Raw genomic sequence first — 72,089 nt, 5'->3', positions numbered from 1 at the left:
CAGGCCAGCAAGCAATGCTAACTTGTGAATAAACATCAGACAGGTCAATGGATCGTCTATTGATATTACTAGTAATAGTAATCGAACGATTCGTGACCCAATAAAATTGAATATTTTAGCACCCTCTCTGCAAACATAACAAACTTATTTAAATTGAGATAGGTATTATGATACACAGGAAAAAGTATCGGAAATTCAACGGCAAGTAAAATCGCAGCTATTCCTAACAAGCAAATAATCATTCGATATTCAATTGAATTGGATTGAATTTTACAAGCTAGTACAATTTGAATTTATTTCTGACTAAGATAAAAGTAAGTTTGAATAAATGTTGCATTTATTTTTTAGCTCCAAATATGTGCATGAAAATACATTTAAATTTACAAACTATTTTTATCTGTGTACTTATTTAATTATATCGTATAATTTGAATGAAATTATTTATTTGCTTGGAATAAAAATTTTCAAAGCGCTTCCAGTTTTCCGCGAGCGGTTATGGCTGCCAGCTTTCCTAAGGGCAGACTGATATGACGTTTGTAGAGGTCAATCACACCCACCGTTCCGTGCATTTTGATCAATGTGGTAAATAAGTTCAATGCTACGACAAATAAAATAAATTTAACGTTTATTCAAGCTTATTCCACAGATCAACGTCCAATTTTAAACTAAATAATTTGATCTTAGTAAATATCCAATAATAAATTATCTTGATGGATTATACATTATACATGTTTTTACGTGGATTTTTACACGGTTTACCTAAATCGTCAAAAATTAAGGGTGTAGGAATCAAATTGCACCACTTTGAACTACTCGCCAAAAATTAGTCTATCAACCGATTGTCATGAAATTTTCAGGATGAAATACAATAGAAGCTTTGACTATGTATCACTGTTTCATAATTCTTAAATACATCCAAATGCTGAAACTTTTTCTTAAATGAACTCATAGATATTGTACATCCCTGACTAACATTTTTCATCCCAATCTATCCCAACAAAAAAAATTTTATTGTCGCAGTCGATTATTTAACTTAATTAAAGTCAACTTTCCCAAAGAAACCATATTTTTTTGCTTTAACTATTAAAAATCGAAAACAAAAAATAAAAAAGTGCTGCAGTGTGAACCGGCCTGAACAATGAGATTGATGCTCTCAAATCTGACAAATATATCAGTCCAAAATTAGATTTCAGCGCTTTTATTTTTTTTATTTTGATTGTTTACTATAGAAGTGACAAACAGAAAGTTTTTGAAAAGTTTACATGATTAGTCAGATAAACGAAAATGTTAAGTTGGAGTTGAAACCAATATGAAATGTTGACGCGGAAGGCCAAATTCAATATAGTTCCGCAATAATCAATTTTGGAGGCCCTGAAGCTCGTGTTTTCATTTCTGACATATTCAAGGCACGGTTGGGTTATTTCTATCAAGTGTGTTTTTCCACTTTTTCACAGTGCACCACACTAATTTGACGTCACACGCTGCGTTGCTTGCACTGTAAACCTGACATTACTCATTAAAGAGTAAAAAACACTCATTATTTAACAACATATGAAACTGTCAAAATAATGGGTGTTTTTATTTTTCTGATAATGAGTGTTTTGTGCCCATTTCAATGTTCCGAGAGACTACACATTAATGGGTGAAAAATTCCTTAGTCTGCCACTATCAAAGATCAACCCTTCTTCTGAGATGAAAATTGGTAGTGAAAGTATCGCGTAAGTGTTTTTCTTTTAAAATTGTATAATACCTTCTCTGACAGTTTGTTTTTGTTTTTAGTACACAGCTATTGCTAAATAAGCTGTTGTTAATAAAGCTACGCAATCCTGACCAAGGTATTTTCGGGAGACGCCGAAAAGCCAAATTTTACCAACATCTAAAATATGTGTTCTGCACTATATCCATATCTCTGCCAGCCAGCACTTCGGAGTTTCGGAGATGGTGGTGCAGGTGCACATAACAGTCGGAAGCTGGAAGTGACTTTGTTTGCTCCAAGCTGTCCGGCATTTCCGCAGAACATTCTGATTCTTGGTGGAAACAATTAGGTGTCGCCGGAACTCAAATTGATGACCTCTACCTCTGCTGCATGTCGGCACACAAGAAAACGTTTTCTGTGGTAAGAACATCTCCTTGGTCCACTTGCGTAACAACGTCTAAATCTTGTACTTCCGTCTTGCACCAACTATAGGAAGCTATTTCGCGTTGTGCATTTTGCGCGCTGCATATGAGGACAGCAATGGGTTCCGCAAGGTCGAGCTGTTCCGGGACAGGTTCTCCTGGCGTTAGACATGTCAATATGGTGCCCTTACGGAGCATCTGGCAGAGTGTTTTAAGTGAGTAGAGAGTGGTGCATCATCAACAGCTGCTGTAGGAAAATTGGAGAAATTTTAAAAAGCGAGCACCGAGACGAGAACATTAAATTTGAGGCTCATATGGATAATGCTTCAAAAGACAAATAAAATCTATGTTTCCACCTTGTATGTTAATATAATAAAGATTATATAGATGAGTATTTTTGTTTTATATACCCCAGTATGAAACTGCATGCTTATTTTAGAATAAATTTCAAAATTACAAATGATTTCTTAGAGCAATAAAGCGTAATATTTACCCATTATCAAAAATTTTTTTTGCGAATAATGGGTAAAAATTACACCTTAAACTGACGTACAGCTCGTTTACTCATTAATGAGTAAACGGTGTTTACTCTTTTAATGAGTTGAACTAGTTAACTTCATAATGGGTACTTTTTCACCCATTAAAGAGTACTTTGGTGGCACAGTGTGGGTTGCAATAGTGACGTCATGCTCGTTTGGCTACACTAACTGACAGTTCGTTTGGCTACACTCGCCTTCGCCTCAGCTCGTCTATGGAACCTACACAGAAAAAATAAAGAACCTAAAAAAAAAGTTTAAAGAACTCAACTTTGAGTACGAAGTTCAAAATTTTAACTCAAAAGTAAGTAGTTTTCTCACTCCCTCTCATGAATGTTCATTCATTTCATTTATTTAGTTAACATCTAAACAGATAACACTGAATCAACAATTTGACGCCACAATGCACGGTTCGAGGCCGCATCTCTCCATCCTCGGGTACGCCCCACGCTCGCCAAGTCGTTCTGCACCTGGTCTGCCCATCTCGCTCGCTGCGCTCCACGCCGTCTCGTACCTGCCGGATCGGAAGCGAACACCATCTTTGCAGGGTTGCTGTCCGGCATTCTTGCAACATGTCCTGCCCATCGTACCCTTCCGGCTTTAGCTACCTTCTGGATACTGGGTTCGCCGTAGAGTTGGGCGAGCTCATGGTTCATTCTTCGCCGCCACACACCGTCTTCTTGCACACCGCCAAAGATGGTCCTAAGCACCCGTCTCTCGAATACTCCGAGTGCTTGCAAGTCCTCCTCGAGCATTGTCCATGTTTCATGTCCGTAGAGGACTACCGGTCTTATTAACGTCTTGTACATGACACATTTGGTGTGGTAGCGAATCTTTTTCTGGAGCCCGTAGTAGGCCCGACTTCCACAGATGAAGCGCCTTTGTATTTCGCGACTGACATTGTTATCAGCCGTTAGCAAGGATCCGAGGTAGACGAATTCCTCGACCACCTCGAAGGTATCCCCGTCTATCGTAACACTGCTTCCCCAGGCGGGCCCTGTCGCGCTCGGTTCCGCCCACAAGCATGTACTTTGTCTTTGACGCATGCACCACCAGTCCAACTTTTTCTGCTTCACGTTTCAGGCGGGTGTACAGTTTTGCCACTTTTGCAAATGTTCGGCCGACAATGTCCATGTCATCCGCGAAGCAAATAAATTGACTGGATCTGTTGAAAATCGTACCCCGGCTGTTACACCCGGCTCTCCGCATGATAACTTCTTGCGCAATGTTGAACAACAGGCACGAAAGTCCATCACCTTGTCTTAGTCCTCGGCGCGATTTGAACGAACTGGAGTGTTCGCCCGAAATCTACACACACTTTTGCACACCATCCACCGTTGCTTTGATCAGTCTGGTAAGCTTCCCAGGGAAGCTGTTCTCGTCCATGATTTTCCATAGCTCTACGCGGTCTATACTGTCGTATGCCGCCTTGAAATCTACGAACAGATGGTGCGTTGGGACCTGGTATTCACGGCATTTTGAAGGATTTGCCGTACAGTAAAGATCTGGTCCGTTGTCGAGCGGCCGTCAACGAAGCCGGCTTGATAACTTCCCACGAACTCGTTCACTAATGGTGACAGACGACGGAAGATGATCTGGGATATCACTTTGTAGGCGGCATCAATGATGGTGATCGCTCGAAAGTTCTCACACTCCAGTTTGTCGCCTTTCTTGTAGATGGGGCATATAACCCCTTCCTTCCACTCCTCCGGTAGCTGTTCGGTTTCCCAGATTCTGACTATCAGTTTGTGCAGGCAAGTGGCCAGCTTTTCCGGGCCCATCTTGAGCTCAGCTCCGATACCATCCTTACCAGCTGCTTTATTGGTCTTTAGCTACTGGATGGCATCCTTAATTTCCCTCAAGTTGGCTGGTTGGCTTCCATCTTCCGCTGAACTGACGTAGTCATCTCCGCTGCCTTGACTTTCACTGCCTGTACTCTCAGCGCCATTCAAATGTTCCTCGTAGTGCTGCTTCCACCTTTCGATCACCACACGTTCGTCCGTCAAGATGCTCCTATCCTTATCCCGGCACATTTCGGCTCGCGGCACGAAGTCTTTGCGGGATGCATTGAGCTTCTGGTAGAACTTGCGTGTTTCTTGAGAACGGCACAGCTGTTCCTTCTCCTCGCACTCCGCTTCTTCCAGGTGGCGTTTCTTCTCCTGAAAAAGGTGGGTCTGTTGTCTTCGCTTCCGTCTATAACGTTCCACGTTCTGCTGGGTACCTTGCTGCAGCGCGACCGCGCTGCGTCCTTCTCCTCCAGAACCTGTCTGCACTCTTCGTCGAACCAATCGTTCCGTCGACTTCGTCCCACATACCCGACGTTGTTCTCCGCTGCGTCGTTAATGGCTGCTTTGACTGTTTTCCAGCAGTCCTCAAGAGGGGCCCTATCGAGCTCACCCTCTTCCGGCAACGCTGCTGCCTCGAGATGTTGCGCGTATGCAGTGGCGACATCAGGTTGCTTCAGTCGCTCTAGGTCGTACCGCGGCGGTCGTCGGTACCGAACATTGTTGATGACGGATAGTTTTGGGCGCAGTTTAACCATCACCAGATAGTGGTCAGAGTCGATGTTAGCGCCACGATATGTCCTGACGTCGATAATGTCGGAGAAGTGCCGTCCATCAATCAGAACGTGGTCGATTTGTGATTCTGTCTGCAGTGGTGATCTCCAGGTGTACCGATACGGGAGGCTGTGTTGGAAGTAGGTGCTACGAATGGCCATATTCTTGGAGGCGGCGAAATCAATTAGTCGTAGGCCGTTTTCGTTCGTCAGCCGGTGAGCGCTGAACTTTCCAATAGTCGGTCTAAACTCCTCCTCTTGGCCAACCTGAGCGTTCAAATCTCCTATGATGATTTTGACGTCGTGTCTTGGGCAGCTGTCGTACTCACGTTCCAGCTGCGCGTAGAATGCGTCCTTATCATCATCAGTGCTTCCGGAGTGTGGGCTATGGACGTTGATTATGCTGAAGTTGAAGAACCGGCCTTTGATCCTCAACCTGCACATTCTTTCATTGATCGGCCACCACCCGATCACGCGCCTTTGCATATCGCCCATCACTATGAAAGCTGTTCCCAGCTCGTGTGTGTTGCCGCAGCTCTGGTAGATAGTATGATTACCTCTAAACGTTCGCACCATTGATCCCTTCCAACAAACCTCCTGCAGCGCTACGATGCCGAATCCACGGTCCTTGAGCACATCGGCGAGTATGCGTGTGCTCCCGATGAAGTTGAGAGATTTGCAGTTCCACGAACCGAGTTTCCAATCGCTAGTCCCTTTCGTCGCAGTGGTCTTCGCCGATGGTTCCGGTCCGTACTCTCTTGTTGATTGTTCGTTGCTTATGTTTTTTTAAAGGCTGGCTTGCAGGGCCTGGACACCAAACCCCTAAATTTCCGGAGGACCATTCCTCCTTATTTCCGGTGGACCATGGTGCACAGTTTCACTTTAGAGTCCCTCGCTGGCACTCGGACGATGATCAGCCGCCCCTAACATGGAGAACAGACGCTGTTGTGAGCCGATCCTGACATGGAGAACAGACGCTCAATAAGATTTGCACCTCCGAGAGGAGCAAACCCCCCTTCCCTGTCAGCATACGACCATAGTTCCCACTGGGGTTGGTTACCCGATCTTCCCTAAGGTTGCTCGTATCCCGGCCAGCACCGCGGGGAGGTAGGGATAGGAGTTGCTGGGTAAGAGGCTAAGGACCGCGAGATGGGGTCTATTTTATTCCTTCAGGTACGCGAAGTACCAATGGTACGCTTTACTCCAGCATTTGCCGTGCCTCATGAATGTTATTATAAACAAAGAGAGCTGCATCGACCCAACGTGTGCTGTTCCGTGGAAGAAGCCAAATTTGGGTTGTTTTCACCATAGTCTCGGGTGAGTGAAAATAACTTAAATTTGAGTTGGTGAAACTTCATAGTGGGTGAAAATTCAACACGGGAGTAAAGGCAAAGTACTCACCGGATTTTTTCGCGTTATACTTATTTTTGGCTTCTTCCACGCAAGGGCGGATTTGAGTGAAAGGAACCATAAAGTGAGTTGTCTCGCGGTTCCGTGTATAGTGTCTATAGTTCTAAGGGGTCGTTCAATAATGATGTTACAGGTTTTAGAGGGGAGAGGGTCTAATATTTTGTGACAGTACATAGACTAGGTATTCAAAAAACCGTGACAGAGGGGGGAGGGGGGGTCCAGAAATCCCAAAAAGTAGTGGACGTCATATTTGAATCGTCCCTAATCACACAAATCTCGAGCTCGTTCAGTAGCCGCTAGGTTGCGAAGGCCGACGGAGGTCCTTCGTAGCTTAGTTGGTTAAAGCACCAGTCTAGCGTACTGTAGGGTCATGGGTTCGAGTCCCATCGAAGGGAAAGTGGTTACCTCCAATACATTTTCCAAATCAATATCTTCCACATAACATACATATTCACATATGAGTTTTCATAACATTGTAAATTAACGTCCAAGTCGGGTGGTTTAATCCCCGGAAATAGGCAATTATCTTTGATTGAACTTCTAATCACTTGTCAATTTTCAAAAACCCACCCCGATCATAGCAATCCAAAGGGGCAAAAAAAAGACAGTCGCGTATTCAAAAGAAAAAACGAGCAATGGGTAATGTTTTTAACATAACCGCGATTAGACATAGGACTTATATAAACGTAACGTATTTACATTTTACTTCTAACTTTTGGATCTATGGAGTTTGATCATAGGTATTAATACTGGTAACGACAACTTCCATGCTGTGTAGAATTATTAACAATTTGTTTATTCAAATCTTCTGGAAATAAAACTAATAATTCAATATATAATTAGAATGCTTTGTTTCTAACTATTGAGCCCTTGTTTACCCAAGCAACTGTAGGGCATTTATAGATTTCTTATTGATAACAGTATTTGAAGTTTAAGAATTCTATTCATAAAATGTTCAGACTTGGGCAAAGTTTGGTATTTTAGGGGAACTGTGTTTGGAAAACGAAACAAAGAAATACAGCACCAATTTCGTTGCTCTTTTGCTAACATGCTTGCTTACTGCTGAAAAAATCACAACAATAAGAAACAAGTCAAGGAGCAGTAACCCTACTAAAATAGAGGAGGTACTGCTAATACGTCAACGAAAACTTATTTAATGTTTTGTTTCCAAACTCCGAGTCTACGTCAAATTTAATAAAACAATTTCTCAGAAAATGAAAAACAAAGGATAAGGATACAAAAGGAAAAGATAAATAAACTTTATTTAAATAATATTCCCGACAATATTTTTTGCGGACTTTTTTAAAACATTTACACGTAATACAGCGAAATTTTCTAATCTAAAATGGATACAAAGATGACAAGAAGCATCTTGTCATCTTTGATGGATATTAACACTATTGCTGATTGTGCATCTTTAATTGTTAATGCCTTCTGCAATAAATGAAAGTAACTATTTGAATCAAATTTTTATCAGAATCAGAACCATGTTTTAATGTACGTGTCGTTTAATACCAAGCACAACTTAACATATAGTCAGTCATATGACATGACTCGTACCCATCCCGGGATCATGTGGATTATGAAACCAATCACCTGGATGAGCAGACCAAATCTCTCTAATTTTATTCATCATCCACCACCGCTGCCCTCGCTGCCTCAGCCATCATCGGCCGTGAACTCCGAGCGATGCGATGGGCGATTATCTAATCCAGGGCTGGTAGTAGTAGGTCACTTTTTAGTGGCTTGGTCACTATTTTGATTCTGAGCTCAGTCAAAAAGCGGACGGGCCGATGTCCACGTAGCGGTTTTTTCTTCTAGGAAATTTCTGAGATAATGAAAAACTGCCATCATACGCATATTTATCTCCTGTTTTCTGGGATTCTCAAGTACATTTGATATCTCAGCCGTTTCTCCATGAATTTTCATTTATTTGAACCATTCGATCAAGGATGAGTCAACGCTTCTTTGTATTTTCATGAAAATACTGATTTTCAACTATTTATTAGCTCCTGGCTTTGGATTATAATTCTCCACAAATATTGATATATTTTAGGAGAATTGTAATCTGTGCTGGCAGGAGTCTACGAACTGGGGGTTGGAATCTATTTGAATACACATGAAGAAAGTGGTATAGATTTTGGGAATAGAATTGTAAGTTCGTATACTCCTATTCGGTTTCCTCAATGACCGACAGGGTGCGTGCTACATGTCGCGGATAGAAGCTAAGGGAGGTGTGGTATAAATCGACTGAATTTATTGAATAAAGAGCCTTTTAATAGTCAGTCAATTGTGCTTAGCCTCCTATTGTGTTGTAACTGAATAATATCAAAATAGGTAATCGATACAGACACCTCCTTTCACAACAATCTATAATTCATTTGAATGTATTCAACATTATTACGTAGTTCAATGTCCTATGCGACATTGTTTTGAAGATACTATTTAGCTTATCCAAGTCTAGCATCTTGTACTAGAGAGTTACTTTAGAAGAGACTTCTCATAATTTTATCGCAGTCAACGTTTATGTTAAAAATAAGTTATAAAATGGAGTGCTCATTATACAGACTAAGGCCGAAGTGGCCTGTGCGGTATATAAGAGTCTTCTCCATTCGGCTCGGTCCATGGCTACACGTCGCCAACCACGCAGTCTACGGAGGGTCCGCAAGTCATCTTCCACCTGATCGATCCACCTTGCCCGCTGCGCACCTCGCCTTCTTGTGCCCGTCGGATCGTTGTCGAGAACCATTTTTACCGGGTTACTGTCCGACATTCTGGCTACGTGCCCGGCCCACCGCAGTCGTCCGATTTTCGCGGTGTGAACGATGGATGGTTCTCCCAGCAGCTCATGCAACTCGTGGTTCATTCGCCTCCTCCACGTACCGTCCGCCATCTGCACCCCACCATAGATGGTACGCAGCACTTTCCTTTCGAAAACTCCAAGTGCGCAAGTTAAGGACTACCGGTCTAATGAGCGTTTTTTAGATTGTCAGTTTGGTACGGCGGCGAACTCTATTCGATCTATTCGATCTTGCGGAGTCCAAAGTACGTACGATTTCCAGCCACTATGCGTCTCCGAATTTCTCTGCTGGTATCATTTGCGGCAATCACCAGTGAGCCCAAGTACACAAATTCTTCTACCACTTTCGATTTCGTCACCACCCATGCAAACTCGCGGTGGGTGGCTCACATTGTCTTTTCTTGAAGCTCTTCCTATCATGTACTTTGTTTTTCGACGTGTTAATGACTAGTCCGATCCGCTTGGCTTCCCTCTTCAGATTGATGTAGGCTTCCTGCATCTTCTCAAAGTTACGTGCCATAATATCTCCCATGCTCAAGGAATGTAATTGTCGCTGAAAAATGCGAAAAACAAGCGACAAAAGAGAATAGCGATAACTCTTTGTCCTCATCTGCAGAGGATAAAGACATTGTTGCGTTCCGTTTTATTTGCAACAAACATGGAGAGGTAATTGTTGTGAACTTTTCAAACTGCGATAACTTGTGTATTTCAGAAGTCAAACACAAATCATGTGTACAGATGGTTAAGTTTATGTCTAAGCTATAGCTGATAACTATATATGATAACTGATACTGATTTAACCAAAAACATCATCGGAAACCGACTACTTCTCAAAATTAGCGGCAGGCGATCATTGTCCTATTCTGTTGCAGTTTGGGACAAACGCTTATTGCGAGTTGAGTTTGTCCCAACATTTACAAGAGAGGACAATGTTGTTGTCATTGGCAATGTTGTTATTTTACATTCCTTGCCCATGCTGCATTCTTCTCTTCTACTAACTGCTCACATTCGCCGTCATACCAGTCGTTTCTCTGATCCGGGGGCAACGTGCCAAGTGCGGTTGTAGTGCTACCAATGGCGGATCGAATATCTCTCCAGCCATCTTCAAGAGACGCTGTGCGTAGCTGCTCATCCGTTGGGAGTGCCACTTCCAGCTGCTGCGCGTATTCTTGGACTAGTCTACCGTCTTGTAGCCGCCTAATGTTAAGCCGCGGCGTCTGACTTCGACGCGTGCTGATCACCGTCGAAAGTTTTGAGCGCAGGCATACTGCAATGAGGTAGTGGTCGGATTCAATATTCGCACTGCGGTAAGTGCGTACGTTCGTGATGTCGGAGAAGAATTTACCGTCGATTAGAACGTGGTCGATTGGTTTTCCGTTTCTTGGTTAGGTGATCTCCATGTGGCCTTGTGCATATTTTTGCGGGGAAAGAAGGTGCTTCGGACTACCATTCCGCGGGAGGCTGCGAAGTTTATGCATCGTTGGCCGTTGTCATTTGATACGGTGTGCAGACTATCCGGTCCGATGACCGGTCTATACATTTCCTCCCTTCCTACCTGTGCGTTCATGTCACCGATGACGATTTTGACGTCCCGCAGTGGGCATCCATCGTATGTCTGCTCCAGCTGCGCGTAGAACGCTTCTTTCTCGTCGTCGGGACTCCCTTCGTGTGGGCAGTGCACGTTGATGATGCCATAGTTGAAGAAACGGCCTTTAATCCTCAGCTTGCACATCCTTGCGTTGATTGGCTGCCACCCAATCGCACGTGGCGCATCTTACCCGGTATTATGAAGCCGGTTCCCAGCTCGTAGGTGGTGCCACAGCTTTGGTAGAAGGTAGCTGCTCGATGCCCGCTTTACCACACTTTCTGTCCTGTCCAGCAAATCTCCTGCAGCGCCACGACGTCGAAGTTGCGGGGATGTAATTCATCGTAGATCATCCTGTCGCAACCTGCGAATTTCAGTTCCATGTTCCAAGCTTCCAATCGTGATCCTGTATTCGTCGTCTAGGTCTTTGTCGATTATATCAAGTAGCATTATCTCTTATATTGTTCGTAATGATTGGTTTTCCAGGCGGCTTATTGGGCCTGCGCAAACCTCCTGTCTCGTCGGAGGGCCGTCGTGTCAGGGTTGTTTAGCGTCCCACCTAACACCAGGACTTGGGCTTGTGCGCTTTGAGCGGCACACGGTCGCTTTGGTGGGGCCTACTTGCGGATACATGCAGTTTTTTATAGAGGTTTAACAGGGTTCACTGTCAAACCCCACCACATCATAGGCAAGCCCCACAACTCGCAGATGGCCTTGGGAGGGATCGTCAAGCCCTTGGACATAGTCCCTGCTGCCCGTAAATTAATGGTTATGAGTGCACATTATATTTACACCCATATCAGATCACAAAGTGGCCGGGCTAACAGGCTTAATTTATTAAATACATGAAAGCTGCTTTTCCGGCGCGCGAGCATTTTGATCGGGATTCCGCACTCTGCAGAGTGCGGTCGAACAAGCTTTCACGCAGAGCGGACTCAGCTAGACATGTCGTAAAATCCTGATTAATCGATTACTAACTAATCAATTACTTTCGATTCTTGTCGATTATTGAATCGATTAATCGTTGGGTAACAATCGATTATCACAACGATGAATCGATTAATCGAAGTAATTGATTAATTTGCGACATCTCTAGACTCAGCAGCACGAAGGCGCTGCACTAAGGGGTAACTAGACCAAAATCCTGGCCAAAATTATATTTCGGCGTTTTCTAGTAGGTTTTGCATCTTTGATGCAAAAAACATAGTAACAATCGATTTTCGAACATTTTTACAGGTGCGAATTCACCTACCAGTTATAAATTATCTTTCTTGATATGTTGAACAAAGTTAAAAATTGAACAAAGTTATTATAAACTGATACAGAAGCGACAGCTCCATGACAGTTCATTTGTTTACTCGCTTTTGTCCTTATTTCGCGTGGGAAACGTGAAAAATGAAAAATCTCGCGTAGCATTTGATAAGGGCCTATTACATAAAGGTAAATATTAATCGATGCAAAACAAAACTTTAAATTTTCAACTCCTGTTTCACAAGCTTATTATATTTTTAGCAGCGAAAGCATCCCAGAACGTACAACCAACACTTCCCAAGCAGCATATTTTGTTTTACGACGCTCTTCAAACATTGTCCTCTCTTGTAAATATTGGGACATACTCAACTCGCAATAAGGATTTGTCCCAAACTGCAACAGAATAGGACAATGATCGCCTGCCGCGCATTTAGAGAAGTAGTCGGTTTTCGACGTTGTTTTTGGTTAAATAAGTATCAGTTACCAATGTTTAGACATAAACTTAACCCACAGATAAACAGACGTCTCACTTAGAACAAAATGCAATCAAAATCATCGTCATGAAAACATTATCGCCCAATGCTAAATATCCTGTATTGTGGTCAAGCGGCAACCAGATGGCGGTAGTGAGCAAACGCCAAACACAAACAAAACCGATGGAAGCGCCATCGGTGGCCGATCGACCACCTACAGAAAATTGAATCCACCGTTAAAAAGCTGAACGATGGAACATGTGTTGAGTGAGACGTCTGTTTCTCTGTGCTTAACCTGTTAACGTAATTTGTATACCTCTGAAATATACAAGTTATCGCATTTTGAAATGTTAAACATTTACCTCTCCATGATTGTTGCAGATAAAATGGAACGCAACATTGTCTTTATTCTCTGCAGATGAGGACAAAGACTTATCGCCTGTCTCTTTTGTTGCTTGTTTTTATTTTGCATTTTTTAGTGTTTATTTTTAGCTTGAAGCGGCACCTGCCCATTTCATACCCTACCCCATCTTATGTCAATGCTCCAACTTGTCTACATAATTTCTACTATAGTTATCGAGTTAAATCGAAATTTACATATCTGTTATCAATGCAATCGCATAATTCAATACAATTGTTATTTTGATTTTTCATAAGATTGGTTAGTGGTAAGGAGACGAAAGATAATGGAGCATGCGCAATGCTATGTAGAGATTCAAATGAGCAACAGATGCCCCAAACTAACATTAATATCTGAGCGTTAGGTTACAAAATTGTATTACAAAGTTTTTTTTTAATCGGCTCCGTAAAGCTCGACAGCATTTGAGCCTACCAAATGTACGAATGAATAACAAAAAAAGCGTATGTTACTATTGTATTCAATTATGTCTATGTGTCAAATGCCTCGAAAGTCAGTAAAAGTTATCTGCAGAAATTTTCTGCCTATATACTGTTGAAAACATTGGCGGAAATTCAAATTACGAAAACTACCTATTTTGAAGATACTCGCAAATTTGTTTGCGGACGAGTGCGGATGATCTTTAACCTGCAATAGAAAGATGAAAGCCTATATTTTCATGTGCATACAATCTCGTAGCGGAATACGAGGGAGTACTTTCACTTTTTGCCTTTCTCGTATACAAAGTATACGTAAAGGCTATAGGATCACTCCAAAACCGAACTTTTGATAGAAGGCTCGGAGACCCATAGTGTTATATACCAATCGACTCAGTTCGACGAATTGAGGTGTTGTCTGTATGTGTGTATGTATGTGTGTGTGTGTACAAAAATGTGAGACACACTTTTTGGTACTCAGCATTATTAGATTCGCTTGCGGTCTAGTTTTTTCCTATTGAAAATTGGCCCGATCGGTCATTGCGTTCCAAAGTTATTGAAAAAACATTGTTTTTCTGCCAAGGGTCCCCCCTTGGGAAAAAAAATTTCAAAAACGAAAAAAAATTTTTTTTTTAAAGATTGCGGCAATGCATTCAAATGACCGCAAATGCATATGAATTGATGGAAAAAGTAAAATCTATCCCCCTAAAGTACTATTTCGATCTCTCTTATGTGTTTTCTTATTATTTTAATGCGCGAGAAAGGCACCACCAACGCTAGGTGGATTGATCTGGGTTTTTAATAATGAAGTTTGTTAAAAAATGTCAAAATCTCCATGTTATTTTTGTTTATGAAAAAATACCTTAATGTTAAATATAATTAATTTCAACTCATGAAAGTCCTAGGGAAGTTCATAAATGATGTTTTGTGTACTATAAACCTAACATTATATGTGTTGTTTAGATTTGTCACCAGTGGTAACTGATCATTGTCTCACGGCACGCTAAAAACCACCAAATTAACATGATTTTTGATAGGTTGTCATTAATACTAATAAGGATCAAACGTAAAAATTTCAATGACACATAATGAAGATAATAGTAAAGAATATTCTAAAAATGTAATACCATGCAAAAGTTCGAAAAACGAGAATGGGGTTTTGGCCAGCCATTTGTTCTAGCTACCCCATCGTGCGCTGGTAGAATTTGCCATGGAATACCATCGCATTGTTGGTGGTCGTCAGGATGGTTGCAGCAGATCATTCAACCTCAGGCCAGCATTTTATGTGAAGAAAGGTAGATTACAAAACAGGCGTCTGTTGCGATCCCGCGCCACCAGTGGCGATGCTGAAATTTCAACGCAAGGTTCCGACAAGCGTTTGGTTGTAGTTAGTTATTGAAAAGGCGCATTGGGGAAAGAATATTGGCTCTTCTCAGGACCAGCATTTTTATTATTAGAAAGGGTTGATTGTAAAAATTGTAACGTTTTCCACTAGTTCGTAGGTTTTTATACCCTTTTTATATACCCTTTTTTTACCCTATTTAGTTTGATTGAAAACCCCTCAACAGAGAATAAATACTTTAAGAACTATTTGTATTTAGGACTTGCTATAAAAGTTTAAAAAAAATGGATAAAAGCTTAGATTTAAAATATGTACTGAAACTAACTCTCGGATTAAACGTAGATGGCCCATACAACGGCAATTGGCTGTCGGCTAGTGAGCGGTAGTGAGTCCAGTGATCTCCGTTTTCTTTTGATTTGCTCTAAGGTGTGTAAATTTAATTATATTGAAGTAGAGGGTATTAAAAGCCAAAATAGTTTTCATTTTAAATAACATTTGCGTGAAGTGAACTCTTTAAAATTTATAATATTTATTTCCAATTCAACCAGTTTCAGCAGATTAAGAATCACCAAAGGCGAACACACTGGTCCTGTGCGTTCTTAATTTCCATTACAAAGGTAAAAGGTTGAAGACTTCATTTTATTGTATAATTTATCCAACTATCTTTTCTTGTTGAACCTCATCGTCCAACGGGCCCTTTTTTACGGGCATGGAGCTCGTTAGTTTCCGCCATCTTTTCGGCCACTAGCCGTACACTTTCGGTGTGGATTACCGCTAGGTCCGTCAGTTTTCTGGTAGCTAAACGGGGAGAGAGGAATATTACTGGCCTGCTTGCGTTCGTTCGCGGACGATCTGGTAGAGTACCGGTCTCGCCGACACCCTCCCCCGCAACTCTAATTCGGCCTGAAAAGCGATTAATTCCCTGGCAACACCGACCGCCTCGAGGTATCCGGGCCCGACCGCCCCTGGTGACGAGAACAGCTACACCGTCTCACCACAGGTCATCGCACGCCATCCGTGCGCCCCCGGTTGACGAACCGAAGGTCGGGAGCATAAAACCCTGCGCAGATATGTTTCGCCATGACACTCACAACACATACAGTGATACACACATGAAAGGAAGACGAATGAATACATACAAATGAATCCAGCATAAATTACCTTTTGCCTTTCTCGTACAACTAAGTTATACCGAAAGGCTATCATTTCACTCCAAATTCGAGCTTTTGATATAAGTCCCGGAGACCCATAGTGTTATATACCATTCGACTCAGCTCGATGAGCTGAACAAATGTCTGTCTGTCCGTGTGTGCGTGTGTGTGTGTGTATGTGTGTGCGTGTGTGTGTGCACAAAATGCCATAAAAAACATTAGCCTAATTTTCACATAGAAACTCTTAACCGATTTTCTTGCAACAAGTTGCATCCGACAGAGACTAAAACGCTGTTGATCACTATTGAATTTCATAATAATAGCAAATTGCAAAAAATAGATAATATTAAAATAGTGATGAGACATAGTCACATAGAACAATAATGTGTTATGAAAAAAGCCTTGCATCTATGAATATTTTTAAAGTTTATCCGTGGCTTGCTCCCATTAAGATTTTCATCGTACTATAAAGATGCTCGTGTTGCACGCATTTAGGCGTATATGCTCATCGTTCAGTTTCATAGTACTATGAAATTGTCCGAAAGTCAAAATTCGAACATAGGAAATTCGAGAAACTTTTGGCAGCGCCATCTGTCGTCTACTAGTGTAAATTTTCTATCATAACATTAGACGGTGTAACTGTTTTGCCTTTCTTGTACATCATCGAGGTGTAAGCGTAAATGCTACATTTATTACCTTTCTGCGCGAGAAAGGCGCCTTCACCGCTAGGTGGATAATTCTGGGTTTTATATTCATTTCATACGCCAAGATCCCTGTGGTATCTCAGTCCGCCTGGGTGATGATGTGTTGAGTTCGCTTAGTTTTACGTTCACTTCAGGCACGTTTGTTATCTGGCACTACCCACTTAAATCTACAGTCGATTCTCGTTTTTGGTTACACTCAGTTCAATCAACAAATAACCGTTTGAAATCCCCTAGAGAAGAGACTTGCTTCTAGTAGCAAGTCGGGCAATGTCGGGCATGTCCAGTGGTCTTTCGGTTTAAAGAGTGGCGCATAAGCCGCTGCGTTTGAAGCTTCTTTATAGCTTTAGAGGTTAAGAACGGTTACAAAATGGACTGCTTCGGTGCGGTGATCGCCGTAGTATCTTGGTTGCTCTTAGTGATTCCATCCATTCAAACAAATTTAGTGCATCAGCGGTTGTGATTCTGCCACCGAAGGGTAACTTTCTGTCATCGCTAAACAATTAAGTTTTGCACTTTCAAGAAAATTTATTTCGGATTGACCTTTTCTACTATAAAATGGTTGCCCGGAAAAAATCGATTTTATTTCCAATGACTAACAAAAACAAAACCAAATAATATTGCCAGAAAATTGCACTTTCCGCCGACGACAGGCAAATCGATAAAGACGCCATCTTAGTGGAAAATTTCGTTTTGCTGCTTTATAGTGTTTCGAATGGCGCATTATTCAAAATTAAGGATCTCTACAGAATCGTCATAGTCGTTCAAATGGATAAATTCGAAAACTTCAACAGACTGAGTTTTTCTAGCAGTCAATACCTCTTCTTGGATAAATAGTTTAAGTCCTGAAAAGGACTGTGTGTAATTAATTCTTGAAGTTCCTCTCACTTTGCCACCGGTGCCATAGAAAACGATACACGTACGCTTCCATCGCGGGCTAAAACCGCTTAACAAACATTGAAAGCTAATATAGAACTTATTCAACCAAACATAGTTTTCTTCAGCTAGAAAACTAGCTTATTCAACTAAAATTGTTTGTTGAGCAAACTTGCAAATAAATATATTTGCGTTTGGTTTCGCCCCACTTTCGATTCTGTTTATTTCTCCTTCAATTCTCGCTTATTTCTTCTTTATTTCGAACATTTTTGAGGATGGCGTCTCCTAGGATTGTGATGTTCTTCACTAAAAGCCAATCGAGTGGCTTCAGCTGCGATGCGGCCGGTGAGTCGGGTTAATCCCTTTTCCACGGTCGGAGGCTCAAAGTTCATCCAACTGGGAGCTGCTGTTCCGCTTCCTAATTCGGTTGACCTCCGATCAGATTGCTCAATGTTAATAAAGAGACACAAATCATAATGGCAAATACCGTCCATTTCGTATAGCTACGTAGTCCTACATATGTCACCTTTGCGTACAAACCGATTGGGCTACACATTTGAGTTTTTTTCGTTCCGTTCCAACTCGTCTAGGTAGGTAGGTAGGGACAAGCACTATATCGGCCAAATAATTCGCCAAAAGCGGCTTTTGAGCAGCACTAAAGTATAATTCTCGCGTGATTTTTGAAAACGTCGTAAGTCCAAAAGAGAGGCTCTCTTTGTTTACTTTCTCTATCGATTATTACAAAGCCATACTAACATTTACATTGGATTTTCCAGCACCGATCTGAAGAAAATAGCTTTGTCTAGTGTGCTGAGGTGAAAATATTGCAACAAATTTTAAACTAGCCTAGATATTAGCAAAAGATAGCGTAATAAAAGAGAGTCTCTCATTTGGACTTACGACGTTTTCAAAAATCACGCGAGAATTATACTTTAGTGCTGCTCAAAAGCCGCTTTTGGCGAATTATTTGGCCGATATAGTGCTTGTCCCTACCTACCTACCTAGACGAGTTGGAACGGAACGAAAAAAACTCAAATGTGTAGCCCAATCGGTTTGTACTAGCAACCCTATAACCAGAGACCGGCGGAGTGAAAAACTGACGAAATGGCAACGTATGAAAATGCATGAAATCGTTCAAATTATACTGGCAGCACTTGAACTTTTTGCTTGCTTCTTATGGAAGCAAAAAGTAAACAAGTCGAATTGGAACCGCTTTTGACGGTTCGATTGGAAACAAGATGGCGTCTTCGCTGATCTCTTATTCTAGTATTTCTAGTTTGTACGCAAAGGTGACATATGTAGGACTACGTAGCTATACGAAATGGACGGTATTTGCCATTATGATTTGTGTCTCTTTATTAACATTGAGCAATCTGCTCGGAGGTCAACTAAATCAAGAAGCCGAACAGTAGCTCCCAGTTGGATGAACTTTGAGTCTCCAACCGTGGAAAAGGGATTAACCCGACTCACCGGCCGCATCGCAGCTGAAGCCACTCGATTGGCTTTTAGTGAAGAACATCACCATTCTAGGAGACGCCATCCTCAAAAATGTTCCAAATAAAGAAGAAATAAGCGAGAAATGAAGGAGAAATAAACAGAATCGAAAGTGGGGCGAAACCAAACGCAAATATATTTATTTGCAAGTTTGCTCAACAAACAATTTTAGTTGAATAAGCTAGTTTTCTAGCTGAAGAAAACTATGTTTGGTTGAATAAGTTCTATATTAGCTTTCAATTTTTGGTTAAGCGGTTTAACCCGCGATGGAAGCGTACGTGTATCGTTTTCTATGGCACCGGTGGCAAAATAAGAGGAACTGCAAGAATTAATTACACACAGACACAGTCCTTTTCAGGACTTAAACTATTTATCCAAGAAGAGGCATTGACTGCTGGGAAAACTCAGTCTGTTGAAGTTTTCGAATTTATCCATTTGAACGACTATGACGATTCTGTAGAGATCCTTAATTTTGAATAATGCGCCATTCGAAACACTACACTGAGAACAATCTACACGCTTGATAAATGTTCTTCTGCACGTGAATCGAACGTGTTTTGTCACAGTACTTTTTCACAGTTGAAACACGTTATATTAACAATAAAAGAACTTAATTTGGTACACAGAAAAAAAATCCATGGTAACGGTTACTATTTTGTAGACTACGCCATGTTTTTAAACCAACCACAAATTTTCAGTTAAATTAACCACGCATTCGGACAAATTCACCACTGATTCAGTTCATGTAACAACATTCCACCAGGACCACAGTTGATTTCTACTACGCGCATGGTAATATCAAACGGGTTTGTTGTCTGCTGAAAATCGTCGGTGCGTATTCTTAAATTAACCCTCGGAATGGTAGTTTCGACCACAACATTTTTTTGCGTGTACCACTAGAAAATATTGTTGAATTTAACGTGTTATGTACATCGTTTTCAACCGAATCGATGTATGGAAGTAGCAGTGTAGCGCATGTGAGGAACTCGATGTTGACGCATAACTAAGTAATTCATTCAGAATAGAAAAAAAATGAACTGTATATAGGGAATGTTATTTATTCAAAATTTGAATGGAATATGGCTGTTGTACAACGAAAAAGGTAAGTATGAGATTCAGTTTTATCATAACTTTTATTCAATCATATTCCTATTTATATAGATAATAAACAAGTGCCTAAGCCCAAAATTGGATTAGCCAATCGGATCTGAGATTGAGGAAAATGCATGGTCAACCTGATGGCGTTTGAAGTTAAACGATAAAATCATCTATTCATATATCTGCAGATGTAATGACAGCTTTTTTAACCTGATTATAAGTACGGTTGAAAAAATCAAACTAAGCAAACGACAAACAGATTTTGAGTGATTGTTTATTCTACTTTTCGATAGAGAAAAGAAGCTGATAAAACCTGAAATGTTAAATAAAAAAATAATTATGCAATACGGCATTAATATTTTATGATTGTGTTTTAATAATTCGCATCTTTGATTAACTCACTGTTTATTTCGTATTTGAAAAATAATTCTTTAGTAATACATGTTTACAGCCTATCCTTCTCAAGTGCGGTTCGCTATAATTTAACGTGTTTTACATTTCAATTCCTGATGTTATTCATCTATGTTGATCGTGAAAAATTTGACATTAGCGACTGGAAATACACGATCCTTTCATATGCTTCTCAATAAGTGAGAATTCACGTGTGAAACCAGTAGTACGAACGTGTATACTATTTTCAGTGTAAAACGTCGTAAGTCCAAAAGAGAGGCTCTCTTTGTTTACTTTCTCTATCGATTATTACAAAGCCATACTAACATTTACATTGGATTTTCCAGCACCGATCTGAAGAAAATAGCTTTGTCTAGTGTGCTGAGGTGAAAATATTGCAACAAATTTTAAACTACCCTAGATATTAGCGAAAGAGAGCGTAAAAAAGAGAGTCTCTTATTTGGACTTACGACGTTTTCAAAAATCACGCGAGAATTTAGGTCTTACTAGCACTAGCACCATTTATCGACTTCAAGGCCGCATATGATACAATCGATCGGGACCAGCTATGGCAGCTAATGCACAAAAACGGATTTCCGGATAAATTGATACGGTTGATCAAGGCGACGATGGATCAGGTGATGTGCGTAGTTCGAATTTCAGGGGCTTTCTCGAGTCCCTTCGAAACGCGCAGAGGGTTACGGCAAGGTGATGGTCTTTCGCGTCTGCTATTCAACATCGCTTTGAAGGGAGTAATACGAAGGGCATGGATTGACAGACACGAGTGGTACGATATTCATGAAGTCCGTCCAGTTATTTGGTTTCGCCGACGACATTGATATCATGGCACGTAACTTTGAGAGGATGGAGGAACCCTACATCAGACTGAAGAGCGAAGCTAAACGGATTGGACTAGTCATCAACACGTCGAAGACGAAGTACACCCGGTTCTTTTTTTACACGGGTGGGTTTTAGTTGATTACGACCTTTAGCGTTGATGAAACTATGAGTTAACCCAATGGAAAAATTCACAAAAAATCAAAGAAAATTCAGGTGGTATTTAAAAAGCTGTGAAAAATCAGGTTAACTGGGAAATTGAAGAATACCAACCGTGTAAAAAAAATATTGGGTGTACATGATAGGAAGAGGCTCAAGAGAGGTCAATGTAAGCCACCCATCACGAGTTTCTATCGGTGGGTCTATTAGATCGGTAGTTCTCTACGGACGCGAAACCTGGACGATGCTCGTGGAAGACCAACGCGCCCCTAGCAGCACAATTCACGTTGATTTGGTTGAAATAACTCATATATGACCAAATTTAGTCGTATATGAGTATAATAGACTGATTTACAGCATGTGTGTTGCTCGGGGCACTGGGAGATTTCGAAAGGAAAGTGCTGCGTACTAGAAATACTAGAATAAGAAATCGGCGAAGTCGCCATCTTGTTTCCAATCGAACCGTCAAAAGCTCTTCCATTTCGACTTGTTTACTTTTTGCATCCATAAGAAGCAAACAAAAAGTTCAAGTGCTGCCAGTATTATTTTCACGATTTCATGCATTTTTATACGTTTGCCATTTCGACAGTTTTTCACTTCGCCGGTATCTGGTTATAGGGTTGCTACTGCATACCATCTATGGTGTGGTGCTGAGAGAGAAGCCAGCTCACTGACAGATCGTTTATTTACTATGTCTTCTTCTTCTTTATTTGTGTGGAAACCGTGGAAACTCAACAAATCAAAGTAACATTTCATAACGGCGGAAGCAACATTTTTCATTCCAATAAAAACTTGTTCGAATTAGCTGATTTTAATGCCTGTCATAAGACGAGTTTATACAACCCCATTGAATTCCACCACTTAATTGTATCTTGACAGATACGTATTTCGACCTCAAAAGTAAGGCCGTCTTCAGTGTCTCGTACTTGACTCGACTGATTTTAATGGTTATGAACTTTCTAACGTGGAACAAAACCGATTTCTCATAATACGGGATCATTTACATGGATTTTAAGGGGTTCAATTCACTGTAGCAGATATAAGAAAAGTTGCGAACATAAATTGCCAAATAAATAATTTTGGTTACGATTATTTGAAGTTGCATCATATAGTGTTTACTTTTTCGGTTCGCAGTGACTGGATCGCGGTGACATTAGGATGAACGTAAATAAAGCGAGCTGTCTTCTCTCTCTCAGGTGTGGTGCAAATGGCGGACGGTAGGTGGAGGAGGCGAATGAAAAGAACCACGAGTTTGTAACATGTGGTGTGTCTGTCATTTCGAGATGTGTGAGATTTTCGCGTTTTGGTTCCGTATTATAAATGTAGTAAGACACCAAGAACACATTTGAATATGCGTAAAGCATCACAACCGCTTATCACCCACCGGAAAGGATGCAGCCACACCACAAACCAGTTCTGCTATTCACCACCAGTTGCAGCATCACGGGAAAATGGGCGGCCATTGGGGGGTGGCGTAGAAGGCGCCATGATAAACGAAAAGATCGAAGGGGAAATTAACTTGGTCGAGGGTTCTGGAAGCGGAAGGATATGCGCCATTGCTTGGAATCATTTCAAAAGCGATATCACAGATAACAGATATTGAGGCTGGCATCCAATACGTGTGTAAACATCCGCAACTGTTAATTCAAATGTATTTTAAATTGGGACCGTGTTTGGCAATCGATTGGAGATGGCGCAAGGATCATTGTTATTGAAAACGCAGCCCGAATGCAGCTGTCAAATACATTGGCTGCGATCGACGGTTGTTAATCAGCTGCGTTTGTGTGTACTGCCGGCTTCAGTTGAGTAGATTGCAGTAATGGGCCAACGTTTATAAATTCAAAAGTTTACACAGGATTTTCAATAAATTTTGTTCTAGCCTAAATATCTGTTATCTGTGGCGATATCCAAACACGACAGACGTCTAAACATTTATAAAAAGCATCAATTAGAAGCAAGTGGAAGGAAAGCCTTGTGAGACAGTGGAAGCTGTGAAGTTTGAAGAAGCCATCCAGGTAAAAACCCTCAACCAGAACTCTAACCCCTCCCAAAACTAAAACGGTACCACTTTCCCCAATGTGCTCGCAGGACCCCTTTTGTTCTTCGGTTGGATTTTCCTTGGTTGTTACCTGTGTCTCCGGACCGTGTGGACTCGAAGAACGTCCAGTGACGCGTTAGAGTTCCGGCCACAAGTGCGGTAGTAAGATCCGAGCCGCTATTCTTGGTCGAGAAGGTCCGCAGAAGCCTTGTCCGTGGGAGCCGCCATTTTGCTTGAAGGGCCGTGACGCCGTCGAACCCATCCGCGAGCGACTCGGTCAAGGAGCAGCTCCGCTGTGAAGAGACAAGCGATCATCGCATGCTTGGAGGAGAAACGGAGGAAAGGCGTGTGAAGGTGGTGAAACGGTGAAGGGGCCCCGTCAACAGAAGAAGCGTAGTAAGAAAGGATAGTGAGAAGGTAGGAGATAGCCATTAAAAAAGTGAGAGTGAAGGTACCTGTGTGCTACGTAAAATTAAGTGGGTTAAACTGCAAAACGGTATTCAAGTGTTTTCTTGGTCGCAAAGAGTCAAGCGCGTATGCCGACCCTGAGGTTATGAGGAGGGGAGTCTCATGTGTGCCGAAGTGAGGGCTACCCCATTAGTTACAAGTTGCATCAGCTGTTGGGAGAACCATCCATCGTTCACACCGCGAAAATCGGAAGACTGCGGTGGGCCAGGCACGTAGCCAGATGGTCGGACAGTAATCCGGTGAAAATGGTTCTCGACAACGATCCGACGGGAACAAGAAGACGAGGTGCACAGCGGGCGAGATGGATCGATCAGGTGGAGGACGATTTGCGGACCCTCCGCAGACTGCGTGGTTGGCGAAGTGCAGCCATGAATGGAGAAGACTTTTATGTATTGCACAGGCACTCCGGCCTTAGTCTGGTAATAAATAAATAAATAAATAGCACTAGCACCAGATTTTTAATGGGACTATAGAACCGAAATAAAGTCGATTTTAACGGCTTGGTGGTTACTTGGGTAGTCTCGCGCATGTGTGCGCCCTCGAACAGCACGAAAAGAGAAATCCGAAGAGCGGGAAATGTTTGACAATTAAGTAACTGCAAGATAATTTTGTGTGTGAGATTAATTTCAAAATGTCCCTCTGCTCGCTTGAGAACAAAAAAGCGGCCCTATCCGCAGTAGGGATCCTACATTCAGAGATATGCGAAAGCGGCCATCTTGCATTGAGAACTGTCAAAATCTGAGCCAAATTAACATCGTTATTGTTGCAGCTCGAAAGGTATTGCGATTTTGGTGAAATAAATTTTATGAAAAGTTTTTCCGAATAAACAATTTGTTTTGCTTTCGTAAATAAAAGTAGTCTAGTTGATGCCTTATATCGTGTTCATTCGTATTGCTCTTTAGTTTTAAGGTTGGTATCGTGTTCAAAAGAAATTTCTTTTTCTATCTCAATCACATGTTAAATTCCGTTCACTGAATCGGAAAAGTAAAGAATCGAAACAAAATTCTTACCACAGTATCCACGTGAAAAGAACAAAAAACAAAATTGGCATTTGTAAGGTTCCCACGCAAAGCAATGGGAGCTGTCACTTTACTTTCGGAAAAATATTCTGGTCGATTATTCCGTAAGTAAAAGTGACAATTTGCTTCATGCAGATCAGTTGTCAAAATTCCTCTTAGTAATATTGAACAAAATTCCGTAACCTCTCTACTTTTTAAGTCGATACTGGCCTTTAGCGAGAATGCACTACTAGAGGATAGACAAAATAATCAAAAAGTGTCTTCGAATGTTAAGTCATTTACAAGCCTAAACATTTTTCACTGCGGCAAATGCTGGCAGCGTTTGTTTACGAAAGTAACAGCGTTGCTAAATCGTCTGGAAAAGTATTCGCACATCTCTTAATATAGGATCCCTAATCCGCAGCACCCATCAGGTGTCAATCCCTGCTCACACAGACAGACGGATTGGAACCGCTTCCAACGGTTCGCTTGAAAGCATGATGGTGTTTCCGCCTATCTCTTATTCTAATTTTCCTTGTATATTACACTCGTCTACGAGCCTTTTATAAAAAGTTCGTTTTTGGATGGAAATGATAGCCGTTCGGTGCAGCTTTATTGAACGGTAAAGGCAATAAAAATAATGACGTTCACCTTTTGTAGATTTAGTTTAGCTATGCATTAGAGCATTAGATTACACTTAATATTAATAAATTGTTAGCATTATGATAATATAAAACAACAGCCGCCATCAATGATCTGAAGAAGATTTACTAAACTTTACATGTTGTGTGAATGACCCACATTTCAAATGTCAACTGAAATGACAGCCCGCCTTCTAACCGACAGCATCGTTGACAGTTTTTAAATGGAAATGCAATGCAACCGCATTCAAAACGAACACAACATTTTTCATTGTCCGTCTGTGTGGATGGACTGAACACTAATGGAGGTAGTGAGAAAAGTGGATTTCTAAATAGAATTTTAATTTTCGGATAATAAGCGCTCGAAAGTGGTGTATTTGTGCTTTGAATGTAAATTATTTGTGTAGCAAAATGTCTGGAAGAAATATTTTCGTTTGGATTGTGAAGAGCAGCAACTAATGGACGCAAAATTCGACGTGAAAATAGCATAGTCCGTCGCGACACAAGCGAAAAGGAAATAAGCAAAGCGTATATTTTTCCTGTGGAAGAGGCTCTCTCCACCTTCGGTGTTCCGACTTCTTCTACACTTGTTGGTGGACTCGGCAGTGTGCGTGCCTGAGATAGAGGCCAACTAACACATATTTGTGTACGTGCAGCAAATATCTGTACAAAGCAAAAGAACGTAAATGGTGGCGCTTGAACTGTGAATAAAAAGGAAAAATCAGATCATTTTTAGTTCTAAGTAAACTAAATTGACTGGCATATCACAACCGGAAATAATGGTTAAAGGTAAGATTTGACATATTGACTTATTAATCAATCTCTCAAATAGTAATTAAGATAACTTGGAGAAGTCAATTGATTTTGCTTCTGTTTGGTTATGAATCTGTTCATGAGAATTTTCAATGTCTCGTGTGCGGAGCTATAGGCCGCAAAAGTAGAAAGTTTTCAGATAAATAGTTATAAATACGTATGTCTAAGTTGAAAGAATTATAAAACTTGCGAACAAACTATTCGCATTTCTTCTGTAAAAACTACACTTTTAGACGCCTATTTTCGTTTAATAGAAGTTGGCGCTTAGTTGAAATTATGGATGATGGTGAAAAAATAATATGGATGTCACGCATACAGAAAAACAGGAAGAGCGCTAAAAACAAAGTGATAATAATAAGAAGTATGTAGGTAGCGCATAGCCACAGAGCACCAAACGCTGGCTCGGTTCTACTTCACTTTGCACAGACAAGAGGGAGCAAATGTGTTCAGGATGTTTTGGAATGGAGGCGATTGATACTTGCTTCTTCTTCTTAGTTCAACACTTCGTGCCAAGTTTTGTAGCCGGAGTGGAATATACATTTGGCTTGCAAGTAATATGAATAAAGCTTTAGAGTGTAGTTCATTATTTTATAATTTTAATCGCATACGATAACATCTATCATATTCGTGACTGCAACTTTAGTTCAGTTGGTGAAATTGTTGTTCTCTGATTTTTCGGCGATTCCTTCTGCAATAAAAAAATAAAAATGAGAAGTTTGGCATATACATGATTGTTGATATATTTTGTATTTCAATAAATATTAAGATAAATTTTTAGAAAATAACGAAAGGAAGGGAAAGATTTTCCGGTGTATTATTGCCGGATTTACAGTGTACATTACGTTTATTATCATTTTTTCTACAATAAAAGTTCAGGCCGCATGAGCTCGCTGTGCCAAAACAGTGTCGCACTACGAGCTTGTAATGTAATACATATAATCAGGGTTCGTAATGCTCACTCTATTTCACTTACGAAAGTTTTTGTCGAGAAACCGCTTTTTGGGAAAGAAAGACAATCGCCATTTTTCGCTCACTTCATTTGCCGTGAAAAAGTGGTTTGCTTGTTTTTTTTTTCATATGGTACCATCACTAATGCAAACGGTAGTAGCTTTTGTAGAACAAACAATCTGGTGCCTACATGCAGATGTACTATGCTATTATTGTTAATGTTCTAGGTTAGAATCACGTTGCGCTTATACACCTTTTATTATTGTACAACGATAATTCTCGCGAAAAATGAGAGTGGAAAAAATATTTTCATCCAGAAAAAAAAGAGTGAAGGGTGAAATATGTTCCACACCAAATTTATCTCCCAGCAATGATGCTGCCTTTCCCGATACAAACGTTTGATTTTGCCGTAGTGAGGTACACTAACATTAATTGCCTACTTTATGGCTTTTATAGAAGCTTTATGGGGAACCATACAAGCTGGGTGTATATTAGTCAGATACTGAGGTAATGGTTTGCGCCGGCTTTTAAGTTTTTTCTTTTAAGTTCTATGTTTAATATGGCAAAATATGGCTTTTTTTTTAAATAAAAATCAAAAGTTGTAAAAACCCCAATTTTATTTCGCCTTGTGCATGTACTTATCCGTCCCATGAAGAAAAATATTTTTAACTTCAAAACTAAAAAACAATTTTCTTTTCAAAGTTTTTTTTTGTCTTTATTTGAGAGGTTTTCATCCCGAGACTGGCTCACCTCTTGTTTTCAACAGTTTTTTAAACACCCGATAAAAAATGTCATCGAAGTTTTTTTTTCAACCGATTAATTTCCGTTTTAATTTCAACCGAATAAATTGCCTAACTTAGGGCCGATGTCCACGTAGCGGTTTTTCACACTGCGTGCACGCCGCGTTCACGCAGGGTACCCAGCCTCAAATGGAGTAAGGGCCGATGCCCACGTAGAGTTTTTTCAACGCTGCGTGCACGTAACGTTGGAAAAACGCAGGTGTGCATCGGTGCGGCGACGCTGCGTTACCGCTTTTTCCCGATGCAAATATGCGTCGTTTTAACGCCGTGTGCAGATTTCAACGTCCAAGGGTGAACTACTTTCTGATTGGTTCAACATGGGAAATAGCTGCAATTTTTGAGTAAGAATCTAGTTTCAACATTTCTGACCAAATTTGATAAATTTCATTCGACATTCGTCAGTAACTTTGATTCGTTCTCCAACAGCGTTTTAGCGATAACTCCGAAGCGCAATGGCCGAATGACAGCATTGTCTAATATTAAAAACATCATTCTGCATCAAATGCATTTCAACGCATCAAGCGCTTCAGCAACGCGAAGAGGTCTCCTATTAACCGATGCGGGCAGTTATTAAATTATTTTGCATTCATTTAAAACAAAACAATTTTGCAAATTATTTCAAAGCATATAGTGGTTGCTCAATATCATGTAGCTTTCACTAAAAGTTCACGTAACCAGTACGTAGAAATCACGTAAGGTTCACCTGATCAAACACGTAATTACTTTCAAACTTCACGTCATTAGTAATGGAAAATCCAGTCAGATTCACCTGATAAATCACGTAACTCACCGAATCTAAATTTTGTTCAGGTTACATGACATTCAGGTCACTCTTACGTGAAAAGTGTGGTGGATGAGAACCACATTTGTTTTCAGGTAAACATGACTTGAAGATTTTTCAGAGTGTAGCCTTTTTCACCAAAACTTATTCCCTTTAGGGCCCGTTCACAAATTACATATCGCTTTAGGGGGTGGGAGGGTACCTGCAAGACCGTTACGGCCCATACAAATTTCAAAATCCTTTCATACAAAAAAACGTTACGAGGAGGTGGGTGGGGGTTGAAAATGGTCAAATTTTGTGTTATGTAATTTGTAAATGAACCCTTACCTGATAGCGGAAAGCTTATTCTGTCGGATACATAGGGGAAACTGGAAACATATTATCCCCACTTTTTGTTTCGGATGTTTCTCGATGCAAAATAATCAAAATTATATGATTTAATATGGACTTGATGAACAATTTAATTATTTATTCAAAAACATCATTGGAAGAAATTATTTTTTCATGAAAGTTATAAAAAAAATCGATCCTCATATCGGGGAAAATTGATCCTTTTATGAGCTGAAGATATTTAGGTTCTTTCAAGTGTGATAAAAGGCCAAATTGTTTTATTTTCAAATCCCAACAATTCTTTATAGTAAAAAACAGTCGCGCAAAAATTAAAAATATTGTTGGTATTGAGTAAGGCAGGTATATTGGTTCTTGAATAGAGTAACAATGACAATTATCAACAAAGTTGGCATCCTGATGATTATTTATGCAATCAATCCACTCCACTGAAAGGCAGATTACGACAACCATGATGTTTCAAAGAGGATCTCTCTGTGTGGTGATACTAAAACTGGATGATCGATACATAAATATCATATAGGGAAAAGTGCCCAATAGTGGACCCCCAACCAATAGTGGACCATCCACCCATTTTTGCATTATTACAACACAATGTAAATATTTTGCTATGAAATTCCATCGGGATAACCTACCTTACAGTCCTATGATTTGATTACATGCATTGGAAATGCTATGTAAAGTAAAATAAGATGATTTTCTACAATTCTATAAAAAATTAACATGAGAGTGTCCATTATAGGAATATTTTGAAGGGCCCGTAATAGGGAAGAAGAACGTCCCGAAACGGAACATAAAAATCAAATGAAGTGTCGACTATAGGGAAGCAATTTCCTATTATGGACACCCAGGGGGTCTACTATAGGACGAATATAGTGAGACTTGAAAATGTTAAATTCAACAAAAAACGTCGTGTATTTGAGTGTTTTATGTATGTATCGTAAAGAGGAGATGCAGAACTTGTTATTAGATATCCAGCAGAATTAATATGTAGAAAATTTCTACTTATTATGACAGAAAGAGCAAAATTTCGCTACTAGGGGGTCCACTATTGGGCATTTTACCCTATATCTTTGTTGTTTCAAAATCTAATTATCCTGTTTCTAATTAAAAAAACAGCCGCACTTCAAAACCAATAGCCAGTGGCAGTAATCTTGTAATCTTGTAATATCAACGCACCCTCTGACCATAGCCTATCTGCGTTGTATTTAAATACCGCTGAGCGATACGTCTACTGGGCAACACGTCCGGTGTGCACTGCACTAAGATCTCCTTAGATGCAACCGGACCGAGATCTTACTTAAGGCTCCCAAGGGTCCGTTTCGCTGTGATATGTTGCCATAAAATAGAAATATATGCACTTGCTTTTCTAATCTACGGGAATATTTAAATTTACTAATGATATTGATTAGTGACAAGTAAATTCATTCATCGATCAGATTAGAACGAGCTCAGTGCAATTAAAATATAAACGCAATACTTATCTGCAATTCACAGAAGATGTTGGGATTGTCCTTGAAGTAATCACGTTGTGAACACAGACTTCCTGTATTGACGGTGGTTGTTATGAATATGAATACCACTGATGATACCGGAACAATAAGATTTTCTTCATCACTGGTCGTCTGGAAAGAGGTAGATAAAGAATTGGGCCGCTTTCACTCGCCGGCCCGCAAAACATTAGTAAGTAATTAATTATACTACAAAGACAAAAATACAGTTCTAATAATTCTGTCTTATAAATGGATATCACACATGCCCATCTGATACTCAACTTAACCAAAACATATCCTCAATACTTAATAAATTGATAACTGTATATAGTTTCTATAATTGTCCATATATACCTACTATTCAATCTAGGATTCCAAATCGGATAAATTAATTCAGTTGCTAACTAAAAGCTTATCCTCAACGCTTTGGCTGTCAATAGTCTCCACAATATGAACCTTAAAGGTTACAACTTTGTTCAATCCTACATCTGTTTATATTAAAACTCAATCCTAACTGCCCCGAAACCGCTTTCAACACATAACTGCCCCGAGCACAGCCACTACATGCGACCCACAGGACCCCAATCGAGGACGGCCTACACTATACGGTTGTGAGCTTACACCCTCTCCTGAGCTGTGCGACGCTGAAAACATGCTCCTAACGTTTGATGCCTAAAAATAAAAATAATTAAACTAATTACACTAAATCTTACACTTTTGATCGAACCCGGCTGACATTCGCGTTAAACAATGTGTTCCATGAGTGCTGATCACTCATGATAACGCCCCGAATCGGCGAATAAAATTCAGTTTAACGCAGAGTTTAAACCCTCTCTTGCGCTAAGTAATGCTGAAAACCTAACTTCTAGGAATTTGATTCGAAGAAACAAATTATACTGAAATTGGTGCGTGGCAAAATAAGTTATACTATTAGCTAATTTAGTTAAACCCTGACTACCCCACATTATACTGGCCCGTTTGGAGTCATCCAGTGGCACTTGGTCTTAGCATTCGTTTTCTTTTTAAATTCTATAACAATTCACCACGCTTACCCCCATATTAGTAATATGTAGAACGAATGCTTGACTATTACTATACTAAGTATAGTAAAAGACCGGAAGTAATAATTGGGCCAGCCACCACCAAAAAAAAACCAATAGCCAGTGGCAGTGTTGGCAGGCCTGGTAGCGGGTCACTTTTTAGTGACTTGGTCACTTTTTTCGGGCAAGTCACTAAAAAGTCCCTTTTTTCGACCTCAAGTCACTAAAGTCACTTTTTCTCGCAAAAAGTCACTATTTTCAACTATTTTGAAACTATTGACTAAGATTTTTTTTAAATAAAACTTTATGTACCCATCGGATGATGCTTTGATCATGGCGGAAATAAAATTACGGATCTTAAAAAATGATCGCGCTGAAACTTCGTCAGCCGTTTAACTCGCTGCTTTTACTGGCATTTCACCAGTAGCTAATTGAAGGTGTTTCACGTCACAATTTATAAATCGGTATGCAGTCATGCAAGCAGGAGACCTGCCAATTCCGATTTTGTTTTAAAGCTCAAACTTTATATAGTAGGAGAAGGTGGGAAGATTTGATTCTTTGGGAGGCTTGACCCTTGGGAGACTTAATTCTTCGCTGTTTTACCGAGAACTATACTGCCGTTCTACGCATAATTGTCCCATGTTAGCTTTGATGAAAAATCTCAAACACGAGTCAATTTGTCTCACTGAAAAAATGAAGTTGTTTTTTTATGAATATCGAGTCTGAAAACAATTTAAATAAGTAGTGATTCGTTTTATGTTCTGAAAACGTGTTGCCTACGCTCATTAACATCCAAAAAATATTTGGTAAATCTCAAGATCCAATCGATTCTAAAATTAGTGGGACAAATTGACTGGGTTTTTTCATCAAAGATAACATGGGACAATTATGCGTAGAACGGCAGTATAGCAGTATTGTTAGAGTGTACTTTTATTATAGATCCTCTATAGACAACTGATCGTTATGTGGCGAATTATTGTTTGATTGACAGCCTTATTTACTCTATTATTTACTGTGTTTGTCCCTCCTAAAGATGTTTTTTAAGTAAAATTTGAATAACTTCCCCTAATATTGACAAAATGCTATCATTTTTTCACAGCACAAGCCGTCAATATGCTAAATGATCTTCACTGATAAAAATGCCAACATTCCACCACAATTTCAGGATAATTGGATTTTGAGTTGTTGTCACAATATGAGGAGACTTGATTCTGAGACTTGAGAAGTTTGGCAAACAAATTCAAGAAAATATAAATTTGTTCTCAAGCGGCTATTTTTTGTAGATTTGACAGATGTGATGAAGGGTTTGCTCTAAAAAAAATATTTATTGAGTAGATGTTATAGAGAGAGAATCAAGTCTCCCCAATTTTGAAGATTGCATGCGCTTTCGAATTCCATAGCAAAAATCGTTCATGAATACGTACAGCAAGTAGGGAAATCTGCGTATTTTGGAAAAAAAAATATTCAAATAGTTCAGAGAGCATAGTCCTGCAGTATAAGCAGAAGGTTGAGCGTTCAATCCCAGGCTCGTTGTACTGGATCTTCATAATTTTTGTTCCGTTTTCTACCCAAACGATCCGTACTGTTGTTTTTTTTTTTGCACTGAAAATTCCAATAACTTCCGTGGCACCTATGATAAATCGTGCATCTTTCTTAAATAGGTATTCAGCTAATCCAGTGAACTTAATTTTCACTGATTCTCACGTGAAGGGAATGCTCCTTCACGCAGATTTTTGCCTAGAAATCATTTTTCAGAAAATAAAACAGGTCTTATGAGTGATAACCATGTTTCGCGAACTTCCAGTGGCGTAAAAATTTGATTTTCTCGGAGGACTACTCATAGTTTTGAGTACTGTTTTTGACTGATATTTAATAAAATTTCCGTGGGATAAAAAGGAAGGCCAATACAATTTTTCTGAGTAGATAAAAGTTAGCGTGTACGATTTTCATTTCTCCTCTGAGTTCGTTCTAAGGCAAAAGAGTGGTGAGTGAAAGATGATTCTCATTCGACCCAAAAACGCTTAATTTCGTCTCATCGAACTTGCAACTGAAACTGAAAGTCACTATTTGGTCACTTTTTCTGCAACTGAAAGTCACTATTTGGTCCCTTTTTTCGGCCGTTTTGGTCACTAAAGTCACTTTTTTGAGCTGCATCGGTCGCTACCAGCCCTGTGTTGGTAAAATCATTCATAAAACTCAATCATTGAGTTTGCGAATTTAAAATAATGCATCACGTCTGATTTTTCATGCTAAAACGGATCATTTCACACATTTCGCTCTAAAAAGTGTTCATAATCAATTTGGGGGCAATTTATTGTTTACAAACGCAAGAGTATCCATTGTTCTATGTGTTGAACGTTAGATGACTGTTATTTTCGAGCCGGTGACAAGCACGGTGTCATCATCATCAATAGACATAGCCCGCTGTCATTATTGAAACGCAGCATTAAAACAATTATAGCCCAGGACATCCTAGCTACGATCTGGCGATGGGCTAAACAATAGGATGTCAGTAGCCTGGTTATTTTACTAAAGAGAACAAAAGAAAGGCCTAGATGATTCAAACGGGTGATTCAACTCAGCCATGATTTTTTGGTTGGGTGGTTGGGTGAGTTGGGTGCGTTTAAACTCACGAGTGATTTGAATCGTTCATGAGTTTTGAGCTTCTGAGTTTTTCCAACACTGGCCAGTGGTTAATATCCCAGAGTGCTTATTTCGGTGCCTAAGAAAAGGTGATCATACCAGGCTGGCGACTTCATACATCAATGTGGTACAGTATCCCCCCGCTTATCCGGACCTCGCTAATCCGACGACTCGTTAGTCCGGATCTCGCTAATTCGGAATTTTCCGGAAAAAGTATCAACACCCATTTAAACACATTATGTTGTCAGTTTTCGAGTTTGTGCTGTGATTTTGTTTTGGTTCATTTGTATGGATTTGACAGTCGGATTAACGAGAGGAACCCCGATAGTCCGGCCATACATTTGTCGGATCACCGGGGGTATACTGTACTGGCATGCTTGAAACATTATATTCACGTGTATATTATTAGTACACAAATGTGATTTTTTTTAAAATACTGAATAGAAGCGGAAGGATTAGCCTATTGTTAGAAGATCTTCAGGAAGACAGACAGACTTGCGATAAAATACGATAAAAATAATGATTTTAAATAAACTTACCCTCCTATTTAAAAGAGACAGTTCAATTGAATAGTAGATCTAACAGTACTGATTTTCCTTGTCATAAGACGAGTTTATACAATCCCATTGAATTCCATGGAATTCAATGGGATTGTATAAACTCGTCTTATGACAAGTGAAGACATTCCACTAAAAAGCTCAAAATAATTTTCCTATCAGTACTGATTTTACAAACAATGATTTCTTGAGTAATTTCAATAGGTATTCATTTAATTTTAGATTTACTCGTACCGTGAAGTATCCCAATTTCGCGCACTTAAGATCTGACAAAGTTAAAACGATCATTAAAAAACATGTAGTGGCCATTTGGAAACATTTGCTACTGCATCACGTAGTAGAAGGATTCTAGGTTCTCAAAAAAATGTTACTTGCAAAATTTTTCTGCTATTTAAAAAAAATTGGAATATGAATCCGAGACCGTTGTATGCTCCTTATTTCGCGCAAGAAAATAGGATAGTTCCTAATTTCGCGCAAAAGTGTTCCTAACTTCGCTCATGTTTGGAATTGAATATCGTTATTGGTTTGATGAAATATAATCAATTAACCAATAGAAGCATGCATCCATTGTTCAAAATATGCAGATAACGGTATCAGACAGCCGTCAGTGACCCATTCTTTAGTCGAAATGGTATGTGCCTATATTTCGACCCTGGAGCTTTGCTTAGATTTTACTTCATGCATTTTAGTTGACACAAGTCATCATTCCTAAAATATCGTTTGCTTCTGAAATATAAACCATATTTTAAGAAAAAAGGCATTGTATGAGCAATGTTTAGCTGGTATATAAATTTTTTTTAAATTTTCGAGACGTCATGAAAGAAAGTCTTAAATTCCGCTATCTCTTACATAGGACACATTCAAATATGTGTTTTATTCAAGACATCTTCAATATTATATACATTATCGAAAAAGCTGCTGTAGTTTTATCTTAAGTTTAGCATCATTTTACACATCGCACATTTTAGCATCATTTTACACATCGGATTTGGTAGCTATTGCTGGCACTGATCTATAAGATTTTTCAAGTCAACATTAGTCGAAGTCGGTGGTTATCAGCCTGAAAATTAGATAAAAAGCGTATGGGAATGAACTTTTCGGGTTCTATTCAGTGTAAAACTGTCCTGTGTATTATATTGCTTTTGTTTCATTAGAATGTTGCAAATGAAACTACGCAACAACAATAAACGAAATTAGGCACCATAATTACTCTCATATACCTAATTTCGCTCACAAAGCGAAAGTCTAAATAAACACAAAATACATAAAATTTTACACTTTTCAATAGTAATGGCGAATAAACATATCTAACAGAGCATAATGGATACAAATATTTCCAAAAAGTAGCCAGTTTTGTACAGTAAAATCATTTGTTTACTTGGGTCATGTTCTTCGTCGCTGTGCTAAGCAAAAGCAAATATGGCGGTCGATGGGAGGATCAAATTGAAATAATTTTATTTGGTGTACTAAACCAAGTTTGTTTTTCAAATTTTTTCGTGAAAAACATTCAACAACAATGACATTTTGTAATCCTCCAGATTTTTCAATTTTGACTGGTACCTAAAAATTGAAAAAAATAAATGATTTTATAATGCGCGAAGTTAGGGCGCGCGCGAAATTAGGGCACATCACGGTATTTAATAAAACTAATCAAAGTAAAGTAGGGGAAAAGACGGCTTTGGCAGGTTTTGTTCTATTATTGGCAGGGGGGTTTTTGTCGACCGAATTTTATGAAATTTGGCCACAATATTCTTTGATATGAAAAGAATGTTTAGGCCAAATTTGAGCATAATCAGTCATAAAAAACCCCCCTGACAATAATAGAACAAAACCTGCCAAAGACGTCATTCCCCCTATGTTTAACTACACATTGGTACTAGGTAATGTGATAAGGCTATTGGAAACCTCAAATACGCGTGTGCTTGAATGATAAAATTGAAGGAAGTAAATAAATCTATTAAACTTTTAAACTAGAAAAGAATTAGGGGAACGGTTCGCCACTTCATCTCATAGCTCCTATTTCCATCCCATCAAAAACAAAGCAATGGAAAGGAATTTGGTTTGTTTATTATTTTTGTGATTTTTTTCAGCAGTGAGCACGCATGTTGACAAAAAGAAGCGACGAATTTGGTGCCGTATTTCTGTGTTTAGCGATGAGATGGATATATGTACAGTGAGATGGAGATCGGAACAGTTCCCCTATAACAGATCAATTAGTTGCATGTAATACAATAATATGTAAATGCAATGGAATACAACAAACGCCATAATATATGCAATATCGGGATCAAATGTGTCCAAACTGTGGGGGATCAAGTGTGTCCATATTGACTTTTTATCTTGATTTATTTCTCATTCAATGTGAAATGAGCAATAACCAATTTATGAGCTTATTCAATTCTGCAATAATAAAACTACGTCCAGTAAAAAATTGACACGTTTTGGTTGGATATATTCAAAGTTATTAAACTTTTTACCTTTGCAGAAAAAAAGAACTGAGAACGCTAACATCTAACTAGCTAGAGCTAACATCAAATGTTACTCAGATTAAATTATCTGTTTATCGGATCTGTTTACACATATCAGTGATATAAACATGTTCTTAGGTTTCGAGAAAACATGGGGGGATCATGTTTCCCCGGGGATCATGTGTGTCCAGTTTCCAGGAGGAGTTCGTATTTCTTCCAATGTAAATCCAATACAAAATAAGTTACGCCTGTTTGCGATTTAAATCAGTCCTGATATATTTTATTAGTAGTTTGCGTGGAGGATGATTATGTCATTATTATGATTTTGCTTATATAAATCGTAAGTCAAATCTATGGATTTTTGCCAATATAAATGTGTGGAATTTAGTAGTGTACACGGATAAAAACAAAAAATAAAGTAAAACAAATATTAAATTCTGTCCACGGTATAGTACATTATTGGCGGTGGATTCTACCTTATTCATTACGTCATATAAATGGTGGGAAAAACTTCGCAAGTTTAAAAGACATTGTAAGATAGTTCGGGACTTGCAATCAACAGTTGTGATTGTCTTCATCACCCTCACCTTGAAACATATGTTCATATTAGCACGGTCAATTGCCAAATGAATATTAGTCAGTAATTATTTATTTGGATTACGTTAACTAATAATTTTTGTAAAACTGAACACTAATATCACAGAGAACATACATGGAACGCCGTCGACGTGGACATTGCAACTCAAATCTCATTTTGACAACACGATGGCGCAGGTATACTCTTGCATGTAAAACGACACTAGCACATAGTGGCATTTTTTGATGACGCTAGCGCTGATTCTGCACGGAATAACGGCAACATTCCAAGTTATTTCAAAATGATCAGTAAAAGGTTATCACAACATGGAGAGTCCAGCTTCATCGTCTGTTATCTGTGCTAATATGATTATTTAAACAATTACCCACATAGATCCAGGCATTGCAATATCATCTGAGCACAGGATATTATCTTTGCTTGTGCAAAGATATTATCCCTAATCAAAGAGCACGATATTATCATTTGAGCGTTCGATGATGATCCGGATAGCTGGCTCGGGGTTTGTTCGCGTTGCGAAGGTGTTGCTACAACAAAAGCTGTGAAAAAATGTTTCTCCATGACGAACATTGCACTTTGTTTACTGAGCGGATAGATATCTAAGATCGATATCCCATTATTTCATCAGTATCTTTGCTCAAAAGATCAAATGATGGGATGGTTTGCAATGCCTGGTGACCTCGACGTTCAACGGTTCAACTGAGAGACACTTTTACCGCCAAAAGTCAATATAATCAAGGATTTTCGAACCCAGTGACACTATTCACTACTAATTATGGCTAAATTTATAAAGAAGAAAACTGAGTAAATCATTCTATGTTTTGAATAATATTTTTTGCTCTGACTATGGGTATCGTCAACCGACATTAGAAGACAGTTTTGGAATATTGTAGGTCATCCAAACTGTCTTTTAGCACAGAATCTACGATCTTAAGCTTTCACGCAATGTCACGAAATATGTATAAACCTGTTCATCGCATCTATTAGAACAGCGGTTCTCAACATTTTTCTTGAGAGGTACCCCTTCGAACTTTTGCATTAATTGAAATACCCCTTTTGGAAGTAGGCTTCCAAGCCTCTTGAAAGATTAATCCACTATTCCTTTGAAGTGAGACTCTTGAGCCTCTTGTACGGACCTTCTGAATCTCTTGAAAGTAGGCTCCCGCGCATCTTGTCGAGAGGCTTTGTATATTGAAAGGACGCTTCAAAGCCTCTTGACGCTTCCGAGTCTCTTGAATGTAGAATTACAAGCTTCTTGAAAAGAGGGTTCCGATCCTCTTGAAAAGAGATTTCCGAGCCTTTTGAAAGGATCCTTTCGAGCCGCTTGAAAGGAGTCTTCCGAGTTTTTTGAAAGGAGGCTTCTGAACCCTCTCAAAAGGAGGCTTCTGAACCTCTTAAAAGTAGGCTTCCGGGCCTCTTAAAGGCAGGCTTACGAGCCACTTGAAAGCAGGCTTCCGAGCCTTTTGAAAAGAGCTTTCTTAGCCTTTTGGAAAGAACCTTCCGAATCTCTAGGCCTCTTGAAAGGAGGCTTCCAGGCCTCTTGAAAGGAGGCTTTCAGGTTTCTTGAAAGGAGGCTTCCAGGCCTCTTGAAAAGAGGCTTTCGGGCCTCTTGAAAGGAGGCTTCCAGGCCTTTTGAAAGAAGGTTTTCAGGTCTCTTGAAAGGAGGCTTTCAGTCCTCTTGAAAGGAGGCTTTCAGGCCTCTTGAAAGGGGGCTTTCAGGCCTCTTGAAAGGAGGCTTCCAGGCCTCTTGAAAGGAGACTTTCAGGCCTCTTGAAAGGAGACTTCCAGGCTTCTTGAAAGGAGGATTCCAAGCCTCAGAACTCAGAAAAAAAGGCTGCTGATCAACTTGAAAGGAGGCCTTCGAGCTGCTTGGAAGAAATCTGTGCTGGTTGTGGAGGCAGGATTCTGTTGGATTTACTAATCGCCATGCATATTATGTAGAAAACCAAGTTTTGGAATAAAAAAATACACAATTATCGAAACTTTATCATTAAATTTTGATTGGAATTGTAATTCGTCCGCCATTACGAATTTTTGTTCGAGGTACTCCCTAGGGCCAGCGAAGGTACCCCAGGGGTACATATACCCCAGGTTGAGAACCGCTGTATCAGAAGGTAAAAAAAATACCGCTTGTTTGTTCTGGAATAGTCTGAGTAATCCAAGCTGCTTCTCAGTTCGTGACTTGCGATCAACAGATGACAGTCTTTTGTCTTAACACAAAATTTTGATACCTCTTCAACCACTCCCATTACATCTCATGGAAGTATAACATACATTTCCAGATAATTTGGTTATTCTGGGTCATCCAAACTGTCCTTGAGATGCAGTCAACATTTGATTTTTTTCAAAACTCTAACTTTTGAAACGTATTCAACTATATCCATTGCGTCTCCTGGAAATCTATAGGGTGTCCGCAAATTATCCGAACAGATTTGGACAGTTTGCTTCTACAGAGCAAAAATAGACAATATTGGCATAATGGACACAACATTTTGACATCGTATTTTTCTGTAACATCTTGAGAGGGCGAATCAGTAGTACATAGTAGTCTCTATAACCGGCACAACTTCAACACTAGCCCGGTTACTGTTCGTCGTCGGAGGGTCTTCGATCCTCCATTTAGATCACGGAACTACACGCAGGACGAGCCTACCAGCAGGTTCATGAATGAATTTAACAGACTACAAGATGTAATTTCTAGAATCATGACAACAGATGTAATTCGTAATAGATTAAGATTATATTCCAATATACCAATAAATATTCCAATAAATCAAATAAATCAAATCAATGGACTGAATCAGTAGATCTATAGGCATAACAACTCAGCAGGCTGTAACAGATGTATATTCTGGGAATACTGGGAGTCATTTCATGTACAAATAAAACTTTTAGTCTTTGTAAACGCTCCTTTTTTCAAGTGAAAGAGAATTGCCTTTTTACTCACCGGATTTGAATTGAATTTACCATTCGGTATGGTCCATCTTGAAAACAACAGCCAGCAAAACACCGAATATATTACCGAGACATTTAAAATCATGTCACAATCGTCAACAATGTCTGAAAAGTATCTGTATAGAAACGTGCGGCTATTTTCTTCCGACCCAGAAGAAGGCGTATAACTCAGGGAACAGGGGTCATTTTGAAGTGAACATTGGTTCATGTAATAGAACACGCAGAGAAATGTTTTTTAAACTCAATGATATTATGTATAAAAACAACAAAAATAATTATTGTTCCCCGGCTAATAATTTTATTTGTTGAATTCAACAAAAAATCAGATTTGATTAGACGAAAAATATTGTTGTTTCTACAATGTTCCAAAACAGCACTCAAAATAAAAATTGTTGAATTTACAATATATTTTTTTGTTAGTACAAAAAATATTTTTAATCCAAAAAGAAAAATTTTTGCTTTCAACAATATTTTTCTTAAATTAAAAAAAATAAATATTATAATCAAAAATTTATTTTAAATGTTATATAAAATTTCTTGGGATTATCAATTATTTTATTTTTGGGTAGGCTTCGTGTGGAAAATAAAACCACAATAATTATATTTGTATTTTTTTCAAATATTTACTCCACAAACTAGTTACACTGGATTGCAGTAGAAACAACAATAAAAATTTTTGATTTAAATATATTTCAGTTTTGATTTTAAAAATAAAATATTTGGGTTTAAAAAATAATTCAATAATTTTATTTTTTAGTTCAAAAAGGTAGATTTTCTCTGCGTGAAGGATTGCATGCTGTTTTTTAATTTGTTCCAAAAAATAATTATAAACCTGTCTTGTTGCACGGATAATTTGCAGATACCTTGTACAGATATCGTAAGGTAGTTTTGAATAATCGGGCTCATCCAAACAATAGTTCTATTCGGGACTACAAATCTACAATTTTAGCAACATATTTTCTCAGTTCTGATTTCAACGAATTAGCCAGGATATCCTAAAACCATTTTACCATGTCCCATGATTTTCTGAAATATGTTATTAACATGGTTAAATACATATCTAAGCTTCTGATAAAAAAAGCTAGTGTTGTGACTGTAGATCGCAAGTTATGAACTTAAAAACGGTTAGGATAACCTTGGATATCCCGAAATCATCTAACCATGTCTTCTGGTCTCATGAAATATGTTATAGACGTGGTTCAATAGATATCTAAGAACCTAGTAACGAAAATAGCTAGTATCGTGGCTGTAGATCGAAAGCCCTGAACTCAAGTACGGTTTGGATGACCTAGGACATCCCAAAATCATCAGACCATGTCTCTTATGGACATGGTTGAATACATATCTTAGCATATATTTAGTAATGAAAAAACCAAGTGTTGTTTCTGTAGATCGCAAGTTCTGGACTCAAGGACAGTTTGGATGAGCTAGGATATCTCTAAACCATCAGAGCATGTTTCCTGGTCTTATGGAATATGTTATAGACATGGTTCAATAGATATCCAAGCTTCAAGTGACGTCAAAAGCTAGTGTCGTGGCCATTTTGGATATTTTGGATGATCTAGCACATTCCAAAATATATTTGTTTTGTCATTTCTTCGCGCTATTAATCACGAAAACAAATGGCACATATCAAATTTAAAATAAATCCCGAATATGCCATTATCAATAATAAATACATTGATTCGTAGAGTATTTTATATATTGTTTATCTATTTTCAGGACGTCGAACTCGTCAGACCAACCCCACTGGTCAGTGGCTTACATCTTCTGCAGTTGACGATACTGCAAGCCCCAAGCGCAAGGATTTCAAATACGACAACTTATCTCATTTTACTAGCAATGACACATCGGCAGACGTAACCGCTCCGATGATGTTGCGTGGTGGTCGTACCAAGACGAACGGTATTGCTAAATATCTGACGACTGGAAAGCCTTCGATGCCGGTAGAGAATGACAATAAACTAGTAGCCACAACACAATTCATTGATCTCACTGACGAAAATACATGTGATTCGTTTGAGAATGTTGCAAGTGGTAGCGGGCTGTTGGCCGGATTTGCCTTCGGCACGATTCAAAGCAATCCGGCGAGTAATATATTCTTGCAGGAGCCAGTGCTCAGCTTGAATTTTGATAAGACGCCCACAGATAAATCTCGCATGGTAATCAAGAACTCTTTCCTGGCAAGCGAAATACAACAGAAATTCTCACCGCCCAAGTGCGATCCTATGTGGGGTAGCGCGGCCTCGTCCGTGACGGTTAAGATTGAAGCATCCGACTATGCTCTTGATCTGTCGAAACCAACCCAAGTGACAGAGATCGACTCGACAACGTTCTTCAGTCAAGATAGCAATTCGTGTGATAGTGGCGACAGTGGGGTGGTTATACTCCCTACTGGCACCCTGGAGTTGGCCGACGGCAAACGTCGAAAGCCAGCTACCCCTCATCGCATCCTGTGCCCGTCGCCGGTGAAGAATCCGCTGGTAGCAAGTCCATCCACAGCTTTGGCGCACCTGAATATTCAAAGCAAGAGGGCCACAAGAAGGAATGTGAAATCGAAGCGAAGGTAGGTTTAAACCGATTTTGAATTTTGCTCTGATCAAGAAACGTAGTGGAGTTAGTTTCTGTTTGAATAGATATTTAAATAGTATATAATATAAAATGTTTCTTTTTATGTACATATTTGTAGACTTAATGTTAAGGAATCCGAAAACGCTTTAGAAGACACGGAGGAGACAAATCCAACAGATGTTAATATCCTACCGAACACAGCTGAGCTGGATAAGAAGAAGCCGGTCTTGAATGATTCGGTAAATCCAACTGCTCAGCAAAACACCAACAACAATAACCAAAGCAGTAAGCAAAGCGACGTTCCTACAGTCGTATCGACGAATGTTGGCAAACATAGTGGCGATGCGGGTACGAATAAGAAACTCACAGATTTCTTCCAAGTCCGGCGAAGTGTGAGGAAAACTAAGAAAGAGGTACTGTGGGAAAGAGATCGCGATATCGAAAAAGCCATCCGCGAGCAGCGAGAATCGGGATTGAAGGTAAAGTTAGTTCAACATACGGGGGCTATCTAAAGCTAACATATTGGATATTTGCAAGATTCAACACTTTGAGGAGAAAGGGCGCGGAATCGTTACCACGAGACCTTTCTTGAAGGGAGAGTTTGTAGTGGAGTATATAGGCGATCTCATCACTGTATCGGAAGCGAAGGAACGGGAGCAGATATATGCCGAAGATGACAGTACCGGTTGCTATATGTATTACTTCAAACACAAAAACGTTCAGCATTGGTAAGTGTCTAAAGCAGTGTAAACTAAAACTTTTCGTAATAATTAGTCCCTTGGTTTGATGATCTTTTGAAGTCCTTCTTTTCGTATCTTCAACCCTAACCAACCTTCTAATTTCTATTATCTATTATATCTGATCTAAAAATGAAACAACCATCATAACTCGGATGTTACTCTTATGCCCGGAGAATTTGAAACGTGGTCATCTTAGAAATCTTTCTCGCAATGAAAGCACATAAGGCAGAATGAACGAAAGGCGGAACGATACAAATGACAGAATCACGTAAGGCGGAATCATAAAAGGCAGTACCACAAAAGGCAGAATTGCATTGGACTGGTTTAACTTATTCGGACACTTTGAAGCACCAGACCCAACGGCCGGCCGTTGTTAAAACATGCTAATGCAGTTTTGCTGATCGTGATTCTCCTTCCTCTATAAAAAGATATCATTTGGCCTTTGATCGGCCAGGTGCATGCTTTCTTGTTGCTTAGTGGGGAGGAGATCTTCCATAGCTCAGCGATAAGGCATATGGCTTTGTACGAAGCATACCATGCTGAAGGTGACTGATATCGAATCTCTACACGGTCTGATAGGAAATTTTCTTGCCTTTCCGAGAAATCGTACACTTATATAACTCTGGAAGTGTTTAATGGATACTGAGCCAAGAAGCTGTTAGTGTTTCAGTTGTGCACGGTGTCTTTATCCGAAGTAGCTCCAAAACACCCACTATACAAAAGTATAGGTTTTCCTCTTTAACGTGGATTTTTAAAATGTTCTATCGGGGATCATTTTTCCATACATTTTTGAGGGGGTAAAATCGGCTATCATTTGAAATTTAGGGAGGGAGTTTGCACCAAAAATAGTGAAAATAAAATTTGTTCTAGATCCCCCGATAGAACATTTTAATTTACCCACTATATGAAAGAGCATTGCATTGCAGAGCATTGCTTTCACGTGGTGGGTGTTTCAGAGATACTGATTTTTGAAAAATAAAATTCCCCCACAGAGACACCGTGTTGTGAAATAAGATTTACAGATATACGGAGGGGCGTGCTTTTAAAGAAGGAATCATATTCCCCTTCAACTTAGACCGGGCAGATGCGAGCCTTCAAAAAATAAATTATGTCCTCTCTTACCTCAAGCAGACGCCTGTGTAAAACTAATAAATGACAAAATTCTGCCTTTTGAAATTCCACCTTTCGTATTTCCGTCTTTTGTTACAAGTATAAGGTCTGCCTTTCGAGAATCTGCCTTTTGTGATTCCACATTTTGTGTTTCCGCCTTCCGTTAGAGTCCCAACATCAGTGTGAAAGCCTTCCTGGTGCTGTGTAGCACCAATCATTTTTATGACTGGGTGATTTTTTAATTTCCGGACTGTCACTTTTAAGTTTAATTATCCAAATGAGACAGACCCTTAGCCCTCCTTTACCCTCCAGTGGGGGATGTAATGCCAATAAGATGAAGAAGATCAGTGTGAAAGCCATCTGTTCCCCTATTTCGTTGTAGATAGTGCATACCCAAAATTCTGTTTTGATCCAACTTACTGGAATACCATACCATGATCGGCACTTATTCATATAGAAGAAGATAGACATAGACATAGATAGCCATAGAAGATTTAATATTAAAGATAATAAAATTGTCCATTCGTTGGCATGCAGTTGTTTTTCAGCAATATGGAAATATATTTATGAAAGTTTAAAATAGATTCGGTTTGGGAAGAAAGTCGGCTTGGGTGAACATCCCATCGGATGATGACACTGTTAATTAACGTTCACACTGATAATTCTTACTTCGATTGCCGATAATTCTTACCAATAAAAGGCATTAACAACATAATTTTGGTTGGTTTGAATAAGTTACCATAGTGGTTTTCGTTCCTGTGGTTACGTTCGACTGTTCGAGCGAAGAAAAGTTATCCTCAACACTCGCACACCTTCCGTTCCACCACACCACTTCGTCGTTTTCTTACGCACCATATAAAAAAAATCATTTGTGTAAAAAAAATCTTACATGGGGGAAAGGGGTGATCGAGAATCCCAGAAAAATTGCTTACGTAATAAGTGTACGACCCCTTTCAAGTGGTCTTGTTGTGTACGGGATATCACGCCTAACTAGAGAGTAGGAGGTTGAGAGTTCGAGTCTCTCCAAGACACGTGGATTTATATCAATTTGTCCATTTCGTAACATGTGTTGTGCATGCACAGCCAAGGCCCAAGATATTTGACGAATAAAAATGTTTGACGGGAAAGGTCATTTGGGGCTGATTCTTACCTTGAAAAATGCTTGTTTTTTTCACATTATGTATAATAGCTTATTACTAGCTAGTGTAGATGTACTTTATTTATTGGAATACTGATCATGTTAAAAAGTATCTTGATAACACGATATTTATTATTATAAATGGCGTAGTGTGAATAGGCTATAAAGCATCATTATCGGTCGCGAGCATTTTAACGAAGACAGCTTCGCTTATAAGCAGGAGGTCGTGGATTCAATTCCAGGCTCGTCCCTTTCCCACTTTCTGTGTTTCACGTTCTACCAAAACGATTCCTACTGTTATAACCTTTCACATAATCCCAAAACTTCCCGTGGCACCTATGAGAGGTCGTAGAGTTCTCTGCATCTTTCTTAAGTAGGTGTCCAACTAACCATCCTTCCCCTTCCTAAACATTCGCAAGGACGTGGCCAGGACAGATCTCGACTATTGGAGAGTGCATTGCTTTCATCTAAGAGTTAGTGAGTTATTCCCAAATCAATATCTGTGGTAACGGATGAAAGTAAGTGATGCTACTCTCATACAATAGTCTTGCTAATGCTAATGATTAGTGCATCGCCCCATAATTATCGGTCTGTTGTTTTGAACTCGTAAATAGCTAAGGTTTTTTTTTACCATTTGCATCCTCAACAATTTTATTTTTATTCTATTTCAGCATCGACGCCACCGCCGAGAGCGGCAAGTTAGGCCGGTTAGTAAATCACTCGCGTAACGGCAATCTTATGACGAAAACGGTTTCCCTGAACAACCGACCTCATCTGGTGCTACTGGCCAAAGAAGATATCGCGGAAGGCGTAGAGGTAACGTACGATTATGGAGACCGTTCCAAGGAAGCCCTGCAGCACCATCCTTGGTTGGCATTCTAGAGATGAGTTCCCAATCGCGGGAAAGTTCAATTCCTATTCTCGAACGAGCGTATTTCACAGCCAAGTACCCGCCATATGTTTGTGCTAAAAAGTCAAGTGAGAGCAGGATACAGCGGAATATTGTAAGCATTTTGATGTTCCTTCTAATTCCCAATTAGCATGATGATAACGATGGTCTACGTGCCCGCAAGGATAACTTTTGGGAAGCGAAGTAAACACCTACTTTGTCTCTTGCACTGTAAATAGCGTACACCTGAGAAAACAATAATTATTCTAGCATAAAGAAAGATCATCATAAACACAAATTTTACACATAAAAAAGATTGCTCTTTATTGAAAGAGATTTGTTGCAATGCAAACAACTGATTTGATTGACTCTAGTTTAGACGTGACTGTGTATTCCTGAATGAAGCATAACTCGGACGAATCAGTTTGTTATCCTATTTATTTTTCTCGAAATATTCTTTCTTTCTATTCAATCTTAAAATAGCAGCTCAAATATTTTTTTCCATTTTGAAGGCAGGTTTGAGATTTAAAATGGATAACTAGGATGAAATATTTTATACAAACATAAATTAGAAACTATTTTCTTATAATAGGTATATGGAAAATCCAAGATTTTGCTGAATCAGTTAGCTAAATGGCGTATAACTTTAAATATTTATTAATACACCCAGCCAATTTAATGGTTGCAATTATAAGATAAATCATGTGAAATAAATCATTGCATGGATACTGTCTGCCATTGCATCGATGGATATGGATCTTGTGAGCAAGCACAATGGATACACTAAACTATGTCAAGCGGGTCGAGAATTTTTATAATCAGAAAATATCGTAGACCGGACCGGAAATCGAACTTGCCTTCTCCGGACTGTCAATCACACGTTTTAGTATGTTAATTTAATCTTAAGGACTGTGAATCTGCGTCCATACAAATAAGCTTTGAAATAATTAGTTGCCCTGAGAATTGCAGTCAGTTCATCCAAAATAACTGATTTATTCATTTCACAAGGTGCGAACCTTTTGCTAGCATTCGCGATTGGTAAGTCGTTTCCATCAAAATTTTGGAACTACACCACATTGCATCATAAATCAGATCCGTCAGTTGTCAAAAGCAAGGTCCTACAAAAACCAGGGTACCTACTAAAATAATGTTGATGGCGTCGAAAATGACTTGAGTACTTTGAAAACATCCTCGCATTGCGCTGTCCACTCAAATTTATCATTTTTTACAATGTTTTAACAAATTTAGGTACAATTATTAATAATAGTTTCAAAATGCAACAAACCTTCTTATTTCGTCACTGTTCTTAGGAACAGGATAATTTTTGAAAGCTTTATATTTATTTGTATCTGGCAGAATACCTTTATCGGCTATTCTGTAACCCAGATAAGTAATATTTTGCTGGTTAATTTTAAATTATATTTAAGAAATCGTTCAAAACTATAGATAAATTTGATTAATAGTGTCGCATTGAATATCCAACGACAATAGTATCATCAATGTAGACAAAGCATATTATAATAAACCTAAACACGTGTTACGTTAAAAGTTAAAATCATTCTGTGTTTCACTTAACATTTTGATTTCAGCAAACCTTCAACTCTGAATAAGAATCTATATGGATAGGTGCGAGATCCTTGATACGCAAACTTTGGGATGAGATATAGGCGCAGTGATGCCTTGCAGTCGCAATATTTTTATTTCTCTATTTGAGAGAATACCAGACTGAAGTCTCCAGTACAATCACAAGAGACAAAACTTGATTTCTGAAGTTGTTCGTTTAGGTGTCCTATGGTGTTCGTTTATGTGAACATATTTATACCGCTCCGGGTTCAATATTACAAGGAATATTGTATGATCCATAATAGCATGGCCTGGCATTATCACTGCGTTTATTAAATTTAGTTGTTGGGCCCTGGCTTGTTATTTGACTCTTTCGAGTTGCGTGATATTGACCCTCGAGCCTCGCCGGAAGTAGAGAGAGAAACTCTCGGTGGTGAATGATTTCTAGGTATGCTGTTTTCAATTGCATAACTCAGCGTTCCATTTTGTGCCCGTTTGTTTCCGTGGTGCTAGTTTGATTTGTATGCTGGATTAGTTTATGGTAGTTTATTTGATTTTAATTACGCTTTTGGTTAAGGCATTGCGCCAGCTCCCATTAAATCTGTTGTTAGGGTTAAAATTTCCTCTCCTTTGGTTAATATTACTATCTCATCCACGGCCTCGATTATATTGATTCCTGGTTGCCGAAAATATCTGAGCTTGTATGGGACTTGAGTTTCTAGATTTATCTTCATGAGTCTTTTGTATAGCGTCATTCTCTTTTATTTTCTGATCTGCAACATTCAGCTTAGTAAATGTCCCGGCGCGTAGTATTGTTTTTATTTCGGGATTTTTGTTCCAGCAATTAGAGCATCGACATAGCCATTTGATTAAATGAAAAACTTAGCTTAGGTAAAACGAAGGTTTCAAAACCATTCATGACATCATACTCACGAAATTGATGTGGTTTCGGTGGAGCCGGTTGAACGAATTGTGGGGTTATTTTGGTTTTAGTCATTGGCCTGATAATTATGTACATATTTTTCAATTCTCATATATCAAGGTTCACTCTTGATAGTGCGTCCGATCCAACGTTGTTCTTCCCTTTTATGTATTGTACTATGAAATCATATTCTTCCAAGTCTAATCGCATTCGTACACATATGGTCGAAAGTGCTTAATTGCCCAGTGAATTGCAGTTAGTTTACGCACTACCGTCGGGGGTGAGAATGGGTCATCGCTCTCACCGTCACTCTGGAGGCCGTAGAGCAAAATCGTTCAAAAAGGTCTCTTATAGTTTTAGTCCTCTTGGCCTCAGATGCATTAAATATATTCTACAAGCATTCTAAGTAGTTGAAACAGTGATCCATTCTCACCCCCATTTGACCCATTGTCACCCCCGACGACGGTATTGATGATTTATTCGCTTCAGCTTTTGTGAACGTTCGACTGGAAAACGCCACAGGTAATTCGATATCATCATATTCTTAAGCTAATACCAGCTCCGCAAACCACTTTGGAGGCATCAGTCGTAATAGTGAAATCTTCCTTATAATTTGGGAATTTTAAGATTCGAGGTGACAGTAGCTGTTGTTTGAGTATGAGGATTTTAGATTTTGTATCCTTTTTAGTAAGATGGTTCAATGGGTGGCAAATTTCAGCGAAATTAGTTATGGAACGTCTGTAATAGTTACAAAATGCAACAAATCTACTGGTCTCATCCGCATTTTTTGGTATTGGATAGTTTTTTATAGTTGAGTCCTTTCTCAGAGATATGATGTCCAAGGAATGTTACCTCGGCTTTGAAAAAACAACATTTTGCCGGGTTAAATTTAAGGTTATAATTTCTCATGCGTTCGAAAACGGAACGTTTTGTGGAACAGTTCTTACTAATGAAACAAAAATTTCGTAGAGGTGTCATAGTTGGTATGAAATCAATTTTTATTTTCGTTCATTGTATTAATGAATTTTACAAATTTGTTATCATTTATATTTATATTTATGCAATTAGCATACATTAAACCTGTAGTTACTTCGTTTGATATGGAAACCATCTCCTCTGGTAAATAAAGTAGGTTTAATTTTTTTCATTATTTCACACCATGGAGGTATAATTTGCTTGGTGTGTGATTTTTCATAGATTGGTATACTAGTAATACGCGTGTTAAAAATACTCATTGTCAGAATGCATGCACTATAATCAATGCAACATTTGTAAGAGGTAAAGAAGTCCCTTCCCAACATTCCGTCAGTGGGAATTGGAAAATAATCGTTTACCATATATAATTTATGTTCAAGTTTTAGGATACTCGTTATCCTTTAAGAAATTTACATCTCAAATAAGAAACACTGAAAAGTCTAGTTTTCACGATGGTTGTCGATAATCTCCTCTTTATTAAGATGCTTTGCTTACAGCTAACCTATCGGCTTAATCTAGTACGTTGCTTAACTAGAAGATAGGAACAACCCATTTTCCAATTTGTCCAATCAGAAGAATACTAACCAATACTAATAAGCATGCACAAACGCATTGCTAGTTCAACCTATGCGCTGTTGGGTTAGGTCAGCGAAGAACGGAAAAGGAATGTTCTTGCGCTTTGCATGTTCTCATGAAATTCGATGCCACTAGACCGATTGTCAAGTGGTGCAATGTGTTGTCATTTGATGACTCAGTGTTACATGCATGGGAATGCAAGTATTCTAGAATGTTGCCACCCATGATGGGTATTGAGCTGTAAAATATAAACAATTAGCTGTTAAGCGACATGACCCAGATTTGTTCGTGGGAAAAGACTTTGTGAAGAAATATAGAAATGTACATCCAAGCGATGTAATGTTCGACCAACACGTAAGCATGTCGTAAATAACTTGAAAGCGTCAAAATACTTAATTTATGATATTCTGGAAATTATCATGTTACACCATCCCCCTTTAGGTGAATGATGTAATGAAATGGAATCATTCAATTATTATCAACATATTTCGAATTAATGCTAAAAATAGGGTTTTGCTCCAATCTTCTTTACATATATTTTTTTGAATAAAAAAATAAAATAAACTAAAATTTATGTTTAATTACTGCTAAACCGAATTTCGCACTTCTTAGATGGTCTAAGAATTTTTACCTATCTCATTTTTGTTTATTATTTTTTGAGTTTCATTATTTTTATGAGATTAGGCTCGGTATGTTTTAACACTTCTTAACTTTTAATTAGTCTATTTTTATGTACTAACAATTCTTGATTTGTTTGCAAATGGATAATTGCACAATTTGGTTCATATAAACTTTCAACTTTGTAAGGGCCTACGTAAAAGAATCTAACTTTTTCTGTTCTCGTTTTTAAGATAAACTATGTCTCCAATTTTTATTTTAATAGGATTTGCTTCTCTATCTGCTATGTCTTTACGCAAGTGTTTTTGTTCTATTAATTTTTCTTTAACTATTTTGTGTGACTTTGTAACTTAAATTTCAATTCATTACTGTACAAATCAAAATTATAGACAGGATCGATATCATTTATACAAGCCTCTTGTGGTAATTTTGCCTTAACACCAAACACTAATTCAAAAGGTGTAAACCCATGATCGGTATGAGGTGTTGTGTTGTACGAAAATGCGTAATATTGTAACCAATCATCCCAATCTGATTGATGTTCATTGACGAATGACCTCAAATACTCATTCAAACATCTGTGGTTTCGTTCCAACGAACCAATAGTTTGCGGATGATAGGCAGTTGAAAAAGTTTGTTTAATTTTTAGAAACTTACATATTGAATCAAGGATTTCGTTTTTGTATTCGGTCCCTTGATCTGATTTTAACTCTAAAAATATTCCATAAATAAGAATAAAATTATCAACTAAAGCTTTAGCTACCACATTAGCTTCTTTAGTTGGAATTGGTATTGCTACTATGTACTTTGTGAGTTCACACTGTATTGTGATCCCATATCTGTTATTATTACTTGATTTAGGAAGTGGTCCTATCGTATCGATAGACACAACTTCAAAAGGTTTCGATGGTGTTTTTGTTATAATCATCTTCTCTTTCGTATGTTTGTTTACCTTGTTCAATTTGCACAATTCACAGGCCTTGATGAATTGAGCTATGGAACATTTCATATTCTTCCAGCAATAAACTTCTCGTAATTTCAGATACAGTCTGTGCTGACCTACATGTCCTCCAGTGGGTGTTTCATGATACTTTTCTAAAGTAGTTTGGATTTCACCATGATCACTAATGTAATATACATTTATAATTTAGGGAGTTCTTTTCCAATGAACTACACTCGATGACTTTACATCCATCATTGATTTTATTTAACCATTTTGACTTAAGCTAAACTCTTGTGACTTGGAGGTATTTGAAGTCATTATATATTTTGTAGCCAATCAGTGATCAATACATAGAACGACAAGGAGAGAGACATGATTAAAAGAGAATGCACATTGCAGCGTTAGCACGCTCATGTGGCATGGGAACAGCGCCGGTTGGAAACAGGCGTAGAACATTGACTTGGTAAATTGATCCTTTCGTTGGAAATTTATTATGCAGTACATCGACCATTATGGCACGGTCGATGACTGACGAGGGTTGAACAATTCTGACCCGGAGTGGTGCAATGAAGAAATATGGGACATGTAGAATTTTGACTCAGCAGGACGCAACAATTGCGATCTGCTTTAGTCGAACGAGAATCGATGACATCTGTGATGCAGATGCCACACCATCCTCCTATAGGAAAAATGATTGAATTGCATGATGTCATTTTTATTATTGACTTCAAGTACCTCTCACAATTTAAAGAGCTGTGAATTACGAAATGTTGAAGAACACAATTTATTTGTTAATTTATTTATTTATTAATAGTTTATTCATCTAAGTTTACCCTTCCCGCTAGAGAAGAATGGTTTTATATATTGAAATCATTCGTTACTAAATTTTAACTATTTTTTTTTTATTTGGAACTTTTAAACCTATATTATATTGATAATATGCATTTCTAAGTTTATCATTATTGGCATTTAATTTTAATAATTCTATTTTTATGAACTGTTTGTTCTGCTTGGTTTACAATATTTCTTATTTTCACATTAGGGTGGTTTATATCAATAATCTCGAATGGTCCAGAATATACTGGATCCAATTTTCGTCTATTCTGCTGCTTCAACCAAACATGGTCTCCTATTGTTATACATATGGGTTTTGAAATTGTTTGCTGATTCTGAATTCTTGTACCTTTTCTTTTTCTAACAGTGTTTTTGCCTTACTGGACGCTAGTTTCATTTTATATCTCAATTCATACATATATGATTCGTGATTGTATACTGGATCTACTTTTGTGACGTTCAAAATTGGCTATGAATATTTGCTAATCTTCCAAAAACTAGTTCAAAAGGTGTGTAGGAATGATCGGTATGCGGTAAAGTGTTGTAGCAAAATGTGTAGTAGTTAAGCCAAGAATCCCAATCGTCTTTCTCATCGCTAGTAAAGTTTCTGAGGTATTCGTTGAGACAACGGTGGTTTCTTTCGAGGCTTCCTATTGTTTCTGGGTGATATGCTGTTGAAAACATTTGTTGAATTGATAATAATTTGCATACGTTGTCGAAAATTTCGTTCTTATATTCAGTTCCCAAATTTGATTTAATTGCTTTTGGGCAACCATATATTAGAATGCAATTTTCTACTAATGCTTTCGCTAATGTGTTCGCTTGTTTGTCAGGTATTGGGGTTGCAATCACGTATTTTGATAAATCGCACTGAACTGTTAGTGCATATCTATTTCCACTTTTAGATTTTGTTAAAGGACCAATAGTGTCTATTGAAATTAGATCGAAGCAATTGGTCGGTGTCGTAGTCTGTGTATAAGTTTCATTCGTATTCATTTGATGCTTATTTTGCTTACATTTCAAACATTGTTTGATATATGTGGATATGGTCTCTTTCATATTATACCAATAATATTTTGGTCTCAATCTTTTGAGTAATCTATTTATACCACAGTGACCTCCCATAGGCGTGTCGTGGTTTTCAGCGATTATCTTCTGTATAGTGTCCTCATCATTTATGATCCGGGCTGGTTCATAAATTAGGATTTTCACATTTTCTAAATTTGGTTGCATATTACTTTAAATAATTGTCGAGGAATCAATGAAAATATGTTGTCAACGTTTTTAGTGCTAGCAATTTTGTGTTTGTTTTGGCGGCCATTGTATTTATTGTCTGCAGACATTTTTGTAAATTAAATTTTCCTCTGTTATAGAATAATTGCTCTTGAGCGATAATTCTTTTCATGTTTTTCGTTAAAATTCGTAAATTTATAACGTTATCTTTTACTTCAAAAACAATCTTAGGTGTGTTGAATGCGTCTAGATTGTTAACCGATTCATAAGCTTTGAGGTGATCAGTCTCGTCAGCAGATAATTCAGTTTGTGTATCCTCATTAGTTGGATTTGTTTGTTGTCTCGTCATAGCTCTTGTTTGTATAGGTAGTATAGTTAAATTTTTCAGTTCCTCAGAGTCGAGCACTATACGGGATAAAGCGTCAGCGCCAACATTCTTTTTCCGCATATGTATTCAACATCAAACTTGTACTCTTCTAAGTCTAGTCTCATTCTGGTCAATTTTGAATTGGGGTTTTTCATGGAAAATAGATAGACGAGAGGGCGGTGATCTGTTTTCACCAAAAACCGTCTACCATATAAATATGGTCTGAAATAGTCGATCGCCCAGTGTATGGCAGTCAACTCTTGTTCGATAGTGGATTTATTGCTTTCGCCTTTTGTAAACGTTCTGCTTGCATAGGCTATTGGCAATTCGATATCACCATGTAATTGCGCTAATACGGCACCACATGCAATTTTTGATGCGTCTGTGCTTAGAATAAATTTTTCCTTATAATTTGGGAATTTTAGAATTGTAGGTGATAACAATTTTCGCTTTAAACAGTTAAAAGATTCTTTACATTTTTCGGTCCATTCAAATTTTACTCCTTTTCGCAGTAGCGAATTTAGAGGAGCTGCTATTTCTGAAAAGTATGGAATAAACCTTCTGTAATAATTACAGAAAGCAGTAAATCTTCTTACATCATCGGAATTTTTCGGTTCAGGGTAGTTGAGTATTGCTGAAAATTTAGATTTATCGGGTTGGATTCCTTCACTAGATATGTGATGACCTAGATAGGTTACGTCACTTCGGAAAAATATACACTTCATAGGATTCAACTTCAGGTTGAATTCTCGAAGTTTTTCAAAAACTTTTTCAAGATTGGATAAATGATGTTTTATGGAGCATCCAACAATAATAATATCATCAATGTAGAGGAAGGCGCTTTCTGGAGGAAGACCGCTCAGTGCTAGAGTCATCATCCTCTGGAAGCTGTTTGGTGAAATGTTTAGACCGAATGGTAATCTATTAAATTCAAAATGATCTTTCGAAGTGGAGAAGGCTGTATATTTTTTTGATGAGTCATCTAGTTCTATCTGGTGAAAACCAGACATTAAGTCTAGAGTTGTGAAATACCTCGCTCTACCTAATTGGTCGAGTATGTCATCGATCCTAGGGAGCGGAAATTTGTCAGCAATTATATTTTTATTAAGTCGTCTGTAGTCGACAACAAGTCTCCATTTTTTATTTATGCCATCGCTCGATTTTTTGGGCACGAGCAGGATAGGCGAATTGAAAGGAGATGTTGACGGACGAATTGTGTTTTTTGTCAATAATTTGTCTATCTGTTTATCTATTTCTTCTCGGTGTACTTCCGGAATTCGGTAATTTTTGGTGTAGACTGGTGTTTTGTCGTTAAGTAGAATTTCTTGCTTATAAAAGTTATTGCATGTTAGACTATCCTGTTGAAGTGCAAAAATATCACAAAATTTTGTACATAACTGTGTTAAGCTTGTTTTAGCCTCATTTGGAACACCTTCTAAATCGAGTTCATTAAGTAAGTTTACTTGCCTGTTTTGTGGATTGACTTCATTAAATGTAAAAATGTCATAATTTTCAAGAGGTTCATAGCTTCTTTCAAACTTTTTACTTATTGTCGCTATTTCAGAGGTTGTGTTAATAATTTTTATGAGATGTTTTGTTGTGTTTACTATTGATTTTGCGCATAGAACACCTGGAAGAATTTCTGTAGAGTCCATGAAGTAGTTTCCATGGGGTTTTCGGAATCAATGATTTTCAAAACCTCGCATCTCGGTGGGATTAAGAAGGATCCCTTCAGTTTATCATGTATTGGAATCTCGATTTGGTTACCCGCAATAAATGCTGTAAGTAACCATGAGTCATAGTTTATATTACAGCGAAATTTTGTTAGAAATCCTCACCTAAAATTCCGTCTGTGGGTATCGGGAACTCTCGATCAATTAATTGAAACTTATGTTCAATGAAAATGTTATTAGAGCATATTAGATTAGTAGTTATTGTTCCAATGGTTTCTATTTTTTGTGAAGTAATACCTGTAACTGAGCATACTTCGTTAATATTTACTAGTTCAGATGGTTTAATTATATTGGATTTAAGTATAGATATGTCTGCTCCAGTATCTACCAGTAAAGTACATACCTGGTCAGACGCGTCTAATTGAATCTTAATAAAATTTGTACATGAAGTGTTTATATTGAAACATGTTAACGTCTCGTTAGATTGGCTAGTGCCACTTGTGTATTGTGCTGAGGCGCTTGCTGGTTTTGTTGGGGATCCCCAACACTCTGAGATTGGGGGTTCGGTTGGTTTTCCGGCTGGGCATAGAAAACACGCGAGTGCTGATGGTGATTTCCACCCCGAAAATTATTTCCACCGCGATTACTGTGGCTGTTTTGATACGCATATCTACCACGACCTCGCGTTTGGTAGTTGTTTTGGTAGCCATGATTTCTACCATTATACTGGCCTCCACCTCGAAGAATATTTCCTCGAGCGTTACGACCTCGGTATCCTCCTCTGAATTGGTTGCTCGATGGGGCTCTGTAATAAAGCACCGTATTTGATGGTGGTGTTTTATCGTTTTCAATTGCCTTTGCTACCGCCTCGGCAAAAGTGTCAAATTTCCCAGCTTTAACAATCAGCTGAGTCTCTTTACATTTGAGGCCATTGGCCAATGCATTTGTGCCTGCTCTAGTTGCTAAACGAGCCGCAGTGACGGCTGGAACTTTTTCTGCGATATATGCATTTTCTAATTGGAGAGTTAGTTTTTCAAGTTGGTCGGTGAACTTAGCCAGTTCACCGGATTGTTTCTCGCCTGCAATTTTAGCCAGAAGTAATTCTGGTGTTTGAGTCGTAGCACATTTCGAATTCAAAGCATCTATTATTTCTTGCAATTCCAAGGGATTTTCAGGTACAGCTGAGCGGGCCTTTCCTGATAGTTTAGATAAAATGACTTGAATCGCAGATGCTTTGTTAACGTCTGTAACCAGAGCCTGTAGCGCTTGAATCGCAGATACGACTCTGTTAAGTTTTTCAGGAATGAGTGTCGAGGCAATTTTGATAATTTCTAAAATCGACGTCATATCGTCTATTTCGTCGTCTGGGTCTGACTCTATTCCACTATTATCCTCACTTTCTACCGTTATTTCTACTCCTTTAGTTTCATCCAGGGCTGGCTGTTTCATTCTTTGTAGAGCAAGTTCAATATCGTTTTTAATTTCCCGGTAACGCGTCACAAAAGTAGGATCGTTTTTTAATTCTTCGGTTTCCAAAATATGTAATTTTAATTTATTTTTAAGAGATATTAAAGTATTAGCATATTTTCCACTACTCTCAACAGAAAACTTAGATTTCTTTTTGATATTTGTTATGTTTGACCGAATAGCGTCCTCTAGTTTCAAATATTTATTCATCACAAAATTTAAATCTTATCAAGATTGTTGGTGGACATACATCCCTTTTTAAAAGCTTTACGTTTTACGCGTTTATTATTCCACTTGTAAATGGCAAATAAAACCTGAGCGATATTATAGCGATACAATAATGATCCATAATTTGAGGTTGTGATCGTCGTGGAATTCTGAATGCTGCTCTAATTGATTAATTATATTCACGTTGCTATCGCCTGACACTGCTGTTTTAGATTGGGGCTTTCCCATTGTGTTACGTTCAATTTCACTTGTTAAAATTAAAGAGCACGCTTACCGGCATTTGGTTCGGTTGCACCTTCGTATCTGTTCCGTGTTGTAATGAAATTGAAAACGCTGCCTATTGTTGAAGTGCGGTTGCACTTTTTCCGTCCCCGCTGCCGGCCTCAGGCAGGGGTCTCTGCTGCAGTTGATTAGTAGTTAATTTTTTTCACTAACGAATTTCTTCAGTTGCTTCTCGTGACATTTATTTAATTGTCTTTTTGCATTGGGAATGTTTGGCGACGAAAATAACTGTTGCTTGATCATCCAATATTTATTAACACTGGCACTGTCACAATTGCTTCTCGATTTTCATGGTTCTTTGCTTTGGATTTCCCGCATTATGTACATTGTCTCGTACTAATTTTGAGTGCTGAGCACACTGTAATTTTCTATGCACTTTTGACGCACTGGGGATTCACTGTCACATGACAATTTTGAAAATAAATGCACTGCTTTGTGTTTGTTTCTTTGAACCAATGTTTGTAAAATTACAACTTTTTATCACTTTTGCTAATGGCTCTTTTGCCACAGTCAGCCATGTAATATACATTTATAATTTAGGGAGTTCTTTTCCAATGAACTACACTCGATGACTTTACATCCATCATTGATTTTATTTAACCATTTTGACTTAAGCTAAACTCTTGTGACTTGGAGGTATTTGAAGTCATTATATATTTTGTAGCCAATCAGTGATCAATAGGGGAAAAGTGGGTAAAACCGACACCTTAAGCAACTTTACAGTTCCCCAATCTATGAAGCAATTTTCCGGTCTAGAAATCTCATACAAGCATACTTTGGCTCTTCATGCATCAGTCTATGAGGTCTCAGAATAATATTTATTGATAGAATTTGATTTATGATTAAAACGCGAACAGTCCATCTTCCAGCCCAAACAGCTGTAGTGCGGGTAAGATCGACACCACATGAGGGTAAAACCGACACATCAAGTCGTTATGGATTTGAACATCAGAACAATCCTAAATGATGTTACAACATAATTGAAAATGTTTAGCAACATTCATTTTGATATTTGTGTATGAAATTCATGTTTAGGGGTCACTCATAAACGATGGTTGAAATAAAATTTTATATATTTGAAATCATCACCATATATCATATTTTATTTAGTTTCTTTAGTGGGTCGGGTGAATATAGAGTATAAGAATGTTAGTAACAAATAAAATATTGACCTACATTTAAATTTCACTTATTTTAAAAAGTTGTTTATAACGGCGATTTAAAATAAATGCGTGTGGTGCAGTTATGACAAGAAATGAAAATGACTAGTTCCGTAGGTGACTAGCTACATGTTTATAGAGGTGACAATGGATCACGAAAGAACAACACTAGAGAACGGATTGAATATATCTAAAAGCAAAATAAGCCTAAAAATACGATTCTTCTTTGAGCGCTATTGTTATCCGACCTGCAGGTTTTCCTTGATGACTCAACATTGCCCCTCAGACCTATTGTTACGCACATCATCTTCGTGCGTGGTATGTAATCAGTCTATGATTAAGTTATATTCCCCGGCGCTTCGTTTTCCAATACTTGAATTATATTATGCGTATGATGTGTCTAATAAAACAGAGGTTTTTCGTGATTCGATGGCAGGTGTCGAATTTACCCCAACTGATAGCATAATAATGATGAGATACATGTGGATGTTTATAATTATAAAATTTAACTATTTTTCCACAACATACGCAAAATGATGTTCAATTATGGATCAGAGATGGTTTAAATACTGAAAATCAACAAATTATTGTTGGAAAAGCTTATACACCGATGCCAAAATTTTACATAACTTATCTCCTCAATGGTGATCAATGCTAATTGTCTGTTTATTATGACTCTTCCACGTCTTCGCCAGTTACAAAATGACTAGAAACACAAGAAATCAAACGTTTATTCAAAGTGTGTCGAAATTCTGTCCGATTATCACCTAAAATCATAGATTTGTAGTGGTGTCGGTCTTACCCGCAGTGTCGGTTTTACCCATAATTCCCCTACATAGAACGACAAGGAGAGAGACATGATTAAAAGAGAATGCACATTGCAGCGTTAGCACGCTCATGTGGCATGGGAACAGCGCCGGTTGGAAACAGGCGTAGAACATTGACTTGGTAAATTGATCCTTTCGTTGGAAATTTATTATGCAGTACATCGACCATTATGGCACGGTCGATGACTGACGAGGGTTGAACAATTCTGACCCGGAGTGGTGCAATGAAGAAATATGGGACATGTAGAATTTTGACTCAGCAGGACGCAACAATTGCGATCTGCTTTAGTCGAACGAGAATCGATGACATCTGTGATGCAGATGCCACACTAATGAACATAGGTGGTTTATAAATAATTATCTGCAGATTTTAATTGTTTTAAGAGCTAACTCTTTAAACATTTCTTTAGGTACCATTTCAAATATATTGTCATGACTTGATAGCGCAATTCTATTTATGTTTTTCATGGCCATTTCTTTCTCTAACACTGAAAGTGCAAACACTAATGTTTGTCTTATACTTTGCAATCGTGTCGTTATTCGTATTATTGTATCATTCTTTTGCGCTCCTTTATATATTTCAAATATCAAATTATTGTTTACTATAGTACTTCGAAGTTTTGGTAATTTTCTAGTCTCAGTTGGGTTTTCAGTCGTGTAAATAATGAGTTGATCAGGCTCACTATTGTCAGTCTTTTGTTCGTTAGTCTTATTATGCTGTTTTTTTCTCCTGCTTTCCTCATTCATTTTCTTCCATGTCATTGCTCTAGTATTAACAACAAGCACGCTTGTTGCTTTAAGTTCCTCAGATGTTGTTATTATAGGCGACAAAGCATCAGCTGAAACATTGCTCTTTCCTGCAATATATTCGATATTAAAATCAAAATCTTCCATATCCAGTCTCATTCGAGTTAATTTAGAAGTTGGGTTTTTCATATTAAAAAGAAATACTAGTGGTCTATGATCTGTACGGACTGTAAATCTACGCCCATACAAATAAGCTTTGAAATAATCAATTGCCCAGTGAATTGCAGTCAGTTCTTTCAAAATTACTGATTTATTCTTTTCACCTGGCGTGAAACTGTTGCTAGCAAACGCTATAGGCAAATCGTTTCCTTCGAAATTTTGGGACAACACTGCACCGCATCCTACATCAGATGCGTCGGTTGTCAAAATAAAGGTCCTAGAAAAATCAGGATATTGCAGTAATGTTGGTGACATCAAAAATGACTTAAGTGTTTTAAAAGCATCTTCGCACTGCGAAGTCCATGCAAATTTCACATTTTTCTTCAACAATTGGTTCAATGGATATGCTATTGTAGCAAAATTAGGTACAAATTTCCGGTAGTAGTTACAAAATGCTACAAACCTTCTCACATCATCACTGTTCAAAGGAACTGGATAATTTTTAATTGCTTTTTTTTTTTTTTTTTCCTTGTCGGGTATATTTTATTACTGCGACCATTTTTTTGATCTATTGTAATATATTCCCCTTTTTTTCTTGCTATGTCATTATGGCGTATCGCTATTGGAAGTGATCGTCATTGTTTGACTAACAGCTTCTCCCCAACACGGCTCAGCTTTTCGAATGAAATGCACCACCGAATTGGGATTTGTTCTACCAAGCTCAAGTGGTTCTATAAGCCCCTTGGTGAAGAACTTTTGTCTTGTTCGAAAAATTGCCGGACAACGGCATAACAGATGCTCCGAATCTTCTTTTTCTATGTCGCAGAAGCGACATAGATCATTCTGAAGTTTCCCTATAAGCTTCAAATGATATCGACTCGGACAATGACCTGTAATGAGACCCGTATAAGTGCTTAGGTCTCTTTTAGATAATTCTAAGATGTTGCGAGTCATGGAAACATTCGGAGTGATAAAACGTTTCGATTGCCTGGCATTAGTTGCGTTCCTAAAATTGGTTTCTATTTTCATAGATTCCCATACCTTCAGCTCCATACGAAGAGAGAAGAAGTTGGTAAGCTGCAAAAGGCTCCGGTCCTGTAAGCCGGCTCGATTATCCGAGTCTCGCCAGCATATCGGATTTTCGTTACCATCTATTCCACAGTGTCCTGGAACCCAATATAGATTAACTTGGTTCCGACAAGACAATTTTGGAGGGACTGAATGAATTCCCAAACTTGTTTTGAAGTGCATGTTGCCGACTTCAGAGCATTCAAAGCTGCTTGGCTGTCGGACATTATGCATATATTTGAGTGTCTGTAGTTCCTACGCAAACATATTACAGAACACTCTAGAATTGCGTGAACTTCCGCTTGGAATACGGATGGCCAACTCCCATGGGAATCGATATGTCTATCCCAGGGCCAGTAACTCCTGCTCCCACATGGTTGTTCAATTTTGAACCGTCAGTATAAAACGTAATTGATCCTGAACGAAGTGTTGGTCCTCCATTCAACCATGTATTGCGCCCAGGATCAATTACTTTGAATAGTCTATTGAAATTGTATTTTTCTCCATCCAGTCCTCATTGTTTATTACTAGGAGTTTATACTGAAGTTTTTTAGAATGCTAAGATGACCCTTAAGGTCACCTCCTAAGAGGTTTTCGGATCTTCTGATCCTCAAGGCAATCTTTTCAGCTTCTAATTGTACAATTTGATGCAGAGGAAGCATGTACAGTAAAGCATTTAGTGCACTCGATGGTGTACTGCTCATTGCACCTGTAATTGAGATAGTCGCTAATCGTTGAAGTTTTTCGAGCTTCATCTGAGCACTCTTCTCTTTCGTCTTTGGCCACCAGACCAACGAACCATAGGTAATTCTTGGTTTTACTATAGCTGAATATATCCAATGGATCATTTTCGGCTTAAGTCCCCATTTCCTACCAAAAGTTCGTTTACTAATCCATAGAGCATTTGTCGCTTTATTAATGGCGTGTTCTAAATGCATGTTCCAGTTAAGTTTGCTATCAAGAACTACGCCAAGGAATTTGACTGTATTTGAAAGTTCCAATCGTGTACCTTTCAATGTCATGTTGTTTAGTGAGAATTTCCTCCTACGCGTGAAGGGCACAATAGTGGTTTTGGACGGATTTACACTCAATCCTTCTCTATCGCACCATGTGGAGACATAGTTTAAAGCAGTTTGCATTCTGTTGGCGATAATGTCATTGTATTTGCCTCGTACTATTATGACAATATCGTCAGCGAAACCAATTACTTCGAAGCCCTGGGCTATAAGGTATTTGAGAAGATCATCTACTATTAAAGACCACAATAAAGGTGATAATACGCCTCCTTGTGGGCACCCTTTGATTGCTCTAACACTAATGTGAGAGTTTCCAAGGTTAGCTGATATTTCTCTTTTGTTAACATTTCTTTAATCCAATCTACAATGCATTTATCGAAGCCACGATTTGACATTGCCTTTTTATGGAATTATGAGAAGTGTTGTCAAAAGCTCCCTCTATATCTAAGAAAGCAGCAAGAGAAATTTCTTTTGCTTCAAAAGATTTTTCTAATTTTGTAACAACTGCATGTAATGCGGTTACTGATGACTTACCTTCCTGATAAGCGAATTGGTGTTTGCTTAACGGTAGTTGGGTTAAATATGATGACTTGATATGTTCATCTATTATTTTTCCATTGTTTTCAGTAGAACGGAGGACAAGCTTATCGGCCTAAAGGATTTTGGTGACGTTTTATCCTTTTATTTGCCTTGGGGATAAATGTCACCCGTACTTGTCGCCAAACTGATGGAATGTAGCTCAACGATAAACTAGCATGAAACAGCTTTGTGAGGATAGGTATTAAAATTGCCTTTACCTTTTTGCAGTAGTACAGGAAAAATTCCATCACTACCCGGTGATTTGAAAGGTTCAAAGGAATCTATTGCCCATTCAACCTTTCTTTCAGTAAAAATTTGTGTGGCCAGAATACGTGCATCGTTCCTGGATCTTTCTAGCTCAGTCATTTCGTTCACTGTTCCATGAATCTGATGGCTGATTTCAATGATTTCAGTTCCTATTGCATTCGCATTTAGGTCTTCATTTGAACTGATAATAGACCCCGGAAAATGAGTGTTCATCATCAATTCTAAAGTTTCACTCACAGATGTAGTGAATAAGCCGTTATCTTTTTTTAAAGTACCGAGTCCATTAGAATGATCTTTGGCTAGGATTTTTTGCAACCTGGCAGCTGCTGGAGTATTTTCTATGTTTTCACATGTATGCCTCCAATGTATCCTTTTAGATCGCCTAATCTCTCGGTTGTAATCGGTGAGGGATTGTTTGTATTGTTCCCACTGTTGTGTTCGCTTAGCCCGGTTGAAAAGTTTTCGGGTTCTTTTGCGCAGTTTTTGTAGTAAGTTGTTCCACCATGGTATGTCTCTATTTGTAGAGCGTAACTTAAGGGTACAACTTTCATTAAAAGAGTTTTGGATTAGCCTAGAAAGCTGGTTTGAGCTTTTCTCAAGTTCATCCCAAGAGTTTAAGTTAGATACAAATATATTTTTTTCGGCATCTAACTTAGAATTATATAGCTCCCAATCAGTTTTTCTGGGATCTTTGATATATTGTGTGAGTTGTTTTCCAGCCTCATACTCAAAAATGATATGTTTATGATCTGACAAGGATTCTTCACTTGAAACATGCCAGTTATTTATATTGTCCGAAATGAATGGACTACACAGCGTTAAGTCAAGAACTTCCTGCCTTACTGCGTTCATGAATGTTGGAGCATCTCCTCTATTACATATATCTATTTCATTTTTAGAAATGTAATCCAAAAGGTACTCACCTCTGTTGTTGATGTCCGTGCTGGCCCATACGGTATGATGAGCATTGGCATCACAGCCAATTATGAACGACTTGTTTTGTTTTTTACAATAAGAAACGAAAGCTGCTACTTCTGGTGGAGGTACATCGCCCACGTCGCCGGGAAAGTATGCTGAAGCAACATATATTACCGTTGTCCCATGGGCTGTTGGCACCTCCATCATGACCGCAGCAATATCTCTTTTGATGAATTCTGTAATTGGAATTATGTTTATTCTTCCGTTCACTAAAATGGCAGCTCTTGGTGCAAGTTGCCCTTCATGGTAAATTAGCTTACTGAAATTTGTAGTTATTCCAAGTATCCTACTATTTATTGCCCATGGCTCCTGGATGAATGCGACATCCAGTTTGCTCTCCGTGAACCTTTTGCAAAGTACGGCTGATGCCCCCTTTGCGTGATGGAGGTTCACTTGAATGAACTTGATATTTTTATTGAAGGTCCTTTTTTTGTTTAGTTTTAATTGCTTCAAATTCATTACTATCTGGCAGAATACCTCTATCCGTTATTCTGTGACCAAGATAAGTAACCTCAATATTAAAAAATTTACATTTTGCTAGATTCAATTTTAAATTGTATTTTCTAATTCGTTCAAAAACAATAGATAAATTTTGATAAGAAAATTATTTTGAGCTTTTTAGTGGAATGTTTTCACCTGTTCTAAGACGAGTTTAGACAATCCCATTGAATTCCACCACTTAATTGTATCTTGACAGATACGTATTTCGACCTCAAAGGTAAGGCCGTCTTCAGTGTCTCGTACTTGACTCGACTCGAAGCAGTTTCAAGTCGAGTCAAGTACGAGACACTGAAGACGGCCTTACCTTTGAGGTCGAAATACGTATCTGTCAAGATACAATTAAGTGGTGGAATTCAATGGGATTGTCTAAACTCGTCTTAGAACAGGAGATAAATTTTGTAAATGATGTCGCATTGAACATCCTACTACAATAATATCATCAATGTATATACAAAGGCATATTCTGGTGTAAGTCCAGACATTGCGATTGTCATCATTCCTTGAAAACTGTTTGGGCTTATGTTTAAACCAAACGGTAATCTAGTAAACTGATAATGACCTGATTGGGTCAGAAAAAGCTGTGAATTTTCTTGAGGTTTCATCTAATGGAATTTGATGAAATCCTGACATCAAGTCTAAAGTTGAAAAATATTTTGCTCTACCAAGCTGATCTAGTATAGAATCTATTCTCGGTAAAGGAAATTTGTCCGCTAGAATTTTTTTGTTTAGCTGCCTGAAATCAATGACAAGTCGCCATTTCTGACTACCTTCCATTGACTTTTTTGGTACTAACAGAATCAGGCTGTTGTAAGGCGATACTGAAGGCTCTATTATCTTATCCTTCAACATCTTATTAACTTGAGTTTGTATCTCTTCACTTTGCGAATGAATAGTTTTATAATTAGGTATATATGTTGGAATATTGTCATTCAAAGTAATACTTTGCTCATAAAAATTGTTTGTTGTAATTGGTTCTTCTGGCAATGCAAAAATATCTGAGAATTTAGTTATCAACTTTTCTAAATCCTTTTAGCAAATTCAGGAACTTTTGTCATATCAATCTCTTCCAATATTTTCTTATCCCTGTCTCGGCTATTCTCTGATCTGTTTTTTGCTTTAATATTTAAAATCTGAAAACTTTTCAAAGGTTCCATTTTGAATTTAAAATCATCATTTGAACAAGTAATTGGTTCCATAGAAGTATTCATAAGCTTTATAAATTGACTTTCAGGTGAGATTATTGAACTTCCACAAAATAGACCAGGTTTAACTTCCTGAGAAAATAAAACCATGTCTTCTGTTATATCCAAGTTTTAAATTTTCCGAACCACTTCACATCTCTGTGGTATTAAGTATTTCTCATTCACTGTATCCTGAATTGGAATAGATACAGATCTGTTATTAACATTGAAATTTAATAACCAGAATTCATAATCTATGTTACATTAAAAATATGATAGGAAATCCCTTCTTAAAATTCCATCAGTTATTATCGGAAAATCTGGTTTGACAATATGAAAAGTATGTTTTACCTGTATATTATCTCCGAAATCTAAATATGTTTCAGTTACTGCTAACGTTTCAATTTCTCCTTCGGTTATGCCTACTAGCTTTGTTCTGTGTTGCTGATTTATTTTTTGAAAGCTACTAATTTTATTTGATTTGAATATTGAAATATCGGCACCTGAATCAACAAGCAAGGTGCAAATTGAATTAGCCATACGTACACCAACTTTTATAAAATTGGCTGCACTTATGCTTATTGTTAATACTGACCTAAAAAATTTTGCTGTTGTTGTTGGTTTTGTTGAGGAGTCGGTCTATTGAGTCCTCTACTATTTGTTTCACGAATTAAATTCTGGTGTTGGTCAATTTGTTGATCAACATTCGCTACATAGGGAAGATCCATTAATTACGTAACGCAAAAAATGGACATTTTCAACCCCCCCTCCCCCCTATGTCACACTTTTTGTATGAAACATCTAAACATTTTGTATGGATCGTCACACTTTACTCAACCCCCCCCCTCCCCCCTCTAAGCGTTACGTAATTTGTGGACGCTCCCATACATTCTATTCATGCCATCAAACCGAGGGCGATTGTAATTATATCGTCCTTGGTTATTGTATCCTCCGCGTGAATATCTACCCCGCTGCTGTTGATAATTGTTATTGGGTCGGTTTCTTGAATAGAAACCTCCTCTGTTAAAATTTCTGGTATTGCGATTTCTATTAAAATTGTTTCCACGAAAATTCTCCCTGCCAGTATGGTGTTTGTTACTGTGTTTATTGTGTAAATGGTATATGTTTGAAACTGGATTATCGTTGGCACACTCTTGTGCTTTCTGCAAGGCTTCCTTAATTGAAGAAAAAGTACCAGCCTTCAGAATTAATTTTGTTTCGCTTGTTTGAATGCCGTTAATAAGAGCATACACACCGGCTTTAGTCGTCATAGTTTTAGCTACATTTTCAGGGACTTGCTGAACTATGTAACTATTCTCAAGTTTATTGCAGAGGTTTTCAATTTCCTCACAAAAACTTGTTAATTGCCCACGTTGCTTTGTAGAATTTAATTTCGCAACTATGGAGTCAGGAGTGGTGGTATCCCTACATTTGTTTATAATGTGATCGACAATTTGTATTAATTGTTTCAGGAAATCCACATCTAGCTTTTCCTGTCAACCGCGTTTTTATGAATTTTACTGCCAGTGGCATATGAGCTGGCTGAATGAGCTCCTTCAATAAATTAACAGAATCTATGAACGCATCAAACCCAGATGCCGTTCCATCATACGGCTGTATAATTGCCGTAGCTTGCTTTATATCGAAAGCAGTTTCATTTTCGGCACGAGCCATTGTGCTTGTTCTAATTTTCGCAACTTTGCGAGAGCTGTATGTGCTTCTTGTAGTAATCTGGTTTTTAAGATGAAGTTTCTCTAATTTGCATTTAATAATATTCTTAATTTCCAAATAAAATCTATTTACGTTTGATAGCAATAAATCAGAGTCCTCTTCAGAGAACTGATCAATATTCTGATAAAATTTTAACTCTAAGGCTTTGTATAAATCATCGCACTGTCTTAATTTTTCTCGTAAAGTTCTCTCTTTTAAGTAGTATTGATTGATTTTTTATGTATTCATGCAATAGTTTCAATTTTTCATAATCATTCATTAAAAAGAATTTGTATAATAATCTTAAATTAAATGAAATTTAAATAATTTGATTGACACATATAAATCAGAATTTGAAATCTTTAACATATAAATCTAATTTAAGCATTCTAAAACATATAAATCAGATTCATTAGTACATTACCCATACTCTTCATCCATTGACTTAAACTGTGGTGTCCAATGCTGCTTCTTCACGCCGCACCGTCAATCTCGCTCCGTTGCACTCGTGGCTCCAATTTCATTCGCTCACTATCGGTCATATGCATCGCTTCCTTTGCAATGGCACGCGCACACCGGGTCCCGTTCCGCCGTATTCGTAGTTCCAATTTCATTCACCATTCATCACTTATGTTTATTTTTGCGACGTCCACTTTCGTTACCACATTAGCACCCTCACTGTTAACGCACGGCACATGTAGAGTGATGCTTCTTCTGTCCGAATCGCAAAAGCTCAAGTATAAATCACTGTTTCTAAATTCAGTCACTGCCGCATCAATAATACGTTCAACTCGAACTCGTTCGAGGACAACACTCCACCAGTCGTTGCTCATTTTCGTAATAGTTTTGTCGGTTTTTCAATTCTGTTATTGTCAATAATTATGAGGCACTAAACTTGCCGAAGTGTGTTCAATTGCACTTCTCTTCTTGCCATTTCGCACATATTACTTCTCACGTATTTGGCGTACATCTTGGCGAAAATAAACACAATAATCACTAGCACTATAATCACTAGCGTTCCCGCTATCACTGTGCTTTCTGTCGTAGTGTTATTAGCAACAATCTCGTCGCTACTGAAGAATCCCATGGCTAATTTGACTATTCTCCAAACACTTTATTTTGAACACACTTTAACAATTCAATTGGCACTAGGTTCACTTAGTCCGGTCGCCATTTAGGATACTCGTTATCCTTTAAGAAATTCACATCACAAATAAGAAACACTGAGAGGTCTAGTTTTCACGATGGTTGTCGATAATCTGTCCTTTATTAAGTTGCTTTGCTTACAGCTAACCTATCGGCTTAATCTAGTACGTTGCTTAACTAGAAGATAGGAACAACCCATTTTCCAATTTGTCCAATCAGAAGAATACTAACCAATACTAATAAGCATGCACAAACGCATTGCTAGTTCAACCTATGCGCTGTTGGGTTAGGTCAGCGAAGAACGGGAAAAGGAATGTTCTGGCGCTTTGCATGTTCTCATGAAATTCGATGCCACTAGACCGATTGTCAAGTGGTGCAATGTGTTGTCATTTGATGACTCAGTGTTACATGCATGGGAATGCAAGTATTCTAGAATGTTGCCACCCATGATGGGCATTGAGCTGTAAAATATAAACAATTAGCTGTTAAGCGACATGACCCAGATTTGTTCGTGGGAAAAGACTTTGTGAAGAAATATAGAAATGTACATCCAAGCGATGTAATGTTCGACCAACATGTCAGCATGTCGTAAATAACTTGAAAGCGTCAAAATACTTAATTTATGATATTCTGGAAATTATCATGTTACAGGATAACTGATCCAGCCACGCTCGGTAATGTTTTCGTTGCGAAGTCCAATATTTATTGTTCTGTTGGCCAGTCGCTCCGTTTGTTGTTTCTGATGGCGGTTAAGGATTCGTAACAGGCCATATAAAGTAGATTATCAGCATTATCACTAAGTATATCATATAAGTATGTTAAAAACTTAATCTCATGGCTATGTAAAAAAGAATCAACTAAATTAGTTAGTGTAGTTGGAATAATATGCGTGGAAATCACCACCTTATCTCTATCCTTACTTTCTAGATCAAATGTCATCTAATTCATGATGTGACCCTTGAGCCGAATGATAATATTCTTCTAATGCATCGAATATCACGTAACTGTTAAGTAGTGACCTTTTCGATTCATAGAAGAATGAAATGAAATCCTCAACCTTAGGCATACGGAAGTGGTGACCACGGTAGTGATCAGAAATTGATGTATCTGGAGCGGTTCGGAATATCCAATTAGCACACACGGCCTTTAACTGTTGGCCACTTAGTGTACGCCATGAATTGAATATCTCCTTAGAATGTTCAATGTTAAATGGACCAATTGGATTAGGTGCTTTTGATTGGCAAAGCACTTTGACTACAGTATAAATGTCATCAATGACTAAATCATCCTGCAATACGCCGGAATCAAGGCAATAGACTAAACGGTGCGGATTGGCTGTAACCAACTGCAATCCAAGGAAACTAGCATGCCAACATCACTACCATGACCACTGCTTTTGCCATTGTTTGAGCTGTATCGTGGG

At 38.3% G+C, this 72,089-nt stretch overlaps 1 protein-coding gene across 1 annotated transcript; it reads left to right on the top strand.

The window, feature by feature from the left end:
• The first annotated feature begins 26,280 nt into the window (after window positions 1-26,280).
• LOC134219322 (N-lysine methyltransferase KMT5A-B-like) lies at window positions 26,281-48,397 on the top strand. The gene is made up of 5 exons (XM_062698039.1): window positions 26,281-26,546; window positions 42,921-43,764; window positions 43,888-44,248; window positions 44,307-44,497; window positions 47,429-48,397. The coding sequence occupies exons 1-5, from the start codon at window positions 26,537-26,539 to the stop codon at window positions 47,637-47,639; spliced, it is 1,617 nt and encodes a 538-aa protein (XP_062554023.1). The 5' UTR covers window positions 26,281-26,536; the 3' UTR covers window positions 47,640-48,397.
• The last annotated feature ends 23,692 nt before the right edge of the window (window positions 48,398-72,089 follow it).

Source organism: Armigeres subalbatus, chromosome 3 (assembly GCF_024139115.2).
Source record: "Armigeres subalbatus isolate Guangzhou_Male chromosome 3, GZ_Asu_2, whole genome shotgun sequence".
NCBI lineage: Eukaryota > Metazoa > Arthropoda > Insecta > Diptera > Culicidae > Armigeres > Armigeres subalbatus.
The sequence above is the reverse complement of the archived record's forward strand: the minus strand, read 5'-3'. Positions and strand labels throughout refer to the sequence as shown.

What these genes read in the sequence shown, in the direction of transcription:
- LOC134219322 (XM_062698039.1), top strand. An exon ending in AGCGAGAATCGGGATTGAAG is followed by an intron (nt 44,249 to 44,306) that starts GTAAAGTTAGTT and finishes GATATTTGCAAG; the next exon opens with ATTCAACACTTTGAGGAGAA. An exon ending in CACAAAAACGTTCAGCATTG is followed by an intron (nt 44,498 to 47,428) that starts GTAAGTGTCTAA and finishes ATTCTATTTCAG; the next exon opens with CATCGACGCCACCGCCGAGA.